Raw genomic sequence first — 72,089 nt, 5'->3', positions numbered from 1 at the left:
GTTTTTTGTAATACGTGGCGTAGCTTATTTAATTAGCTCTAAACCCCCCAGAATACAAAGTGGATTGGCGGTCTTCGAAGGTATACCAACTGATTTCTTTTTTCACACAATGCAGCTGTGTAATTTATTCCTTTTATTAATTTACGCAGCACTTCTCTTGGAGACACTCCTAACGCCTTTTCCACGTTGGTATCTCATTAAACATTCAAAGTTGCTCTCGGAGGAAGCACAAGACAAATATTCTATTATCAAGCCATGTCTTCCTTAAAAAATCCATAATTGGAATAAAAAGCAATTTCAAGGACCAAAACAGTGCCAGCGAAAGGTATCACCGAGATTACGGTGATGACACGCCTTCCTGATATTCAGCCCAAACTGACTGCAAAGTTAATACAGTCCAGCATGGGACTCACGTTGGTTCCTCCTAAATGACCACGGAGCCCATGGTTTCAGCTCCCTGTTGGGGCGCACGGGGTCTCCTGGGAACAGAGAACAGGGAGTGAGTCACTTCCTGTTGCACCATGCCATCTTTTGAAAGCTCAGAAAAGCAGAGGGAAAAGTCAAAACAAAACAAAAAACCAGGTACCATCGTGTCAGCTCTGACTCATGGTGACCCCAGGCACGTCAGAGCAGAACTGTGCTCCACTGGGTTTTTAATGGCTGAGTTTTTGGACCTAGATTGCCAGGTCCTTCTTTTGAGGTGCCTCTGGGTAGACTTGAACCTCCAAGCTTTCAACTAACAGCTGAGCACTTAACTGTTTACATTATCCAAGGACTCCCCAAAACAGTCATTGTTGAGTCGACTCTGACTAACGGCAACCCCGTGTGTGTCAGAGTGGGGCCGTGCTCCACAGGGTTTCCACGTGGTTGGTTTTCCAGCAGTGATGGACAGGCCTTTCTTCTGGGGGCCCTCCGCGTAGGCTCGAACCACCAACATTTCAGCTACTAGTCGAGCTCTTAATCATTTGTACTGCCCAAGGACTCCTCAAAAAATTTTAGTTCTACAAGATGTGATCACGGAAAACTGACTTGGTGGCAAAAAAAAAAAAAAAAAAAAAGCCACCAAAGGCCCTAAGAGTACAGAAAATATAATTAGTAAGATTTGAATTGGAAAAAAATATATAAATCCCTGAATCAGTTCCTCGCTGTCATTTCCATATAGAAAAGAACTGACCCCAATAAAAATAATTTTGATAAAAATGAAAATGGGGAAAAAATCAATAACATCCCAACTGCACTGTATTGATTGAGGAAATAAGTTAGTTTTAATGGACTGGGCCCCAGAAAATGCATTTTGACAAAAAAAAAAATTGTATTATGTTGATGTAATGCTGATTAAAATGTTTGTATTCATATTTCAGAGTCGGGAGCTCCATGGGGTCAAGATGGCCGGTCGATGCCGTGCAGAGCCGAGCGGGAAGCAGAAGGGGAACGGGGCTGCACCACCTAGGTCTGCAGGGTCCTTGTCCCAGCCTGTTACCTGTAACCCTCACCCCATCTCTGATCCACCCCAGTTGAAAAGTCATAACCAACCCCACCCAGGTAATACATGGACCTCTCCCTCCTCCAAATGAGAAATTCTGGCTTTCTCTTGGGGTATGTGTGAGACAGAGACAGAGAGACAGGGAGATAGGAAGAGAAATAATCTGAGAGAGACAGACAGGCAGATAGACAGGAAGAGAGAAAGAGAGTCAGAGAGAGCAGGGACAGAGAAAGTCAAAGAGACAAAGAGACAGAAAGAGAGACAGAGAGAAGCAGAGACAGACAGACAGACACAGGGAAAGAAAGAGACAGAGTGAGTCAGAGACAGAGAGGAGTGTTGAGAGAAGGAGAAGACACAGCCACGTTCGCGCATGTCATGTCCCCCACTCTCCATAACTGAGAAGCCCTCTGTAAAATCCCCACGGTGCTTCCCACCTGACCCAACTACCATGTGACTGCGTCGGATCTGGGACCAACATCAGCACCTCACATCCCCTCCTTCCTAGAAAAGCCTCCTCCTTGAGACTCTGCAATGCCAGGAGGGACCCTCCTATGGGTTGAGTTGTGTCCCCCCAAAAGTCATGTTGAAGTCTTAACCCCTGTACCTGTAAATGTAACCGTGTTTGGAAACTGGAATTTTCTTTTGTTATGTTAACGAGGTCATGCCAGGGAAGGATGGATCCTAAACCTGAACCCATCTGAGTGGTGTCTTATAAAGGGGAGAAGAGACACACAGAGGGGCACACATGGGGCAGAGGGACGCCAAGTGAAGATCCTCCTACAAGCCAAGGAACTCCAAGGAATGCCCAGACCTACCAACAGGGAGGGACCCTCTTGTAGAGCCGATGCTCTCAGTTTGAACTTTTAGACTCCAAAACTGTCAGACGATGGATTTCTGTTCTTTAAAGCCACCCACTTTTGTTGTTGTTGTTACAGCAGCTCTAGATAACTAAGAGAGACCCCCAGAAGTACCTACCTAGGGGACGTTCTAGGGAAGTGCCAGAAAGAGTCTAAAAGCAAGACACGGTGAGGAGGCTCCGCATGTACAAGTTTTCAAGTCTTCCAGCTTCAAAGTACAGAGCCTGGGACCACTGCCAATGTCCCCTGACCTTGCAACGGCAGTGTGGTGGCCACGGCTAGGCCATGATTCCCAGTGGTTTGGCCAAATGCTAGTCAAGCTGCTATTCCAAAATGTAATGTAATCACCTTCCATAATGTAATGTAATCATCTTCCATAATGTAATGTGATCACCTTCCATAATGTGATGTAATCGCCTTCCATAATGTAATCACCTCCCACAATGTAATGCAATCACCTTCCATAATGTAATGTGATCATCTTCCATAATGTGATGTAATCACTTTCCATAATGTGATGTAATCACTTTCCATAATGTAATCAGTTGAAAGGGGAGTTTCCTTAGGGCGTGTTCTGACTCCAGACAGTAAATAGATATTTTTACAGATCTCTCTCTCTCTCTGACTCTGCGCTCTTTCCGTTTCCTGACCTTCAGATCTTGGGATGCAAGCCTGCCAAAGTCTCCAGCCTGCTGCCCACCCTACAGTTTTTGGACTTCCCAGCCCCCACAATTGTGTGAGCCAACCCCTTAAAGTAAATCTCTCTCTGTCTTCACACGCACACACACACACACAAACACACACATGTATGTATATAATCTTACTCGTTCTGTTTCTCTAGAGAACTATGACTAAGACAGGAAGTGTCACAAATTTGATGCCCAGCTGACTTCCAAGAAACACCCCAGAATGATAAAGGAACCACTGCCAGCCTCTGCCAGACCACACTCCAGGAAGACAGAGTTCCGAACGATCAATAACAACAGGAGATCCACCGCCTGCCCTTCCCTACACCAGGCAGCCCGTGCTGCCCCCCTGCAGCCGCCACCCCGTTCCCAGGACTTTCACCATGTTGCTCTCATGGGCAGCCATGCAGAAAGCTGCCTACACATCTCGCAACAGCTGTTAACAGGGCCCGATTATGCGTGTCATCATCGCCCATGCATCCCACGGGGCTGACCCCCGGGCTGCTGCAGCTCCCTCGCACCTGCAACCCTCTGCTCTGCAGGGGAGTGTTTTCTGCCAGCATTGAAAGCAATAAGCAGACAAATAAACGATGCCCCGTAAGATGACAACGATGGTGCACACAGGCAGGCAGGCAGTCTGACATTGTTTGATACTCTATGGGGTCACCCTGCTTTGGTTATGAAAACGATATGTGTTGGATGTTTTTCAGGGAATTAGCCCTATTCTGGGCAAAACTGAGGAAAACAAAAAGTGAGCCTAGTCCAGAAAGCTCAACGCTTTAAGATAAAACAATCAACCAGGTGGAAAAAGAAATGATTCTACAGACTCTGTCATGGATGTGTGTGCACGTGTGTGATTATTTCGATTACTGACACTCACTCTTCTGACTGTAGAGGGGTGTGTGTGTGTGCGGTTGTTTGGGTTACAGTCATTGACTCTTCCACGTGTGCCTGTGGGAGCGTGTGTGTTGTGTGCTGTGTCTGTGTGTGTTTGAGTTACACTCCCTCACTCTTCCACCTGCAAGGACAGGAGTCTGTGTGGTGTGGTGTTTCCATGCCTCTAAACCTGTCCAAGACCCCAAGACCCATCAGGTCGCTTAGATGGCCTCTCTGAGCATTTGGCTTCTATTTATAGACTGGGGGTAGCTGCGGTTTTAGCACCCAACATGGTTATTCTCACAAGTGATTTCCTTTGGCAACCCTCACCACTGTTTCCAAAACTTTATTATTGGGAAGAGAAAGCCCATTCCCTCCTCCCCCAGCCCCTGGTCTACTTTCCATCTCTAGGAATATGCCAATTCTAGGTATTCCCTAAAAAGAGGACCATACAATACCTGTGCTTTGTGTCTACCTCTTCCACACGTGATTGTTTAAGGTTGGTCCCTGAGGACATGAAAGTCTGTGATAAAACAAAGAGGATAAATTAGGGAATCTACGCGCAGACACAGTCAACATCCCTTCTGTCTTTCTAACTCCTCGTCTCTCTTTCCTGGGATTTTCCATCTTTTTCCACAAAGTTTTCTCTCTTTCCACTCCGGCATCATCAGTTTTAAAATATAAAATTTGGCAAAGGACGTTGGTGACCCGGTTGCACACGTGACGAATGTACCTGGTGCCACTGAATCGTGCTTGTGAAAAATGTTGACAAATGCTGTTCTGTCTATCTATCACCTATCTATTTATCTATCTACCTACCTATCATCTGTCTGTGTATCTATCACCTATCTATCTATCTACCTACCTACCTATCTACCATCTATCTATCCATTTACCATCCATCCATCCATCCATCCATCCATCCATCCATCCATCCATCCATCTAATCTACCTATCTATCCACCTATCTACCTACCTACCTACCTTCCTATCTTCCTACCTACTCCTACCTTCCTATCTTCCTACCTACCTACCTTCCTTCCTATCTGTCTGTGTATATCTATCTACCTACCTTCCTACCTACCTTCCTGCCTTCCTTCCTTCCTTCCTATCTATCTGTCTGTCTGTCCGTCTGTCTATCAACTCAACTGCTAAATAGAATCATTAAAAGTGTAATTTTTCCAACAACTCAGCTCTAGTTTCGTGATGATGAAGCCGGGAGCGTGGCTGCTCTGAGCCGCCTTCTTAGTGTTGCTCCCGGAAAGGGCCTCTTGGAGGTTTTATGCTGAGCTATCAAATTAGACCCATTGATTTTCTTTATGTGTGTGCCCGGAGTGGGAGCGAGCCTGTCTTTATGAAGTTATAATGAACTGAGCAAAAAGGGCTTAGATATGATCATGTCAACAGTTTAGAACTAATCTGGATCCAAACTCAATAGAGGGTTGCAGCCACCGCAGAAACGCGCCAACGGGAAACAGCTTGGCCGGGCAGGATTAGCGCGGGGGGCAGCTCGCGCAGATTTGCGCCGTTGAGACCTGGATGGAAACCTCCAAGGAGGTCCATCAGGCGCCCAGACCGGCTCGTGGCGGGGTCCCTGGGCAGTGCCCAACTGACAGCCCATTTCAATTTCATTTCGCCCCTGTCTTGTCAGATGGCCTCAGAAGCACAGCCGAGCGCGGAGCACAAAGCCAGGCTCCCGAGCCGCCGTCGCGCGTCCCTCAAAGGCGCAGCTCTCCCGAGCCAGGCGCGAACCCACGAGGGACCCCCGGCCTGGGTTTCCACCCGGAGATGGCCATGCTTACTCAGATTAAGCGGATTAAAAGCCATTAAATGACCATCCTTCAACTCCCCGAAGCAGATTTGCCTTTTACGAGCCTCCTCCAGCAGGGGCGGGACTCCGGGACTGACCCAGCGTCAACAAAAGGGCTCCTTAGCATGACAAAGAGCGCACACTTCTCTCCCGGAACAAATGGCGCCCACCGCGGCCGGCGCATTGTTCTAAACTCCGACGTGGGGCACCCCCCCACCCTTTTTTTTTTTAATTTTCCCATTCGAAGCTCAAGGTGTCATGTTAATTATTTAAATCTTTGGAAGGTTTCTGCTGTGTCCTCCGAGGCCCAGCTCGGCGCCAGAAGGCCCCCAGCCTGCGCACGCTGTCCTTAATTAGAGGCGAAACAAGAACTTTGATCTCCATGAATATAAGCGCCGACGCCGAGCCGAGGAGGACTTCCTGGGCGATCCGTCCTCTCCCTATTTTCGGCCTCCGCTGGCTTTCCACTCTATTAGGCTGATTTGCCTCGTTCCAGGGGACAGGAAACAGCTCCAGGGCAAGAGAACTTAACCAGCCTCAAAAGCGCCGCCGAAACGCTAGTTAACCGCCTCTCCGAGTCCCCAGCGCGGGGAGGACGCATTATTTGTTTCTTTCCCGCGGGTGGGTGGGCGGTGGGTGCGCGGCGGCTGTGTGGACGCGCGCCCACTGAAGCCGCATATCACAGCTTCCCGACCGGGATTGATCTCGGCTCATTAGGAGGCTTGTTTCCCGGACTGCGGCGGCGATGAGACAGAAGGCGCGCGTCCCCCGCAAGACATTCCCGCGCGCGCCGGTGTGGCCTCTGCCGAGACCGGCGCTTAGATCCGCTAGGGTCACCTCCGAGGCCTGCCTTGTTAAAATCTCTGCTCATTTACATCTTCCTTACTGAAGAGGTACAGCGTGACCAAAAAATAATATATACACATATAAAAAGTTAGCCAAGCTTCGCGGAAGATAAAAATCAACCAAACTTTGGTGACAGCGAGTTCCGCTAAAGCACCCTCTTCCACCGGAGCCTGTCAGTCCCCAAGATGGGAAAATCTAAAGGAAACCTGAACTTGGAGCCGCGCGTCAGGCCTGGAGCGCAGTGCTTGGAGCGGCCTCGGTGCGTCCCCAGATCTGTGAGCCCCGGCCGCGCGCCCCTCTCTGCCCTCATTAGGGACCCACCACGCCGCAGATCAAGCCCGCCAGCGAGAAAGCCTCCCTGTGAGGGAGTCCGTCCTCTGTCATCCGTGGGTCAGAAGCCGTATACCAACTTTGGGAGAAGGGAAAATGGAAATTTCTTGGAATTACCGTCAGGGCGAGAGAGGGCTGTTTTCAAAGTGTCAGTGCTAAGAGTCTCGCTTTGGGTCCAGGTAATACCAACAGGATCTGATTCTCTCGGTTTTTCCAGCGGGCATATCTTAAGAGTGGATGTATTGCCCGTGAAGTAACGGGGATTTGCCGCTGTTTAGGATAATGAGATTCGCCCTCTGTGGACCACGTGGAGTGGAAGAAGGACCGGCTCCCTGGCCTGGCGCTCCCAGGGGCGGGGATTGGAGTTCACTCATCCCTGTGTCCCCAGGACCCAGCGTGACCCCTGAGTGCTTCAGGGTACTTTCAGGAGTCCTGCCTAAAGGTCCTGAGGTAGAGAAAGTTTCACCGTGGAAACCGTGATTGGAGTTCATGGGTGGTGCATAGGGTTAACGTGCTCGGCTGCTAACTGAAAGGTTAGAGGTTCAAGTCCACCCAGAAGTACCTCACAAGAAAGGCCTGGCAACCTACTGAAAAATCAGTCACTGAAAACCCTGTGGAGCACAGCTGTACTCTGACACACCAGGACTCCTTAGTGCATTGAATAAGCTCAAAACCAAACCCCTTGCTGTCCAGTCGACTCTGACTCATAGGGACCCTAAAGGACGGAGTAGAACTGCCCTATAGGGTTTCCAAGGAAAGGCTGGTGGATCCAAACTGCCGACTTTTGGTTAGCAGCAGTAGGTCTTAACCACTGCACCACCAGGGCTGCATAAAAACAAACCACTGCGTCGAGTCGACTCTGACTCATAGTGACCCTGTAGGACAGGGTAGGACTGCCCCATAGAGCTTCCAAGGAGCACCTGGCGTTTTCAAACTGCTGACTTCTTGGTTAGCAGCCACTTAACCACTACACGACCGGGGTTTCCCAGGGCCCCATAATGCCCTCTTATTATGAATTGAAGGAGTCCTGGTAGGGAAATGGTTACGTGCTTGGCTGCTAACCGAGAGGTCATCAGCTGGAACCCACCCGTGGTTCCTCAGGAGGAAGACCTGGAGATCTGCTGCTGTAGGTGATTTGCTCCCTTAGGTGAGATAACAGCCTAGGAAGCCCTATGGGGCAGTTCTACTCTATCATACGGGGTGACTGTGAGTAATCGACTCAACAGCACCTAACAACAGCAACCACAAAATTGTGGAATGGGTGTTCCCCAAAACATATGTGTTGGAGTCTTGAACGCTACCCGTGGATGTCATTAAGTTAATGAGGTCGTATCAGGGTAGTGTGAGTCCTAAAGCTAATAACTTCAGAGACATAAAAAATACGGATTAGACACGGGAACAAGTGCAAACAGGAGAAGGTACGTGAGGGTCATCAAGCGTCTTAGTCACCTAGTGCTGCTATAACGAATACCACGAGGAGACGACTTTAACAAACAAAAACTTATTCTCTTACAGCCTAGGAGGCTAGAAATCTGAATTCAGGGTGCCAGCTCCAAGAGAAAGCTTTCTTTCTTTGTTGGCTCTGGGGGACGGTCTTTGTCATCAATCGTCCCCTGGTCTAGGAGCTTCTCATTGCAGGGACCCCTGGTCCAAAGGACACACTCTACTCCTGTCTCTTCTTTCCTGGTGGTAGGAGGTCCCTTTCCTTTTTGTTCGATTCTCTCTTTTATATCTCAAAAGAGATTGACTCGAGGTAAAACCTAGGCCTGTAGATTGAGTCCTGCCTCGTTAACATAAACACCTCTAATCCTGCCTCATTAACGTCATAGAGGTAAGGGTTTACAAAACACAGGAAAATCACATCAGATCACAAAATGGTGGACAATCACACGACACTGGGAATCATGGATTAGCTAAATTGACACATATTTTGGGGGGACACAATTCAATCCATGACACCCAGGAACTGGGGGAGGCCAATGCTAAAGAAGCTGAAAGAGACAAGGATCTTCTCTCAGAGCCAGCTTGTGCGGAAGCTGCCCACACTGGCTCTTTTCCGAAATCCACGTTCAGTGACTTCATGCTGGTAGCTTGCTATCAACCGTAGTGGGACTATTTACACCAGGGAAATTGACAGTTCTATAAATCAGGAAGAAAGCCTGATGGTGCGTCAGTTAAGCTGGCGACCAAAAGGTCGGCAGTTCAAACCCACCAGCAGCTCCACGGGAGAACAGACCTGGTGATCTACTCCCATGAAGACTACAGCCTAGGAAACCCTATAGAGAAGTTCTACTCTGTCCCACAGGGTTGCTCTGAGTTGAAATCAGCTCAACGGCACCTAACAACAACAACTCAAGGCTAATTGTCCCTCCAGAGAGCCAGCTGCTAAACACTACCAGTGCCCACTACCCTCGAGGATTTCACAAGACAGATGTTCACAGCAGGAGGGTGGCTGTAATCTTTACAGAAGCAGACCACCAAACATTTCTCGTATGGAGTGGTTGGTGGAATCAAACTGCTGACCTTTTGGTTGGCAGCTGTAGCTTTTAACCGCTACACCACCAGGGCTCCTACTGATAAATAAGGTGTACAAAAAACAAACAAACTGTCATAAATGTGGTTCATTGTAATTCAAATATGCTGTAAGTTAGGGACTACTTATACAATCAGAATGCTCCTTAGAAGTGAGGATGGCAAGACTTTGGCCCACTTACTTTGGTCACGTCATCAGGAAAGACCAATCTCTAGAAAAAGAAATCATGTCTGGCAAAGTACAGGGTCCATGAAAATGAGGGAAACCCTCCCTGAGATGGATTGATACAGTGGCCACAACAATGGACTCAAACATACCAAGGATCATGAAGACGGTGCAGGACCGGGCAACGTTTTGTTCTGTTGTACACGGAGATTGTCATGTGTTGAAGTTAAGCCAACGACAACCAACAACAATAAAAGCAGAGGCAGTCACTGTATCCCCTCAAGCCCCTTACCCTTAATCTAAATGAGAGAGCCCTACAATGACCTCCTCAGCGGATAAGCAACTTCAACCAACCAACACCCAGGAAGGCTTGGAAAATTTCAAATGTGGGTTGCAAGGCCGGCATGTGGCCACTGTGGGAGATACCTGCTTCCTGTTGGCACTGATCTCTCGATTGGCTTCCCTGCACCAACCTAACGGGCTCATCATCTCAAGGCTTCTTCAGGTGGACTTGCTCCTTCCTCTGCTGGACCCAGCACCCTCCAGGTAAAACACTTACCTGGGTGCTGTTCTGTCTGTCACACACATCCCACTTTATTTGAGAGTGACGTCCACAGCCATGTGTCGCTGCTCCAGACTGACAGATTTAGTGGATAAAATATTGCAGGTGGCATGTGGCCGCCAGCTACTGGAGAGCAGCCAGCATCCATAACGGATTGAACGCCTTTCCGTGACGGATGGCTCCTCAGAGTCCTGGGAGGAGAAATAGCAACTTTGGGGAGTTTCGTGGGGGCCTGCAGGTGAGCTAGGCCTCCAGTGGGCGAAGGTCCTTGGCCACTAAGATGATCATTTCCAGGAGAAGCAGAAGGTGCTCTCTCCAACGAGGGTGATGAGAATGAAGTATACGCGGCTGAGAGCCACAACCCAGTGGCTACCTATCCATAAACAATTACAACCAGCGCCTGATAACAAAGGCCAGCATCACGAGGTAGAAGGAAACATTTTGCTCACAGACTTCTGTCGGGCCACAGATCCACATGAAGAAGGTGGCCTTGAGCCTGGCAGAGCTCAGACTGACCCGTCTCCTCATTAAGACTGTTCTTTTCCTGTTCTTTGTTTATCGCTTTGTGTTCTTTTCTTCCAACCCACCTACACCCGTCTGTCGATGTGTCCTGCTGTGGTGGCTTTCATGAGTGGTGCTGTGATGCTGGAAGCTAGGCCACCGGTATTTCCAACACCAGCAGGGTCACCCAAGGTGAACAGGTCTCAGCGGGGCTTCTGGACTAAGACAGACTAGGAAGAAAGACCCGGTGATTTGCTTTGGAAAGTCAACCAATGAAAACCCTGTGGCTCACAACAGAACACTGTCTGATATAGTGCTAGAAGGTGAACCCTTAGGTTGGAAGGCATTCAAAATACACAGTGACTGCAACAGTGGACTCAAGCAAGCCGACAATTGTGAAGATGGTGCAGGACCAGGCAACGTTTCATTCCATTGTACATGGGGCACCATGAGTCAGAGCCAACCCCATGGCCAACTGAAAACAACATTTGTTCTCAGAACGTCATGGAGATACAGTCGCCCCAAGTTCCGTCGGTAAGCCCACAACCCAGCAGGTTGATTGTACCTAAGAAAATGGGGACAGAGACAGGAATTGACACAGAGTCTTCATGGAACCCGGGCTCAGCCTATTTTTGTTTCTGAAAAGACAAAAAAAGAGATGTGGCTTCTGTTTCCTATTTTGTTAGTTACGTCTTGCCCGCACACCACTGATGACATCCTTCTTGTTCCTCCCTGGTTAGAGTTGTGGGTTTAGACAAAAGAATGCTGCCCTTGACATCAGATGATGGACTGATATTTGAAAATCTGAATGAGCTCCCTCTTGCTGCTGTAACAAGTCACGATGACCTCAGTGTCTAGAAACAAAGAAAAACTGAACCTGTTGCCATCCAGTTGCTTATGACTTGTAGCGACCCTACAGGACAGAGTAGACCTGCCCCATTGGGTTTCCAAGGAGGGGCTGATGGATTTGAGCTGCCAGCCTTTTGGTTAACAGCCGAGCTCTTAACCACTGCACCACCAGGGCTCCTTAGTGCCTTAAGGGAACAAATTGATTTTTCTAGAGTTCTGGAGGGTAGAAGTCCAAAATGGGTCAACACGCTGGTTCCTTCTGGAGTCTGCAGAGGGGAATCTGCCTCTTGGCCTTTCCAGCTTCTAGAAGCCACCCTTATTCCCTGGACCGCAGCCCCTTCCTCCATCTGAGAGCCAGCAGGGTAGCCTTGCCCAGTCTTCCTGTTCTCTCATGATTTTTACCCAGGTGACTCCAGGCAACACTTGCTGTTTGGATTCTACTGAACTTGGGGGGACAGAACCTCATTCTGCTTCATTTTGTTACATCTGCTTTCTGCAGAGGGTGGTGGGTGTAGGTGCTGTGAGGAGCGACCCCAATTTTGGGACGTGTTGGGTAACTTCTGTGTGCCTGTGGAGAGTTGTCTTAGCCGGGGTTCTCTCGAGAAACAGAACCAGCACCATAGATAGATAGAAAGATGGATGAAAGATAGAGAGAGAGATGATAGATGATAGATAGATAGGTAGGTAGGTAGATAGATAGATGATAGATAGATAGATAGATAGATAGATAGATAGATAGATAGATAGATAGATAGATAGATAGATAGATAGATAGATAGATAGATAGACAGACGATATGGATCTATAGGTAGATAGATAGATAGAGGTAGATATATAGATACACATAGAGAAAGAGGAAAAGACAGGGACAAAGAGCTAGAGAGAGACAGAAAGAGAGACAGACATACAGAGAAACAGATTGTTAGATACAGAGGGAGATACAGAAAGAGAGACACAGAGAGAAAGGGAGAGAGGTCGTTAGACACAGATAGAGGCAGACAGAGAGACAGAAACACAGAGAGAGATTTACTTCAAGGATCGGCTCTTGCAGTTGTTAGGGCTGACAAGTCCCCAAAGCCCGTCGGTCAGGCGGCAGGCGGAGACTCCCACGGGCTTTTGTCCCTGGGTCAGCAGATAGGCAGAGGGCAGAATGCAGGGCAGCGAGTTCTGCCAGAATGGCTTTGTATAGCCTGGGTGATGCTCACTGCTGACCCAAAGGTTGGCGGCATGAACGCACCCTGCAGTACTGCAGAAGAAAGGGCTGGCAACCTGCTTCCATAAGGATCACAGCCAAGAAGTTCCTCTGGGCCACAGCTGTACTCTGACACACATGGTGTGGCCGTGAGTCAGAGCCGACTTGACAGCAGCTGCCAACAAACCCTCCTCCGTGTCTTGCATTCTGCCGCCCTCCATGCGTAAATGTCCTGTCCCCCTGTGTCTTGCATATTTGAGAAGTACTAGTCTTGGTTTTTTTTTTAGTCTTGGAGTGGCTGTATTTTTAACCAGAGTAGGCTGGGAATTGATTAGATTCAGGTGGCTCAGAGGACAGAATAAAGACCCCATAGAAAGTCCACGGGAGACTCGGTGGAGAGCCAATAAACATCTCTGGACTCACTTAGGTGGCATTGCCGACATGCCTGGTTAACTACTCTTCAAATAATTCACATACCACCCACGTTCAAACAGGAGATATGGTTTCAAAAGGACATTCAGGGAGCAGGTTGGTCTTCTTGCTTCTGGTCGTGTATCCGCCCCCTTCTCTGCTGGGATTATATGAGCAGGGACCCCAGTTCTGCGAGCCATGACCAGTTACAATGGGAAACCATTTCAGTGCACACAGCACTCCCCAGCCCCCAAGTCTCATTTATCATCTTGGAAAGAATAATGCAAGAGGGCTGTGGTGGGTCAGGGTAGGATTCTCACCATCCACACAGGGGACCCAGGTTCAATTCCCAGCCAGTGCACTTCACGTGCAGGCACCACCCGTCTCTCAGTGGAGACCTGCGTGTTGCTGTGATGCTGAACAGGTTTCGGCAGAGCTCCCAAACTGAGAGAGACTAGGAAGGAAGGCCTGGCAATCTCCTTCCAAAAATCAGCCAGTGAAAACCCTATAAATAAATCACGACGGTCTGATCCCCAGCTGATCATGGGGACGGTGCGGGAATGGGCAGCGTTTGGCTCCATTGTGCACGGGGCGCCCGGTGAGTTGGAGACTAACTCAGTGCAGCTAACAAGAAGCAGTGATGCCCCAGCCCATGTCAAGAGGAGAAAGCCAGAATAAATCAGCACACACGAAGCTGACTTTGCTCTTTACAGGCTGTGAGAGAGCTACGGAACCGTCCTCGTTAATCTACTTTTTAGGAAGGAACCCTTTTTAATCACACGCCTTCTCCCCGCGATCACCGACGTTTCATCAGCCCGGCTTCTCCCCGTGATCACCGACGTTTCATCAGCCCGGCTTCCAACGTCACGCAGCCCTCGCTGCTCCCCGGCCGCTTGGAGGGGGAGGAAAGGTGACTGGCCTTTGTCTCCTTGGCCGCCTGACCCCATCAGCGCATCCTGGATCCGGGCAGAGCGAACGAGGACACAGAAGATTAGCTCGAGAGGCATCCGGCCAGCCCGGCTCTCTTTTGGAAAATTCGTTTTGCTGGCTGCAGTGCCAGCCGCCAGCCCAGGACCATCTTGGGGAGGGGGTCTTTCAATCCCCTCTTTCCCCAGTGACTGCTCTCTGGCTGGAGTTGCAGTCTTGGACATTAGCAATTGAATACAAAGCTTTCCTACTGTAGATAATTTTAATCTTTCATGTTTAAGTCAGCCAGATGGCTTATTATTACAAGTCTGGCCTCAAAACGGTGCAAACTTTCTATCAGAGGATTTGCCTACAAGATGACGGTTAAAAAAAGGGGGCGGACGATTGCATCACACAAAATGGCCTGAATTTTAATTGCTCTACGAACATTGGCAGTCATTTCCCCCTAATTAACCATTCCTGCTAAATGAATAGGTGGATTCGAGGGATAACTAAAAATGGCATTGAAAGTTCCCAAGAAGGAGATTTGTTTTTTAAATATGGAATTGCTAAGTAAACGTGTCACTGTTTCACGGTGGTAACTTTGTAATCCCTGGCTTTGTTTATTAGAACAGAGAGCTGTAAGAGTCTTTCAAATGGAAAAATGTTACATTGGTCCTCCTTGAAATAATTATTAAAGGAGTTTAAAGGTGCCCTGATGCTAGTGAAAAAGTAGCATGAAGTGAGGAGTCCTGGTGGGGCAGTGGTCAAGCACTCCGCTGCTAATGCCAAGGTCGGCAGTTCGAATCCACCAGACCTCCCTGAGAAAGACCTTGTGACTCGTCCCTGTAAAGATCACAGCCTCGGAGACCCTGTGGGGCTGTTCTACTCTGTTCCACAGGGTCTCTACGAGTTAGAATCAACTCAACGGCATTGGGCTTCCGTCTCCTAGTGGGCACCTCATTCCTCAAACACCCAACGTAACCAAGAAAACTTCACCCTGGCGAAGAGCTTCCTCTTTCTCATCCTTATTATCCCATGTAACCGTCTGCTTCTGCTTACATTCTTTAAAAAATATGCAAGGTATCGTTGAAAACCTAATTGTTTTTGTCAGTTGCTGCCAAGTCTGTTCTGTGGTACAGAGTAGAACTGTGCCCCATAGTTTTCTTGGCTCTGATGTTTACGGAAGCTGATCACCAGGCCTTCCGTGGCACCACTGGGTGGCTTCTAACTGCGGACCTATAGTTTAGCCGTCAAGTGCAAACTGTTTGCGCCACCAAACCTAGTTAAAATTTATTTGTGGGCTCCCAGGGAGCGTTTGTTAAAGGACAGTAGTGCAGGCCTCCCAACATGGACTGGGGAGGAACTTGGAGTTTTGCTGGCAAAATAATATTACCACTCTGTTTGCCCCTGTTGTAAAAGAGTTAACCAGTCACATTGCAATTATTTACATATCACGTGCTTTTCCTGGAGCCCCAGGGTGGGGCAAATGGGGAATGTGCTCAGCTACTAACAAAAGTTTGGAGGTTCAAGTCCGCTCAGAGACCCCTCGGAAGAAAGGCCTGGCAAACTGCTTCTGAAAATCAGGCATTGAAGACCCTGCGGGGCAGCGTTCTACTCTGACACACATGGGGTCGCCGTGAGTCAGAATCAACTCAACGGGAGCTGGTTATCTTTTTTTTTTCTCTCTCTCTCATTTTTGCACCAAGCTCCTGCTGCTTCCTGGGAGGAAACAAGGGTTTGGGACACCTTGAAAGGAAGGTGTAGTTCCATTGAACAAGGATACTTCCCTCTGCGGGTGAGGATGGGGGGCAGGGCAGGACAGAAAGTTCCAGAATGAGAAGGGAGAAAGGCAGACACTGCAGGGTGGAGGCACCCTTGTCTTCTGTGTTTGCATCCCACCTCTGCCGTTGCCCAGCTGTGCACCTGGGGCTCCCTCCACCTGGGGCAGGTGGCTCCATCTCTCTGCACCTGTGTCCAAGTCTGTAAGACGAGGCCAGCACCGTCCACCTGTGTAGAGGTGTCCTGGGTGTTCCAAAGGTGATGCTTGTAGTAGCCTCTGCGTGTTTCAATAAGTGATTGTCATTGTTAGCTGCCGCTGAGCCAACCCCAGCTCATGGTGACGCCGTGTGTGCGGAGTAAAACTCTGTTTCACAGGTTTTTCCCAAGGCTGTGACCTTTTGGAAGATCAGCAGGACCTTCTTCTGAGGCACCTCTCGGTGGATTTGAACCTCCAACATTTCCTTCAGCTAGCAGTTCAGCACAGAACCATTTGTGCCAACCAGGGACTGACTACCCAATAAGTTGTGGCTTTTTTTTTTTTTTAATTATTGTTGAAAATATACATAGCAATGAGTTGGAATCGACTCGACAGCAATGGGTTTGGTATTTTTTGTTTTTTCACACACGGCAAAAAGTTACAGCAGTTCAACAACTTCTACATGTACAATTCAGTAACACTGGCTATATTCTTTGAGTTCTGCATCCATTTTCACCTTCCCTTTCCAAATTGTTCCTCCCACGTTAACACAGAGTCACTGTCCCCCAAGCTTCCTATCTAACCTTTTGAGTTGCCGTTGTCGATTTGATCCCAGGTAGAGACCACAATGGTCAAGGCCGATGTTCTTTACTAATTAAGCTAGACTGTTGTTTGGTTTAAAGAAGGCTTCAGGAGATATTTTTGGTTTATGGTTTCAGGAATAAATATGATCTCAGGCCAGTAGTTTCAGGGGGTTGTCCAGCCTCAGTGGTTCCAGAAAGTCTGGGCACCTTGAGAATTGAATTGAAATTCTGTTCTACATCCCCCCCCTTTTGATCAGCCTTCTTTACCTTTATTAGAATGTCACCCTACCCCTTCTCAGGGGAGATTTCCACATGGTTCCCCCGCATCAGCCACCACCAGGGGACCCAGGAGGATAAAATTCAAAGTCATCACGTTGTCAGTCACTGCTCCTCCACGTCCAGCCCTCCCCCTCCCCCATGCCCTCCGGCCCCTTCCTCAGGCCAGTCAGACCCCTCATACCTCCTGCCCACAGTCAGGGTCCAGAGAGCTGGACTAGAAGTTGCTCTCGAGCCCGAGTTTCAGGTCACCTCCACATGACAGGCCCCTTGATTAACAATGGATCCAACCACCATCTAACCAGACTCGGTTACAGGCCCTGCACAGTTCTGGTTGTCCCATTTCAACTTTGCAGCCACACAGCTTCATAGAGGAGGAGCCCAAGGTCAGAGGAGACCTGACTCTCTGGAGTCTTGTGGCTGGTGGGGTCTGTCCCCAAAGCACCTGCTCTGTCCCTGGGCCACAGCTCCTTCCTGCCCTAACCAGGATGCTGTGTCTTTAACCTTTATGCTAACCGTGGTAGAAATAATCCCTCAGATCCCAGTTAACGGGTCATTGGGGCCTTACAAGCAAATAAGGAGATCTCGTTTTGTTTTTCTTTTTTAATTTTATATTCCTTAGAGGTTTTTTACTGTAAAAACCCTGAACTCTTACTTTGCCTTGCCTCTTTTTGCCCCAAAGATAACATTAAGGCAGCTGTGAACTTGGTAAATTGGCTCACCCATGGGAGGGAGCAGGGGCTCCTCTGTACCCTTTGAGGCCACTCTGGCGGCTGGGCAGGGAGAGTACGTGTGTATACATGCAACTTTGTGCATGCGTGTGATTGTGTGTGGTCATGTGTGCATCTGTGTGACTGGCCATGTGTAAGCATGTGCTTGTGGGGTTGCATGTTTCTGTCCATGTGTGGCTATGTGTGTGTATGTGTGTGCTCGTCTGTGCTCACATATGTGTGTAAGTGCAAGAACATGTGAGTGTGTGCATGTGTATGGGTGTGCATATACACACCAGTGTCCATGAGCACATCCTACTTTTTCGTGTTCGTGAATGTGGCTGTGTCATGCCTGACTTGCGCACGTGTGTGTCTGCATAAATATGAGGTTTTACATGTACAGTCATGTGACTGCAAATTTGTACATTGCACGTGTGCATACACGTGTGTGCATGTTTTAGGTGGTTGTGCCCAGGTGCATGTGAACACGTATGTTTGCACTTGTGCCAGCGTGTGAGTATGTATGTGTGGAAGCTGGCATCAGTGCATGTGTGAGTCCATGTGTGTTTGCATGCCCGTGTAGATGCATGTATGTGGCTGTGTGTGCATGCATGTGTGTGTGTCTATAGGGGTGCGTGCGAGTGAGTTTGTGTGTGAGTATATGTGCGTGTGCCTGTGTGTGCCTATGTCTGTGTTTGCATGCATGCATATGTGTGTGTTTGTATGTATGCACGTATGGCTACATATGTGCTTCACCGTCTGCGTGTGTGTTTGCATGTGTGTGTATATGACCGTGTACTCGTGCACTGTGACCACATGTGAGCACACTTGGGTGTGTGTGTGTGCATGTGGGGGGTTGTCATGGACTAAATTGTGTCTGCCCAAAATATGTGTCAACTTGGTGAGGCCATGATTCCCAGTATTGTGTGGTTGTCTTCCATTTCGTGATTGGAATTTTATGTTAAAGAGGATTAGGGGGAATTTCAACACCCTTACTGAGGTCACCTCCCTGATTCAATGTGAAGGGAGTTTCCCTGGGGTTTGGCCTGCACTGCCTTTTATCTCTCAAGAGATAAAAGGAAAGGGAAGCAATCAGAGAGTGGGGGGGACGTCATATCACCAAGAAAGCAGTGCCAGGAGAAGAGCACCACCTTTGGGCCTGAGGTTCCTGCACTGAGGTGCTCCCAGTCCAGGGGAAGGTTAATGGGAACCACCTTCCTCCAGAGCCAATAGGGAGAGAAAGCCTTCCCCTGGAGCTGACACCCTGAACTTGGACTTCTAGCTTCCCAGACCGGGAGAGAATAAACTTCTCTTTATTAAAGCCACCCACTTGTGGTATTTCTGTTACAGCAGCACTAGGTGACTAAGACAAGGGTGCCTTGTGCTTTTTCCTTTTCTTCTCTCCATTTCCTACCCCCTGAGAGGCCAGCCCATTCTCCACCACCCCCTGCTGTAACAGCCTCTCCCCGCCCCCCCAGCCCCCGTGCCTCAAGCCTAGGAGACATTGTCTCAATTACTCAATTATTATTCATTATGTGAAATGCCAGGGTGCCATCCTTGTCTTTCTGAAGCCCTCCAGGGCACCTCCATAAACCCTACATTATCTCCCCCTTTGCTGATGAAGATTTTAACCAGGACGAGCACCCCCTGAAGAAACCACCATCTTCCCTATTTCTGCAAGATGGGACCCACCCCTGGGACTGATGGAGGCCCATGATGGAGGCGCACAATGTCCAAGCCACCGGCAGCCCAGCTGCCCATCCCAACCCTTCCTCCAGCGCCTCATTACCCAGTAGGCCCCACCATCAAAAAACTCCACTCCAAGGGTGAATTTCCTACCTGTTGGGTTCCCGCCTTGTGCGGTAGATGGATGGGGAAGTCTACCTCTGAGATGCTTTGGTCCCGGGTGTAAGGCGCTCATTAGCCTTTGGGTAGGAAGATGTACTTTCCCCTCCTGCGTCCGTTCCACACACCTGCACACCTGTGAACATGACCTTGTTTGGAAACAGGGTCTTTGCAAATGTAATCAGTTAGCATGGGGTCCTACTGGAATAGGGTTGGCCCTGACCCTTCTAAGTGGTGCCCTTGTAAAGCAGGACAAGAGACAGGGACACGGAGCAAAGCTGGCATGTGGAGACAGAGGCAGGACTTGGAGTAACACAGCCACAGCCTCTGCCTGCCTCTTTGACATGTCTGAAGCCCTGGTGTCCATTTAAAGAAATTTCTGAGGAGCAGTTGACGAGCATTGAGGCCGCCTGCTCCCATGGGCTCCGTTAGCCCCGCATGCAGATGGCAATGCGCAGTGGCCATCAACACCAATACCGGCCGCTCCACTCACACGCACAGGCACTGCCCTCCACTGTCTGGCTCAGCCAGACTCACTGCCTGCCGCTCGGACACCAAACATCAGATGGGAGAGCGCGCCTGCGTTTGGAGTAGCCCCTGGTCTCGGCGTATCCCGTCTTCCACCCAGTCTTGCTGTTAGGGGGTCAGTCAATGGTGTCCCCAAAAGACATGGTGAAGTCCTTACCCCTGCGCCTGTGAACGTGACCTTGTTTGGAAATAGGATCTTTGCAGATGTAATTAGCTAAGAAAACTTGAGGTCATACTAGAGCAGGGTGGGTGGTAATCTCATCTGAGTGGTGTCCTGATAAACAAGGAGAAGAGACAGAGAGATGGGGAGACAGAGGACGAACACCATGTGATGCTACAGCTGCAAGACAGGGATCACCTGGGGCCACCTGTAGCTGGTGGAGTCCCGGGAGGGTCCTCCCCTAGAACCTCCAGTGTTATGGGTGGAATTGTGTCCCCCCAGAAGATATGGGGAAGCCCTAATCTCTGGTACCTGTAAACATGACCTTGTTTGGAAATAGGGTCTTTGCAGATGCAATTATTTAAGATAACATGAGGTCATAGTAGAGCAGGGTGGGTCCTAATCCCATCTGAGTGACGTTCTATAAAAGAGGAGAAGAGACACAGAGGGAAGACACCAGGTGGAGATGGAGGCAGAGGCTGGGGTGATGGGGCCACAAGCCCTGGAACACCTGGAGCCACCAGAAGCTGGAGGAGACAAGGAAGGGTCCTCCCCCTAGAGCCTCCAGAGGGGAGTGACCCTGTCCACACCTTGATGTCAGACTTCTGGCTTCCAGAACTGAGAAAGAATACATTTATGCTGTTCGAAGCCACTCATATTGTGGTAATTTGTTATGGCAGCCCCAGGAAGCTGACATACCCACCACACGTTCCCCACATTCTCCACGTGCCGTCACCCACACCTGCCACGTGTTACCACTCAGGCCCATCACACACCATCACTTTATACCTCACTCCCTCTGTGTGTCAGGCTTGTTGCCATGAGCGTGTGTTCTTTTTATAATAGAAATAACTTAAATGGAATTCTAACAGTGGAGGAAACAGAATATGTTCCAATCGCCTCCATGAACAACTACCGCCTTTGCCACGAGAACAGAAGGACTGCATGGCGCCCAGCTACCAATACTGAAAATTTAGATTGAGGAGTCTGTAGCAGGATCCTGATCAAAAGGGGGCAAAATGCAGAAGAGAATTTCATATTTTCATGGAATCCAGACTTTCTGGACTCATTGAAGCTGAATGATCCCCCGAATCTGTTGCCCTGAGTAAATCTTTAAACCTTGAACCAAAACTACCCGTTGAAACTGATGTCTCCTTTGAACCAAGCAGTAAAAAAGAAAAAAAAGCAGTAGATTAGCCTAATTAGTAAAGGCTATCTGCGTGAAGCATTAGACTGTTTTAAAGTGCCCTCTCTGTGGGATCAAAATGACACCAACAACTTGAGAAGATAGATGAGAAGCTTAAGGAGTTTTGGGGAATGAATAGTGTCCCCCCCAAAATATGTGTCATAAATCCTAACGTCTATTTATCATTTCTTGCCAACCAGTCAGCTCTAACTAGTAGTGACCCTACTTACAACATGCCGCTGGTCCCGCACCATCCTCATAATTACAATCATTGCTATGTTTGAGCCCATTGCCGCAACCACCGTGCCAATCCATCTCATTGAGGGTCTTCCTCTTTTTCGCTGACCCTCTACTTTACCAAGCACGATGTCCTTCTCCAGGGACTGGTCCCTCCGACAACGTGTCCAAAGCCATGAGATGAAGTCTCACCATCCTCGATTCTAAGGAGCACTCTGGCTGTACTTCTTCAAGGACAGATTTGTCCATCCTTCTGGAAATCCGTAGTATATTTAATGTTCTTTGCCAGTACCGTAATTCAAATGCATCAATTCTTCTTCCGTCTTCCTTACCCATTGTCCAGCTTTCACGTGCCTACGAGGCGATTGAAAAGACTATGACTTGGGCCAGGTGCTCCTTGGTCCTCAAAGTGACACTCTTGCTTTTCAACTCTTTAAAGAGGTCCTTTGCAGCAGATTTGCCCAATGCAATGTGTCATTTGATTTCTTGACTGCTGCTTCCGTGGGTGTTGGTTGTGGATCCAAGTAAAATGAAATCCTTGACAACTTCAGTCCTTTCTCTGTTTATCATGATGTTGCTTATTGGTCCACTTGTGAGGATCTTGTTATCTTTATGTTGAAGTGTAATCCATACTGAAGGCTGTGGTTATATACCTGTGGTTATAATCCCATTTGGGAGTGGGTTTTCTGTGTTATGATAATTAGACAGTATTAGCGTAGGGTGTGTCTTAAATCAATCTCTTTTGAGATATAAAACAGCAGATTAGGCACAAAGAAGCAAGCAGAGATAGCAGAAGATAGGTGCCACAAGAAGATTGCCCAGGAAGAAGCTGAAAAGAGACAAGGACTTCCCCCAGAGCCCAGAGAGAGCCTTTCCCTAAAGCTGGTGCCCCAAATTCCGACTACTGAACTGTGAAAAAGTAAATGTCTGTTTGCTAAATCCACCCACTGTGGTATTTCTGTTACAGCAGCACTAGATGACTAAGACAGGGAGGCAGTGAGTTTGTGTTAATGATGGTGAAATAGTTTGGGAAAGTTGTTGAGAAATGTGGTCCGTCTTGAAGAATCTAACCATTGTAAGCAGCGAACTGTACACACAGAAAGTGTCAAAGTGGTGTATGTTTTATTGTGTATATTTTCACCAAAAATAAAGGGAATTCTAAATGAACACGGACCACAGGAATCTGTAACCTCCCAGAGGTTCACCCTCCCAACCCTCAAAGACAGAACCCGGTGTCTGCACCCACCTTCCGAGTGAAAACGGCTCTCACGTCCTACCCGTCTCTTAGTGGGAAGCATGATCCTGGAAGGACGCCTCCTGATCCAGCAATGATCGTAGTGGACACTGGTGGACTTGGCCACACAGAATCCATCCTGCCTTTTTTGGTAACAGAGTCCCTAGGTGGTACAAATAGTTAAGTGCTTGACTAGTACGGAAAGTTTGGCAGTTGGAACCCACCCGGAGGCTCTTCTCAAGAAAGGTTTGATGACTTTCTTCCGAAAAATCAGCCGCTGAAAATCCTGTGTATCACAGCTCTATTCTGACGCACATGGGTGGCCACGAGTCTACCGGTGACTTCACAGCAACTAACAACAACCACTGGTTTATGGCTTTGGGATTACCTCTCCCCACTTGGGCAGTCTTGTTAGGCTGTAATGAAGGAAACTGTCCTCCCTTGCTGGAGGGAAGCACGGGACCTCAACAAGCCAGCCCCACAGAACGTTAACTTTTGTGTGTTTATATTGTATCTAGCCACCACACCGGCTTTCCAATTCTATTAACTTTGGCTAGTGTCTTGGATTTCTATGCGTTCAGTCATATCATCTGTAAATAAAAATAACTGATATGAATATTTGAAAAGATAATAAAAATTATTTCATCTTATTATCATATTGTATTAACTGGTGTTGATGTTAGGTGCTGTTGAATCAATTCTGATTCATTTCGACTCCACGTGACAGAGTAAAACTGCCCCATGAGGTTTCCTAGGCTATAATCTTTTTTTTTAATTGTTGTTGAGAATATACACAGCAAAACATACACTAATCCAACAGTTTCTACATGTACCATTTAGAATGATTACATTTTTCGAGTTGTGTAACCATGCTCATGTTCCTCTTCTGAGTCGTTCCTCCCCCATAACATAATTTCACTGCCCCCTAAGATTCCTATCTAATCTTTTAAGTTTCTGTTGTCAGTTTGACCCCATATACATAGTTCTTAAAAGAGTATAATGCTCAAGGCAGAGTTTTTTTTTTTTACTAGTCAAGCTAAACTATTGTTTGGTTTTAAGAAGACTTCAGGAAATCTTTTGGTTTAAGGTTCAAAGATAATCTCAGGGCAGTAACTTCAGAGGTTCATCCAACCTTCATGGCTCCAGGAAGTGTATGAAAATTTGAAATTCTGTTCTGTATTTTCCCCCTTTTGATCAGGATTCTTCTATAGAATCTTTGACCAAAATGTTCAGTAATGCTGGCCAGGCACCATCCAGTTCTGGTCTCACGGCAAAGGAGGCAGTTGTCCATGGAGGCAATTAGCCACACATTCCACATCCTCCTCTCCTTATTCCTCTGTTGTTCCAGGCAAGTACAAACCAATTGCTGTGCCTTGGATAGCCACTTGCAAGCTTTAAAGACCCCAGGTACTACACATTGAAGTAGGAGGTAGAACAGAAGCACTAAGCATACTATTAGGTCAATTAACTGGGATGTCCCATGAAACCGTGACCCTAAACCTCCAAACCAAGGAACCAAATCCCACGAGGGTTTGGTTGTATATACACAGCGTCAGCAGCTACTCCTTTTTCTTTTTTTTTTGTCATTGTTGTAAATACATCTATCTCACAACTTTTGCCAATTGAACATTTTATAGGTTGTGATGGGTTAAGGTTCTGTGTCTGCTTGGCTGGGCCATGATTCTCAGTGGTTTGGCGGTTATCATGTAGTTGGGCAGTCGTGTGATGATGTGATCACCTCCATGGTGAAATCTGATATAATGTGATTATCTCCATGATGGGATCTGCTGTGAGTAGCCAATCAGTCGAAAAGGAGTTTCCTTGAGGGTGTGGCCTGCATCCAACACAGGTGGACTTTCTGGCAAGGCTCACAGACTTTTGTTGGCTCTGGATCCTGCACCTGGCTCCTGTTCATCTGTCCTCCAGTTCTTAGGACTTGAGCCAGCAGCTTACCTGCCAATCTTGGGGTTCATCAGCCTCCGTGGTCTGGATCGTGGGTTTGCCAGCCCCTGCAGCTACATGAGTCTGGAGAAGCCTGCAGCCCGACCTGCAGACTTGGGGCTTTCCAGCCTCTACAACCATGTGAGCCATTTCCTTGGTATAAGTTTCTCTTGCTCTCTCTCTCCGTCTCTCTCTCTCTATATATATGAGACAGAGAGGAGACTCTTCACTGGTTTTGCATCTCTAGAAAGCCCAGCCTAAAACACAGGTGTACAACTTATTGACAACAATCACAATAGCTGGCAGTAAACCCTACCCTTGATCAATTTCCATCACTGTTAGCCCCCCTTTTTCCCCTCCCTCCCACCCCTAGTAGTCACTAACGAACTCTGTTCTCTATACATTTGCCTTTTCTTGTCTTTTTATATAAGCGAGGTCATACAATATCTGCCCTTTTGTGATTGGCTTATTTCACTCAGCATAACGTCTTCCACCTCCAACCGTATTGCAGCATGTATCAAGACTTCATTTCTCCCATTGGCTGGGTGGTATTCCATTGCATGTATGTACCACATTTTGTTTATCCATTCATCCACGGGTGGACAATTAGGTTGTTTCCACTTTTCGGTTATTGCGAATAGGGCTGCAAGGAACATCGGTGTACACGACTCTGTTTGACTCTCTGCTTTCAAGTTTTTTGGGTGTATACCCAGGAGTGGAATTGCTGGGTCATGTGGTAGTTTTATTTGTAGCTTTTAGAGGAATTGCCACACTGTTTTCCCCAAAGGCTCTACCATTTTGTATTCCCACCAGCAGCGAGTAAGAGTTCCAACTTCCCCACATCCTTACCAACATTTGTTGTTTTCCGTTTTATCTTAGCCATCCTAGTGAGAGTAAAACGGTACCTCACTGTGCTTTCTATTTGCATCCCTCTGATGGCTAATGACGCTGAGCATGTTTTCACGTGTCTGGTGGCCATTCCAACGTCCTCTTCGGTGTAATGTTTATTTGAGTCCTCTGCTCATTTTATGATTGGGTTGTCTTTTTCTTGTTAAGTGGCTGGAATTTTATATATATTTGAGTTATTAGATTCTTGTCAGATAAACGGTTTCCAAAGATATTCTCCCAGTCAGCAGCTTGTCTTTTCACTTTTTTGTAGTCTTTGGATGAACAAAAGTTTTTAATTTTTATGAGGTCCCATTTATTTATTTTGTCTTTTGCTGTCTGTGCTTTCGTTATTATATTGGATAATCCATTGTGGAAAGCTGGGCCTGACAGCACTGCCCCTGCTTTTTCTTCTAAGAGTTTTATGGTTTTACTTTGCACTTTTAGGTCCTTAATCCATCTTGAATTTGTTTTTGTGTATGGTTGAGGCACAGATCCTGTTTCGTTTCCAATTTTCCCAGCACCACTTATTGAAGAGACTTTTCTTTCCCCGTCAAATGGGCATAGCACCCTTGTCAAAAATCAGTTGACTATAGATGTGTGGGTTTATTTCTGGACTCTTAATTCTGCCCCATTTGTCTATGTGTCTCTCATTATACCGGTACCAGGCTGTTTTGATTACTGTAGCTGTATATCCCACTGCTGTCGAGTTGATGCCGACTCATAGCAACCCCTAGGGTTTTCAGGGCCATAAATATTTACAGAAGCAGACTACCACATCATTCTCCCAAGGAGCTACTGGTGGTTTTGAACCACCAACTTTCAGTCAGCAGTTGATTTCTGTAACCACTGTGCCACCAGGACTCCTACACCAGTGCCGTTGAGTCAATTCTGACTCATAGTGACCCTATAGGACAGAGTAGAACTACCCTATGGGGTTTTCAAGGGGCAGCTGGTGGATTTGAACTGCTGACCTTTTGATTAGCAGCCAAGCTCTTAAGCCACTGCGCCACCAGGGCTCCATAGTATGTTTTAAAATCAGGAAGCATGAGTCCTCTTGCTTTGTTTTTCTCTTTCAACACTGCTTTAGCTATTCGGGGCCTCCGGCCATTCCCTATAAGTTGAGGATTGGTTTTTCTCTTTCTGTAAAGAAGGCTGCTGGAATTTTGCTCAGGATTGTGTTGAATGTAGGCTGTAATCTTTACGAGAGCACAGCACCAAGTCTTTATCCTGCGGAGCCACTGCTGGGTTTGAACCCCCAACCTTTCGGTTAGCAGCTGAGCTCTTAACCATTGAGCTACCAGGGCTCCTTATGGTATTAATTAAAACCTCCAAAAATGCCAAAAAAAAAAAAGAAAAGAAAGAAAGAAAAGAAAGATGGTAGTGTTTCAGACTTTTCTATCTTGTTACTTGTTTCGTGAAAATGGTAGCATTTCAGTATTTATTATAATGACTGCTATTGTTGGGGTTTAAGAGCCTTCTTTTTGTTTTTAATTTGCTTTAACACTTTTCTTAAGAATTTCTCTCTGATTTTTATCAAAAGCTCTTTCAGCATCTATGAATAAATTCATGTGATTCTTCTACTTTAATTGGAAGATGTAATTAATTATGTTAATAGATTTACAGAAGTGAGACATCTTTGCGATTCTTAGAGTAAACATGACTGGGCATGGTATATTGAAGTATTTTTCTTTTATGTAATGCACCACAGGATTTTATTTCCTTCTATTTTATTTAAAAGTTATGCATTAAAATTCACAATGGAAATTGAATTGTATGTTTCTTTTTTGTAATGTTTTCATCGAGGTTTGTTTTTGAAATTATTGCTAACATCCTGCCATGAATTGGGAAACTCTCCATCTTTTATTAAAAAAGGAAAAACAAAATACCAAACCTGTTGCCGTTGACTCTGACTCATACCAACCCTATAGGACAGAGTAGAACTGCCCCATAGGGTTTCCAAAGAGTGGCTGGTGGATTCGAACTGCTGACTTTTTGATTAGCAGCTGAGCCCTTAACTACTGTACCACCAGGCTCCCAACTAGATCAGGATCTCTGGGTGGGGCCCTGCAATCTGTGTTTTAACCAGGTCTCCGGGGGATATCTGGTGCACACTCAAGCTTGAGAACCACTAGATTAAATAATGGGGGAATTATCTGTCCTTTAAAATGAGCAGAGCAGCCCCAGGTGCCCGGAATCAACGCTTCAGAAGTGACCCCCCGCTCCCTTGCCAACGGACTGCAGGATGTGAATGTTGGATTTCCCATTTCCGTGGAGTCAATTCCAACTTACAGCCACCCTATAGGACAGGTAGAACTGCCCATAGGATTTCCCAGGCTGTAGTCTTCACAGAAGCAGACTGCCTCATCTTTTTCCCTCAGAGAAGCTGGTGGGTTTGAACCACCAAGCTTCCAGTTAGCAGCTAAGCACTTAATCACTGTGCTACCAGGACTCCTTCGAATTGTGAATAAATACCTTTTATGGATTGAATTGTGTTCGCCCCAAAATACGTGTTTGGAATCCTAACCCCCGTGCCTGTGGATGAAAGCCTATTTGGAAATGGGGTTTCCTTTGTCATGTGAATGAGGCCATACCATTGTAGGATGGGCCCTAAACCTAATCATGTCTGGCAACTCACAGCCATTGAAAACCGCATGGTGCTAAGTGCAACTCTGACACACCTGGGGGCTGCATGGATCAGGGTCGGGTTAGACACAGAGACACGCAGGAGAAGAGACTCTATCTTACGGGGCTCCACGGTCAAGGTCAGGTTAGACACAGAGACACGCAGGAGAAGAGACTCCACCCAGGGGGGCTCCATGGATCAGGGTCAGGTTAGACACAGAGACACGCAGGAGAAGAGACTCCACCCAGGGGGGCTCCATGGGTCAGGGTCAGGTTAGACACAGAGACACGCAGGAGAAGAGACTCCACCCAGGGGGGCTGCATGGATCAGGGTCAGGTTAGACACAGAGACACGCAGGAGAAGAGACTCCACCCAGGGGGGCTCCATGGGTCAGGGTCAGGTTAGACACAGAGACACGCAGGAGAAGAGACTCCACCCAGGGGGGCTGCATGGATCAGGGTCAGGTTAGACACAGAGACACGCAGGAGAAGAGACTCCACCCAGGGGGGCTCCATGGGTCAGGGTCAGGTTAGACACAGAGACACGCAGGAGAAGAGACTCCACCCAGGGGGGCTGCATGGATCAGGGTCAGGTTAGACACAGAGACACGCAGGAGAAGATACTCCACCCAGGGGGGCTGCATGGATCAGGGTCAGGTTAGACACAGAGACACGCAGGAGAAGAGACTCCACCCAGGGGGGCTCCATGGGTCAGGGTCAGGTTAGACACAGAGACACGCAGGAGAAGAGACTCCACCCAGGGGGGCTGCATGGATCAGGGTCAGGTTAGACACAGAGACACGCAGGAGAAGAGACTCCACCCAGGGGGGCTGCATGGATCAGGGTCAGGTTAGACACAGAGACACGCAGGAGAAGAGACTCCACCTATGGGACCTTCATGGTCAGGGTCAAGTTAGACACAGAGACACGCAGGAGAAGAGACACCACCTAGGGGGGCTCCACGGTCAGGGTAAAGTTATACACAGAGACACCCAGGAGAAGAGACGCCAACTAGGGGGGATCCAGGGATCAGGGTCAGGTTAGACACAGAGACACACAGGAGAAGAGACTGCACTTGGAGGGGCTCCACGGTCAGACTCAGGTTAGACACAGAGACACGCAGGAGAAGAGACGCCAGCTAGGGGAGGTAGAGATAACAGGTCAGCAAACATGGCCACCCACACTGCCAAGTTTGATAGAAAAATAGCTTTTTCCTTTGAAAACAGGCCAGGTCAGCTCCATTAGAGAAACACGTCTGTGAACCTCCTCACCTTCACGTCAGGCAAGACACGTCTTGACTTTTGTGGGGATATGAAAGGTCCCCACTGTTGTTAGCATGTGCTATTAAGCATATGAGCTTACAAAGTCCCCCAAGTGTGCTCACACACGTAGGAGCTTACACACTCCCCCGGGCGTGCTCACATACATGCGAGGTTACACACTCCCCCGAACGTGCTTACACACATACTAGCTTACACAATCCCTTGAGTGTGCTCCCACACATATGAACTTACACACTCCCCCGAGTGTGCTCACACACATAGGAGCTTACACACTCCCCTAAGTGTGCTCACACACATTTCAACCATTGGGGAAATTCCCATTTGAAACATCCAGAACAAATGGAAACAGCGTACAGCAGCCGGTTTTGGGAAAAGTGGGAAAATGGCTTATTAAGCCAAGAAAAATTTGTCAGAGACAGAGAAGTCAAAATACTTCCATTCTTAAGCAAAATACAATACTAAATACATATTTTAATAACAGATGATAAACAAAAAACAAACCCGTTGTCATTGAGTCCATTCCAACCCATAGATAGGTGATAGATAATGATGGATGGATGGGTGGATGGGTGGATGGGTGGATGGGTGGATGGGTGGGTGGGTGGATGTGTGGGTGGGTGGATGGGTGGATGGATAGATACATAGGTAGATACATAGATAGGTACACTGCTGTTGTCAGGCGCCGTCAAGTTGGTTCCAACTCTTAGCGACCCCATGTACAACAGAACGAAACACTGCCTGGTCCTGTGCCGTCCTCACAATCATTGCTATGCTTGAGCCCTTTCTTGTATCCACTATGTCAGTCCATCTCTTTGAGGGTCTTCCTCTTTTTCACTGACCTTATGCTTTACCAAGCATGATGTCCTTCTCCAGGAACTGATCCTTCTTGATAACATGTCTGAAGTATGTGAGATGCAGACTTGCCATCCTTGCTTCTAAGGAGCATTCTGGCTGTATTTCTTCCAAGACAGATTTGTTTGTTCTTCTGGCAGTCCATGGTATAGTCAATATTCTTCGCCAACACCACAATTTAAAGGCATCAATTCTTCTTAGGTCTTCCTTATTCATTGTCCAGCTTTCACATGCATATGAGATCATTGAACATGCAATGGTTTGGGTCAGGCGCACCTTAGTCTTCAAGGTGACATCTTCACTTTTCAACACTTTAAAGAGATCTTTTGCAGCAGATTTGCCCAAAACAGTTGGCCCCTGGCCTTGTTCTGACCGATGATATTGAGCTTTTCCATTGTCTCTTTCCACAGATGTAGTCGATTTGATTCCTGTCCAGGCCCACGTGTACAGTTGCTGTTTATATTTGAAAAAAGGTATTTGGAACGAAGAAGTCGTTGGTCTTGCAAAATTCTATCACGCAATCTCCAGCATCATTTCTGGCACGTAGGCCATATTTTCCAACTATCAATCATTCTTCTTTGTTTCCATCTTTCGCATTCCAATCACCAGTAATTATCAATACATCTTGATTGTATGTTCAATCAATTTCAGACTGCAGCAGCTGATAAAAATCTTCTGTCTTCATCTTTGGCCCTAGTGGTGGTGTGTAAATTTGAATAATAGTCGTATTAACTGGTCTTCCTTGTAGGCGTATGGATATTATCCTATCACTGACAGCATCGTGCTTCAGGATAGATCTTGAAACGTTCTTTTTGACGATGAATGCAACACCATTCCTCTTTGAGCTGTCATTCCCAGCATAGTAGACTATATGATTGTCCGATTCAAAATGACCAATACCAGTCCATTTCAGCTCACTGATGCCTAGGATATCGATGTTTATGCGTTCCATTTCATTTTTGACGCTGTCCAATTTTCCTAGATTCATACTTCGTACATTCCAGGTTCCAATTATTAATGGATGTTTGTAGCTTTTTCTTCTCATTTTGAGTCGTGCCACATCAGCAAATGAAGGTCCCGAAAGCTTTACTCCATCCACATCATTAAGGTCGACTCTACTTTGAAGAGGCAGCTCTTCCCCAGTCATCTTTTGAGTGCCTTCCAACCTGGGGGGCTCATCTTCAGCACTGTATCAGACAATGTTCCGCTGCTATTCATGAGGTTTTCACTGGCTAATGCTTTTCAGAAGTAGACTGCCAGGTCCTTCTTCCTAGTCTGTCTTAGTCTGGAAGCTCAGCTGAAACCTGTCCTGCATGAGTGACCCTGCTGGTATCTGAATACTGGTGGCATAGCTTCCAGCATCACAGCAACATGCAAGCCCCCACAGTATGACAAACTGACAGACACGTGGGGAAGATAGGTACATAGATACATAGATGGTGGATGGATGGATGATAGACAAATAGACAGATAAATAGATAGATGGATGAATGCTGGAGAGAGGTAGCTGCTGCCAAGTTGACTCCAACTCGTGCCAACCACAGGATTAAACGTCACCTGGTCCTGTGACATCCTCACAATCGCCCGCATGTTCAAGTCCATCTTTGTGCCTGTTGTTTCAATCCACCTCACCGGGCACCTCCCTCGCCCTCACTGGCCCTTTGCTTCACCAAACATGACGTCTTCCTCCAGAGACGGGCCCTTCTGAAAGACGTGTCCAAAGCAAGCGAGTTGGACCATGCTCTGCTGTGATCCATAAGGTTTTCACTGGCTGATTGTCAGTAGATCTCCAAGCCTTTCTTCCCGGTCTATCTTAGTCTGGGAGCTCCACCGAACCTGTGGCCATGGGTGACCCTGCTGGTATTTGGAACAGAGGTGGTACAGCTTCCAGCATCACACTAACACACAAGACACCCCAGTACGACAAAGTGACAGATGGGTGCTAGATTTTAATATATAAATATATTTTATTGTTATAGGTATAGGTAAAATATATATAAACATATATGTATATATATTTTAATATACGTACAGATAAATATATGTGTAAAAATAATACTTTTTAAAAAATATGTATATGTATATATATTTTATATATGTATTTGGTATACATATTTTTTTATTTTATCTATTATGTGTGTATGTATGTATATATAAAAAATCGTGATTGAAGTGCAACTTGACTGCTATCACATTTTACAGAAAAGGAAAATAACATGGAAGTTGTAAGTTGTGTTTAAAGGACACACCAAACGTCAGGTTAAACATGGAAAATTCAGGCAGAAGTCCAAGCGTGGGGCCCCATCTGCACATTCAGACACAACCAGATAATTGTCTGAATTTCCTCCCTGCTTTTCAACCGGATGTCTGGCTTCCTGTCTCTGCCCTTGCAACCTACCCTCCGCCAGCCTGCAGTTACCTTCCCCAGGAGGGAGTGTTACTTTGTTTCATTTTATGTTGTTATTGTTGTTAATTTTGTTGCTGGGTGGTATATTGACCCCATTAGACACAGTAGACCTGCCCCATAGAGTTTCCAGTCAGAGCAGATTGCCACCTCCTTCTCCTGCAAAGCCGCTGGGTGGATTCGAACCACCAACATCTTGGTTAGCAGCCGAGCACTTACTCGTTGGCACCACCAGGGCTCCTTTTATTTTATGCTAAATGGGTGGTATTCTTCCACAATATCACCGCCTTATAACTCGTGGTCTGTGTGATGTACCAGGACGACTTTGGTGCTGGTCCAGAAATAAAATATGTAACTTCTATGAATGTCTCTAAACACAATACTACCTGAGCATCATCGGTTCAGGAAAGTTCTGTCCACAACCTAACCCAGTGCGAATCACCTAAAAAAAAAAAAAGAAGAAGAAAAGGAAGCAAACTTCCTTGCTCTTCCCTCTCATACCTGATGTCTCCTTATTTTCTCTCTCAATCTCCATTTTAGTTCATCTGTCAAGCTCTCTGTTTTTTAAGACGTTTCCACTCACCTTGGGTTCCTGGTTCAAAAAGAAACAATAAACTTTAATCTTCTCACTTGACAATGATGTATGAGGCTGTTGAAAAACACTTTTCAGGTATCATCATTAAAAATCCTTTTTTTCCCCCCTCGGTTTCTCAGTGCACCTTATATATCAGGAGGTACACAGTGTCTTTCTCGGAAGCCAGCAAAGTCCAAACAACACCGTCCCATTAGAAGTCAGGCCAACAGCCACCACCCCTGTGAGCATCTCCCCCGCGCCCCAGAAGGTTTAATAATTCTGTTCTAGACAAATAATTCCTAATGGTTTTATTAATGATTTTGGAGGCCACCAATGGCTGGCATGTCCGTCCTTCCAGATGACATCTTCCGGGCTGGGGAATGTGCTGAGCCCTGCCTCTGAGCTATCGGTTTGAATTACGTGTCTTTCTCCCTTTGCACAATCCCTGGGTGGTGCCAAAGGTTAACACACTCGGTTGCTAACTGAAAGGATGGAGGGATCAGGTCACCAAGAGGTGCCTCAGAAAGGTCTGGCAATCTGCTTTCAAAAAATTGTCCATTAAAAACCTCTTGGAGCACAGTTCTACTCTGACACACGTGAAGATGCCATGAGTTAGGGCCGAGTTAAGGCCACAGGTTTGAAGTCTGGGTGGTGCAAAGAGCTAACACGCTTGGCTGCTAACTGAACAGCTGGAGGTTCGAGTCCATGCAGAGGGACCTCAGGAGAAAGGCCTGTTGACCTGCTTCTGAAAAAATCAACCACTGAAAACCTTGTGGAGCACAGAGCTGCTCTGATACACATGGGGTCGCCGTGAGTCAGCGTTGACTCGACGTCAGCTGGTTTGCTTGGTTTTGTTTTTCCCCTTACAGTGAGCTACTTGTTGGCATTTGTCAAAACAGCAGAAAAGGTGAGTCAGGATAGTAACTGTGTGTCAAAGGACCTTCATACTCCTGGCCGAGCTTCAGGACGGGAGAGTCTTCACCTCCCACCCCAAAGGCCCAGGTCCATTAGGCCCAGGCCCTAACAGACACCACCGAGAGGAAGAAGAAGAGTTTTCATGATTGAAGCTCTCTAACTTTACATATTAAGGAGCCCTGGTGGTGCAGTGGTTACAGCACTCGGCTGCTAACTGAAAGGTTGCTCCAAGGGAGAAAAGATGTGGCGTTCTGCTTCCGTAAAGATTTACAGCCGTGGAGACCCTATGGGGCAGTTCTACTCTGTCTTATAGGGTCGCTAGGAGTTGGAATTGACTTGACAGTAACATGTTTGTTTGTTTGTTTTTTAACTTTATAACTTCATACATGGTTGGTAAAGTAGAGGGTCAGCAAAAAAGAGGAAGACCCTTGACGAGATGGATTGACACAGAGACTTCAGCAATGGGCTGGAGCATAACGACAATTGTGAGGATGGTGCAGGGCTGGGCAGTGTTTCACTCTGTTGTACATGGGGTCATTACGAGTTGGAACAGGCTCGGCAGGACCTAACAAGAGCAACATATACTAGGAGCCCTGGCGACGCTCATGGCTGCTAACTCCAAGGTCAGCGGTTCGAACCCTCCAGCCACTCCCCAGGAGAAGGATGTGGCAGCCTGCTTCCATAAGGATTACAGCCTAGAAAACCCTGTGGGACAGCTCTATTCTGTCTTATAAGGTCACTGTGCATTGGAGTTGAGTGGACAGCAATGGGTTTTAACTTTATTTAACTCTTAACAAGCGGAAAATTTTCCAAAAACCAGGATTTGCTGAGCAGAAACCTCCCATCAACACTCCCACCAGGGCAAACACACTGATTTTTCAGAGAAGCTCAAAAGTACCCCCACACACTCAGATTGTAGGGGGTTTCTTCTGGGATATCATGATTTATTGCTGTTGTTACTGCTACTGTTTACAGGAAGAAAGGGGTTTTCTGTGTGTGTGTGTTTTAAGTGTGTAAACTATTGTTATTGTTTAAGGAAGAAAGGGTTTGTTTTTTTTTAAAGTATGTGAACTTGTTACACACACGTTCAGAGCAGCTCTTTTCACAACAGCTGAACGGCAGAAACAACCCAAGTGTCCATCAGCGGATGACGGATAAACACAGTGCGATCCAGCCACACAATGCGATATTGTTGTTGTTGGTTGCGGTCAAGTAGACTCCAACTCACAATGATCCCATGTGTGCAGAGTAGAGCTGCGATCTACGGGGTTTTCTGTAGCTGGTATTTCATAAGGAGATCATCAGGCCTTTCTTCCAAGGTGTCTCTGGGTAGATTCGAACCTCCAGCCTTTTGCTTGGCAGCATAGTGCGCTAACCATTGGTACCACCAGAGAGTCCTAACTAAGATCGTTGTAGTTGTTGTTGTGCACTGTCGAGTCAATTCAGACTCGTAACAACCCTATAGGACAGAGGAAAACTGTCCCCTAGGGTTTTCTAGGCTATAATCTTTACAGGAGCCAATCTCCAGATCTTTTCTCTCTTGGAGCTGCTGGGTGGGTTTGAACCACCAATCTTTGAGTGAACAGCTGACACTTAACCAGAGCACCACCAGGACTCCTTAGCTAAGGTTAAAAAAAAAAAGGAAACCCACTGCTATCAAGTCAATTTTGATTCATAACGACCCTGTAGGGCAGAGTAGAACTGTCTCCATAGGGTTTCCAAGGATGGAGCCCTGGTGGTGCAGCAGTTAAGAGCTTGGCTGCTAACCCTAAATGTTAGCAGTTGGAATCCATCCTTGGAAGCCCTATGGGGCAGTTCCACTCTGTCCTATAAGGCTGCTGAACCTGAACTGACTCAACAGCAGAGGGTTTGGTGTTTTAAGCTTGACAGAAGCAAACTGTCTCATCTTTCTCCCGAGGAGGGGCTGGCAGGTTCAAACCACTGGCCTTACGGTTAGCAGCTGAGCACTTAACCACTGCCCCACCAGGGCTTCTTTAAAAAAAAAAAAAATCTTTAGCTAAGATTAAATCCATTGCCATCAAGTTGATTCCGATTCATTGCGACCCTATAGGACAGAGTAGAACTGCCCCCATGGGGTTTCCAAGAAGCTGTTGGTGAATCTGAACTGCCAACCCTTGGGTTAGCAGCTGTATCAGTTACCCACTACTCCACCAGGGTTTCCTTAGCTAACGTTAGAATCCCTGAGATTAGCCAGATGCAGAGATAAACATTTCCTGTTCCCAGAACTGAGACGCCCCCAATCTCAAAACTACTCTGACTGTAAATCACCCCACCTTTCTCTCTATAAAATTCTAGGGTGAAATCACCCTGCTGAGACATGCTGATCTCCAGGGCTGGGGCGTTCTTCCTGTGACAACAGCTGAATGAAGTCAGCATCTTTACTTGGTCCGTGTTTGTCTTGGGCACTTTCAGGACTCAGCAGAAAATACAGTTACTCCATGTCCGATCACCTGTGGGTGCACCTTAGATGTCCTGGTCGTTGGCACAGAAACTCCGCCATGATGACCACAGCTCTGGAGCCGTGAAAGTGGCCCTCACTCGACCTCAGTTACTGTCCTTCCATCAGCAAAAGTAGCAAAGACAGACCAATGTGTGCTAACAGCTACGTGACTCCCTTCTGGAAAACCAAAAAGATCTCTACTAATATCCCAAATACTCAACAGCCTCCTCCCACTCCACTGGAAAGTCCTTTGTAAAGACCCACTTTTTGTTTCCAAACCTCAAAAGCCCTGACAAGTTGCTGATTTCCTGTGGTGCACATCTGGGGTGCAGAGACAGTAATAAAAACCAGGAGGAAGGAGGCAAAAATAGGTTCCCATCCCAGATGATTTCTTCATATTTCCTCAGAGCTACCTGAGGACAGAATGCCATTTGAGGACTGTTGCAAGTCCCCCATTCTGAAAGAAACTTGGGGTATTTTCACGTGTCCAAATGTACTGCCAGAAGCCATCCATGTCGCAAGAAAACGGGTCCTGCCTCGGTCCTTTAGCACTGGCAAGTGGGCTGTCCTTTGTCACCCCACGTTGGCCAAACACGAGCTTTTGTACAGATTTCTCTTTGTTTCCACCAAGCCCCTGCTCGGGGCTGGCTGTGGATGACGTAGACAGCCTCCCCCAGCTCTCACCCCCCCACCTCCCTTCTCACCTTCCCCACCTCCCACTACAGGGCGCCTGTCATACATAGCCCCTTGTTCCCTCTCTTCCTGCCTTTAAGGCCCCCAGTGAGCCACTTATACCTGTGTTGTATCCCGCACCGGCTCCTCTTTGTCACTTGGCAAGAATGGAATTACCAACGTGGTATCTTTCCCCAGGGTTCCGTGTAAGCCTTATCCTATTTGTGAAAGAAAACAATTTTTCCATATTAAAGGAATTCAGAGCATTTTAGAAAAGGAAGGAGCCCTCGTGGTGCAATGCTTAAGCACTTGGGTACTAACCAAAAGGTTGGTGGTTCGAATCTACCCAGCAGTTCCATAGGAGAAAGACCTGTAAAGATTACCCCACGCCCCCAAAAAAACCTACCGCTGTTGAGTTGATTCCAACTCATAGCAATCCTATAGGACAGAGTACAACTGCTCCATAGGGTTTTCAAGGCTGTAAATCTTTATGGACGCAGACTGCCCATGTGTTTCTCCCATGAAGTGGCTGATAGGTTCAAACTACCAACCTTTTGGGTAGCAGCCAAGCACTTTAACCACTGCACCACCCAGAAAACCCTATAGGGCAGTTCTACTCTGTCACATGGAGTCACTATCAGTTAGAATCAACTCAACGGCACCTAGAAACAACAACATATCTATATCTGTATCTATAAAGAGCCCTGGTAGCAAAGTGGTTAACCTGCTTAGCTTCTAACCAGTCAGCTGTTCAAACCCACCCAGCCACTCCAAGGGAGAAAAGACCTGGCGATCTGCTCCTGTAAAGATTACAGCCTAGGAAACCCTATGGGGCAGTTCTACTCTGTCACATGGGATGTTATGAGTCAAAAATCAATTGAACAACACCTAACGGCAACAACAACAGAGAGGGAGGGGCTTCCCTAGATCTTGAGGTCACTTGTTATGATGGTCTTTGGTCCAGCCATAGGTGAGCTGACCATTTAAATTTATGGCCCAAACAGGGACCCTTTGGACCAGTGCTTCACACGCTTACATGTGAGTTGTGTTGAAACTCAGGTTCTGACTCAACAAGTCCCAGATGGGGCCTGAGATTCTGCCGAGCAGCAAACGCCAATGACGTTGGTGGTCTGCAAGCCACAGTGTGAGTGGTGAGGGTCCAGACGGGGAGTAAGAGAGGGGGCACTCATGACTTCACCTGGATAATGGATGTGAACCAGGACAGGTGCACCACCCAGGTACCTGCCCCTACCCCACACCTCTTTAAATGCCTCAGTCCTTTCTGCCTGTGAAAGCTACACTCTCAGCTGTCCCTGCGAATGGGAGGAAGGTGCCTCAAAACACTTCACAAAAGGAACCTTTATTCAACCTTATGGAGTTCCTGGGTGCTGCATATGGTCAATGTGCTGAGCTGTTAACTGAAAGGTTGGAGGTTCGAGTCCACCCAGAGGTGGACTCGGAAGAAAGGCCTGGCAATGTACTTTGGAAAAATCAGCCACTGAAATCCCTGTGGAGTGTGGTTCTACTCTGACACACATGGTGGGGCCATGAGTCAGGGTCAACTGAATGGCAACTGCTTTCTGTTTTTCTTTTTTTAATTTAGCGTTTTATACCCCGTCCACGATGGGCATAATGAATGAGCGTCGTCTCTCAGATATACACGGGAATCAGCTCCCAAAGGAACAAAACCAGCTGTAGCCAAGCGGATCCTGAGTCACGGCGACCCCAGGGGTGTCAGAGTAGACCTGTGCTGTGTAGGGTTTTCAATCGTTGATATTTTGGAAACAGATCACCAGGCCCTTCTTCCAGGCCACCTCTGGGTGGACTCAAACCTTCAACCTTTTGTTTAGCAGCCAAGTGCTTCAGCGTTTCCACCATCCGGGAGCTCCTACAGAGCTTTTAAGAAACACCGCTGCTGTGGCTTCAAGCCTGGAGAGTCTGAATGAGTTCATCCAGGCAGAGGGTTAATTTCTTAATCTGAGCGGGTTTACGCGGTGTGTCGTGTTGTGAAAATCACAGAGCTGCACGTTTATCATCGGCGCACGGCTCTGCGTGTATTTTATAGTTCAACAAGAAGGTTTACTTAAAGAAAAGGTTAACAATCAACTGGCTAAGAGGAATGGGATCCACTTTTAACCAAAATATTCAGAGTAGGAGATAAAGTCAGACAAAGAGGGGAGAAGGGGCAAATGAGAGAGAGAGGGAGATGTAATGAAGGACAGTCATCCACGACTGTATCCAGGAAATGGGCCATTCGTCAGAACTAATGAATTATTAGGTGGTATTAAGGCCTCCCTGTAATCACAGAGACCATCGTGATTTTGTCTAATTGAAAAATGACTCTGCAGACTGTGTCCTAGACCCTCCCCCTGCCCAATGGCTACGTCTGCAGACGAGATGAAATCCGAGCAGAGAGAGAGAAACACCAAGATGAAAAACAAGCATCCAAATAATTAAAACCAGGGCAGAGAAAGGAACTCTGACCACACATCAAATACACGAACGTGGGTTAAACTCAAAACCCAGAGTGGAGCAGGCAAGCCAGGGAGCGCAGACTCACAGCTAAAAGGAGGAAGACTCCGGAACCGTGACTCACTGAGCGTCAGTTTTTTCCATCGTCCATTTTGTTCATTTTGCCGTCAAAAGCATGTTATCTAAATGCACATGTCAGGTCACCGTTCATTTGTAAGTGAATAAAGAAAGGAATTTTACAACGTTTTTGAGAAAAAGACGTAGGGCCTCTAGCCAGGCTGGGATGTAGCAAGGACCTGGGCTAAATCAAAAAACGGAACCTCTTGCTGCCGAGTCAGTTTGGCTTCATGGCAACCCCACGTGTGTCAGAGCAGAACGGTGCTCCATAGGGTTTTCAGTGGTTGGTTTTTTGGAGGTAAATCACCAGGCCTTTCTTCCAAGGCACCTTCGAGTGAACTCGGACCTCCACCTTCCATTTGGCAGCTAAGTGTCTGAACCGTCGCACCACCTGGGGACAGAGGTCACTAAAGGGGTTGGCAGAAGTGCATCAACAGAAACTCAAAGTCACAAGGCCACAGCAAGATGAATGTGTTAAAGGATGAATGAAACCAGTTGCCACTGAGTCAGTCCTGACGCATGACGACCCCATGGGTGTCAGAGTAGGTCATCAGGTCTTCCATCCGAGGTGCCTCTGGGTGGACTCAAACTTCCAACCTTTCAGTTACTAACCAAAAGGTAACTGAAGCACTACCCATTTGCACTAACAGTTTGCACCACCCAAGGGTTCCAAGGCTTTCATCAAGCAAAACCAAACCCATTGTCATAATCTATAGTCACCAAAACCAAACCCACTGCCTTCGATTCATAGAGACCCTATAGGACAGAGTAGAACTGCCCCATAGAGTTTCCAAGGAGCGCCTGGTGGATTTGAACTGCCAACCTCTAGGTGAGCAGCCATAGCACTTAACCACTACACCACCAGGGTTTCCGTGATAATGTATACGTTACACAAAAATGCGCATATTCTATGTTTGCTCACCGCACCATCCTGTGAAAATACCTGTGAGCTATTTTCATAAACACCACTATACCAATTTTTTTTTACATGTTGCTGTAAAAAAATTAACTTAGGAAGCTTACAAAATTACCTCTCGGTAGGAGGGTGCAGTTGGCAAACAAACAGGCTGGGCACGAGTTATTTGTGTAAGAATACAGCAGTAAATACCAACTCCTGGCACCCCCATGGCTGTAATCTTTACTGAAGCAGGTCCCCAGGCACCGTTGGTAGGGTTCAAGCCACCAAACCTTAGGTTAGTGGTGGAGCACCAACTGTTTACACCACACAGAGGCCTGGACACAGGCTAAAGTGGGAAAATGGCCCTGGGTGCAGTGGTCCAGGTAACACCCACACTGGGTTCTCCCGTGATTACACTCGGCAATGTGGAGGGGTGGGGGTTATGAGCCAGCGGGGGCAGCTTAGCTCCAGCACAGGGCAACTTTGGGGGTATCATGGGGGGCCTCAGCACCTGCTCCCAAGAGGTGAGGGACTAGCAGGAACCGGGACATCATTGGTGTGAGGACCTGAGAAACATTCTGTCAGTACATACCGTGTCTTGATGCCCTGATGTCCCCTTGGCTGTGGGGAAGGGTGGGAACTCTCTCGTGAGCTTTGGGGCTCTTGGAGATATGGGCACATGGACTTCTGGGCTGCTGAGGGCACCAGTAGTGGGGTGCATGGTGACCCCCTATAGATATGTCCACCCAGAACCTCAGAATGTGGCCTTCTGTGGGGTCAGGGTCTTTGCAGACGTAATTAAACTGAGGACCTAGAGAGAATCCTGGACTATCTGTGTGGGCCCTAAACCCAACAGTGAGTGCCCTTTCAAGAGACAGAAGAGGAGGCGCAGACACAGAGGGAGGACACCCATGTGAAGACGGAGCAGACATTGGGGTGATGGAGCCACAAGCCCAGGAACGCCTGGGGCCACCAGAAGCTGGGAGAGACGAGGAAGGGTCCTCCCCTAAAGCCTCTGGGGGAGCACGGCCCTGCCCACCGTGATTTCTGACGTGTATCTTTGCAGATAGGAGCCCTGGTGATGCAATGTTTAAACTCTCAGCCGCTAACCGAAAGGTCAGTGATTCAAATTCACCAGCTACTCCAAGGGAGAAAAATGTGGCAATCTGCTTCCGTGAAGCTTCACAGCCTTGGAAACCCTATGGGGCAGCTCTACTCTGTCCTGTGGGGTCAGTCGGAATCGACTGGTTGGCAACAGATTTTATCTCTGAGGTGTAATTAACTGAACATGGGATCATACTGGAGCAGGGTGGGCCCTAAGCCTATCTCTGTGAGATACAGAGGGAAGATGGCCATGTGAAGACACAGCAGAGTTTGGAGTGATGCGGCCACAGGCCCAGGAACACCTGGAGCTACCAGAACCTGGGAGAGATGGGAAATGATCCTCCCCTAGGGCCTCTGGAGGGAGCGCGGCCCTGCCCACACCTTGATTTCAGACTTCTGGCCTCCAGACTGGGGAGAGAATAAATTTCCGTGGGTTTCAAACTACCTGGTTTGTGGTAATTTGTTATGGCTGCTCCAGGTCACTCACACACCCCTCAGTTAAAGGTTCTCAGTCTCGCTGCTCTTCTCCCCTAAGTCAGATACCGGGGTTGCCGTTGGCGGAAGAGGGCATCCCCAAGGTCCCAGAAATAAATACAGGAGGGGGCCTTGCGAGGACTGCCCAGGAGAGCACCAAGCGTTCTGTGCGAGTTCCTTTCACCCTGCAGTCTGAAGCCCCCTTCCATCTACAGTTACTCCCTAGGGGGAGAGGGACCCCACAGACCACAAGAATGGAGATAAAGTATCAAAAGAGAAGAGAGCAATGTCAAATGATCACAGAGTAGTTTCAGTCGCTACACGTTGAAATAGGAATTCAGTGTTCGTTTGATGCCAAGTCCTTGTTAAGAATAGGATTTCCAAGGGCAACATGTTTCTGTGAGAAAATACCCATTTTCCGACAGTTTCTAGAGAAAATAGGGCTCCAAAAAAAAATGGGCTCCCTGTAACAGCACTGCGGTTACCTGCAACGCGCAGAAGCTTCAACAAAGAAAAAGACTGAGACATAGAAAGTGCACTTGAAATTTATTTCAGGATTTTCTCAGTGAGAAGACTCGAATAAACGCATGCGGCCAAATGCGTTCTGGATGTACCGAGCCCAGATGTCTCCACATTAAAAAACAGAACGGCTCTGTAGATGATCCTCCTAGAGGGCAAGGAATGTGCTCAAGCCATTATACCTTCTTTTTTCTTTTCAAATGATTTATTTTTTGTTGTTGCTGAAAATATACACAGCAGAGCAAGCACCAGTCTGACAGTTTCTACACGTACAATCCAGTGACCTGGATGACATCCTTCGAGCTGTGCAACCGTTCTCACCCTCCTTTTCTGAATCGTCCTTCCCCTGTTAACATAAACTCACCACCCTCTAAGCCTCCCATCTAACCTTTCGAGTTGCTGTTGTCAGTTTGATCCCATGTAGACGGTTTTTTAAAAAAGCACAGCGCTCAAGGTAGGTATTCTTTACTAGGCAAACTAGCTATTGCTAAGCCACTTACTGTTTCTCTGCAGATATCAACTCAATACGAAGAGAAGAAAATGATAATTCTCTTTAAGTTTCTGCAATAAACCTGGAACAGCGATCAATCTGAGATATTGACCTTATGGTTACATTTTTAAATCCCGTATAGTTAAAAGAGATTGAGAGTAAAGAGAACAGGTATTGAGAAAGCATGTGATCAACGTGCTGACAGGTGAGGAAGACATGACTACAGGCAAGGAGCTTTCCACACCCAGCAGCAGCATGTGCAAAGACCCTGTGGTGCAAGTGGGGCTGGGTGGACATGGAGAAGCAACATGGCCACTGCAGTTTAGCAGAGTGAGTAAGGGTTGTGTGGGCTTCCTAGGGACTTGTGGGGCCTTGTAGGGCAGCATCACTTTTATGGGCACTCGGGATGTGTTATGGATAGAATTGTGCCCCCCCCAAAATATGTGTTGAATTCCTGGCCCTTGTACCTCTGGATGCGAGCCGGTTTGGAAACAGGCTTTTCTTTGTTATGTTAATGAGGGCTTACCAGAGTGGGGTGGGTCCTAAACCTAATCCCTTCTGCATTATAAAAGACCAGAATAGACACAGAGACACACACAGTGGGAAGACAGGCCCAAGAAACTCCTGGGGCTACTGACAAAGAGGGACGGACCTTCCCTTAGAGCTCGTGCCTTGATTTCAGACTTCTGGCTAGAGTCCCTGGGTGGTGCAAATGTTTAAGCACTCAACTTCTAGCTGAAAGATTGGTGGTTCGAACCCACCCAGAGGTACCCCGGAAGACAGGCCTGGCAATCTGCTTCCGAAAGGTTACAGCCTTGAAAACCCAATGGAGCTGCTCTACTTTACACACCTGGGGTTGCCATGAGTCGGAATCAATTTAACGGCAACTATAACAACACATAAAAATATCACGGTGGGGGCGTCTGACCTCCTCTAACTTCACAAGGGGGAAGGAGAATCGAGATCAACAGCCCAAGGCTGATTCCTACGAGGCAGAGGTCAGACTTATCTCCTCTCTCCCACCTTTTTACCAATTCTGACGCCAGCTGTCCTTCCCATGGCACTCTCTACTTCTCTCCTGAGTTCTACATCTTGTTGCAATGGCCACAAAGAACTCACAGACAATAATCACAATTACGGGGTTTATTGGGTAAGTAACAGGTTACAATTCAGGATCAGGAACAATGGAACAACTCAGGGTACAGTCCTTTGGTCAGGACAGCTTCTCCCCTTTGGCCCCTGGGTCCCTTGGGCTGGCCCCTGCCTTGCTGGGTAAGTGTTTCAAGGCTCTTTAGCTCCACTGATAAGTTCCCAGGGGCACCCCACTCCACCAGCAAGCCTCAGCCCTAAGGCTCTCAGCTCTCTCACTCCATGGGTTAGCACACCCACTGTAGCCACCTTGCTCCATGAGCCCGGAAACTTATCACACCATCTTACGCTGTTCTCCTGGTTCTGCTGCTGCCATTTCTCTGCTGCCACTTCTCACCATCTCATGATATCTCCCGTGTTACAGCTCTCTCTCTTTGTCTTCTGGGTCTAGGAGGTTCTCAGCCCAGGGAACCCGGGTCCAAAGGATGGGCTCCACTCCCATCTCTTCTTGGTGGTACTAAGAGCCCCTAAGCCTAGCAGTATGGCAAAATTGATTAATCACATCATTGGAGCCCCATACACCTTATTTGCATGGTCCCACCCTACAAGGGTGCCATGCACCTCATTTGCATCACTGGCTAGCTGTCCAATCTCCTTGGTGGGCCAGAAGCACCTTATTTGCATAGCCCCACCCAATCATTTGGTGGAAGTTACAAGACCATTGCCAGAAAGGCCATATAAAAATGATCCATCAACAAGTCTTCTGAACTGTGAGAAAATAAATTTCTGTTTGTTAAAGCCACCCACTTGTGGTATTTTTTGTTATAGAAGCAGTAAAAAAACACCCAGTGCCATCGAGTCGATTCCGACTCACAGCACCAAGTAATTATTATTGTTGCTGTGATGTCCTGTTGAGTCAATTCCAACTCACAGCAACTCTGTAGGACACAGTAGAGCTGCCCCATAGGGTTTCCTAGGCTATAACCTTTACGGGAGCAGATTGCCAGGTCTTTTCTCCCGTGGAGCAGCTGATGGGTTTGAAATGCCAATCTTTCAGTTAGCAGCCAAGGACTTAACCATTGTGCCACCAGGGCTCCTTGTTAAGTAACTAACAGGTTAATTCCACCTTGGACACCAACACAGACGTCATCATGATATCACTGTGGCCCCCAGCCACAAGAGGGTGGTGCACGTGGGTAAGCTGGTGTGGCCACAAGGACTGTCAGGGACACAGGTAAGATGGATACCCCCCTTCACCACTTATGGCTGCAGAACAGACTGCCCCCAAACATAGTACCTTGGAATAGCCATCTATCTTCCCTCAGGATTCTGTGGGTTGGCTTGGCTCCGCTGGGCGGCTCTTCTGCTCCACAAGGTGTTGGCTGTGATCACTCCTGTGGGTCCCTTCTGAGGCTGCATTCAGCCAGAGCCTCAGTGGGAGCCGGGACATCAAGCCTCGGGTGGGGAGGCTGGAATGGCCAGGGCTCCCAGGGCCTCTCTCTCTGGCCTGGCTGTTGAATATCATTACATGGTGGCTCAGGGCTCCAAGAGAGCAAAGTGGGGAAAACAGCAAGGCGTCTTGATAGCTAGCCTGAATCCGTCAGATCTTTTCTGCTGCATGCTATTGGCCAAAGCAGTCACAGGTCCCACCTAGACTCAGGGGAGGGGAAGTAGTCGCCACACCCTGGTGGAGGGGAGAAGCAGCTGTGCACACAGAGAGGAGAGAAACCATGGCCTCCACCTTACCTCCGACCCACCACTCAGTCCCTGCAGGGTGGCGCAGAAACTTGAGGGAAACTGAATTTTTCACAGAACAGGGTTATCCGTGCCATCCCCTGGCTGATGGGATCTTGACAAACAAATTAAACGCCCATCAACTCTGCCCAAAGATGTGGGTTAGAAACTCAGCTCAGCTGTCCTGTGTAACAGCCGTGTGATCTTGCCAAGACCTTGCCCAAACTCTTTATATCTTCAAATCTTTTCTCTTTCTCCTGTGTGAGTCTCCTAGAGCTGCTGTGACAGAAACACCACAAGAGGGGGGCTTTAATGAGCAGAAATTTATTTTCTCACAGTTCAGGAGGCTAGAAGTCTGAACTCAGAGCGCCGGCTCTAGGGGAAGGCTCTCTCTCTGTCAGGTCTGGGGGAAAATCCTTGCCTCAGCTTCTCTAGTGTTCTTCTCAGTGTTCCTTGCAGGTCTCCACATGGCGTCTATCTTACCCCATTTGTGTTTGCTTGCTTGCTTGTGTACCTCATCTGCTCTTTTTATATCTCAAAACTAGTTAGGTCTAAGACACACCCTACACTGATAATACCCTATTCCCAAATGGGATCACAATCACAGGTATAGGGGTTAGGAGTTACAAGACATATTTTGGGGGGACACACTTTGATCCATAATACCCTGAACCTAAGCTGCTTCCCTTACCCGCCTTGCTTCACGGAATCAAAGTGAAAAATAAAAACAACTAGCCCCTCCTTGCACGGGCTCACCCCCACAAAGAACTGTGAGGTATCCCGAGGGCCAGGATGTGTCTCCTGCTCCCTCCGTGGCCCCCAGTCCTCTAGGCCTCGTTCTTCCCCTTTGCCAAGAGTTCAACAGGCTCGTATGTCCTTCTGCTGAACCAACTGCTCAGTTTCCACTTCTCTCCCCGAAATAACTCGATCCTGTGACCTCCCTTTGAAACAACAAAACAAATCACAGCACTTTGTGGATTAATCATGAGACAAATTTCTTCTTTGGAGTCAAGGTTAATTTTTCATCATAACAGAAAAGAGGAGGAGACCCTAATTACCAGGCAGTTCTGAGCCCCGCACCCCTGGAACACCAGATTCTGGATCCAGGAGTCGGCTATGCAGAGCAGAACTGCCCCAAAGGGTTTTCAAGGCAGCGACCTTTCAGAAGGAGATCACTAGGCCTTTCTCTGGGTGGGTTTGAACTGTCAGCCTTTTGGTTAGCAGCCGAGCACTTAGCTGTTTGTGCTACCCAGGGATGAAGCAAGTGGGGGACACCTGAGAACCCCCATCCCCACAGCAGGCTGAAATGCAGTGTGATTCCGTACCACACTTATAAGGATGGTGAATCAAACCCACATTTAACTCCTTCACCGTGCAGGTCAGTCAGCTGGGTACAGAAACCCAGCGCAGGCTCTTCTGTTCTTTCCAAATGAATTAAAGCCCCAGGGGATCCTCCACCTGTCTGACACGTGTGCTGGCTTCCTCACTAACACGGCCCACCTGTGACACCCACAGGTCACTCCTGAGCAGGCGAGGGTGCCTCCCGGGCTGATTCCTAACACACTTGGCTTCCAAGCACGCCTTCTGTGCCGACTTCTTGGTTTTCTCCCAAATTACTGAAGGCTGCTGGCACCCCGCTAAGTAAACAAAATGTCTTCTTTTTGGCTCTTGGATGCTGCAGCTCTGAGCTAAACCTTCATTATTCTGGGCACACGGGGTCTTCCTGCCCCTCCCCTTCCTTCCCCTCGACAGTGACACTCCCGCTGTTAAGCATGGTAATTGTTCCTGAGTGAGCCTGGCTTAGCTCTCCTCTCCATTCTGCCCCTAAGGCAAGCTCCTGAGTCCGCGAGGTCAAGGGTCGCCTGCTAACTCATGCATACCCACAATCCCTGGTGGACCCTCCAGTTGACAAAGTGCCTGTAATGATTGCGCCAACCTGCACTAAACTCGGGCCCTAAATTGCTATCACCCGGGTGATGGATTACACGCTTAATGAGCGCATTATTGCCATGGGTGACCTTGTTGGTGGAGAGAGTGTTTCAATATCACCCACATCCCTCACACACACCCGGGCGGCACCAAAACACCCGACTGTGTACATGTGGGCATGTGTGTGCGTGTGCGCACATGTGTGTTTACACTTGTATGTGTTTTCTTTTCATGTGGAGCTTGGTCCTTATTCTTTCAGCTGCCAGAGTGAAGCAGCTACACTAATCGGATCAGCCATCTGAGGTGGACCCTCATTAGGGTATTTTAATACCCATGAAATAAAAATGTCCAATGAATAATATATGTCCAGGGTGAGCATGTGGTCCCCTTGCTGTCCCCGTCCTCCATGGAGTGAGGATGGGGACGAGGAGGGACCTCTTTCTCCAACCAGCTGCCAACGTGAACTTGGGGCACAAAGGGGACCTGGAATTGGCCACGAGTGCTTGGCAAAGCCCTAAAAAGGCTGCTGAAGTTCTGGTCAGCACTCGGGGTGGCCAAAGCCAGAAGAAAGATGGGATTGAGAAGGGTCCATGGGAGCAAGAGGATGTTAAAATGGAAATAACATTAAGCCAATGATAGAAACCCACTGAAGTTCATATAATACACAATTCGCAAATCGGGGCAACATTTCCAACTAGAGGATCAGAACTGTTTCAAAGGAGAAAAATCTTTCACAGGTTCTTATGGTTCGAACGCTTATCACCAGTGATCCCATGTTGCCATGGAAATGGGGCCAGAATCCTGTTTACACTATTGGATATGCAATATTTTCTTGAAGACTAACTCAGATAATTCCTAATGGTATTGGCAAAGAATACTGAATATCCTGTGGGCTGCCGGAAGAACAAACAAATCTGTCTTGGAAGAAGTAGTCAGAATGTTCCTTAGAAGCAAAGACTTTGTCTCATGTTCTTTGGACGTGTCATCAGGAGGGACCAATCCCTGGCAAAGGACATCATGCTTGGTAAAGTGGGGGATCAGTGAAAAAGAGAAAGACCCTCGACAAGATGGACTGACAGTGGCTACAACTATGAATTCAAACATAGCAACAAATATGAAGACGACTCAGGACTGGGCAGTGTTTCATTCTGTTGTGTGTAGGGTCCCTATGAGTCAGAATCGACTCAAGAACACCTAACAATAAGAACAGTCGACCTTTGGAGTTTCTGTTGTTGAAGCGGCACATAGATAATTCTTTAAAAGAGTACAGGACCCAGGGCACAACGTTCTTTGTAGTGTAATGGTTAAGTGCTAAGCAGCTAATCAAGATGTCTGAGGCTTGAACCCATTCAGTGGCTCCACATGAGAAAGACCCAGTGATCTGCTCCCATAAAGATTATAACTTTGAAAACCCAATGGGGCAGTTCTACTCTGTCCTATAGGGTTGCTGTGAGTTGGAATCCCCTCAACGGCACACAACAATGACGTTGACTTAAACGTGACTTTTAGGAAACCAGCTTTCTCAAGGGTCAAAGGTCCTTTCAGGACAGTAGCTCGAATAAGTCACCTCGGCCGCCACAGAATCCTGCAATTTGGATTCCGCAAGAATTAAAACTCCATTCCTCAAGGGGAAGGAGAGGATTATGTGGAAGGTAGCTCGCTCTCCCCCACACTTGGGGAGGGGTGGGCAATCCCCATGGGGCTCGCCGAGGCTGGCAGAGGGTCGGGAGCACATGACAATCCTGGTGTCCCTGAGGGACCACAGCTCAGCTTTGGAACCAGAGCAGTCCCTAACAGAACCCCACAGAGGGAGGAAGAGAGAGAGATGAGGAGGGGGTGTCTGCTGGATTTTGAGGACCAGTTGGATGTAGAGGGGAGTGATACTCAGGGGCCCAGGTGGTCCAGGTTTCTTATGGGGAAGAAAGGGAGATTGTGGGCACAGTCATGAAGAAGCCATGGATCATGGCGGGGGGAGATGAAGGAGAAAGGGACACCTGGACTTTGGTGGTCATTTGTACTTGGGACATGAGGGATACACAGATGCTCAGGTGGTCCAGGTTTCTTACAGGGGAGAAAGAGAGATTGTGGGTGCAGTCATGAAGAAGCCATGGATCATGAGGAGGGCGGGGGGCGGGGGGAGATGAAAGAGAGAGTGTCTTCCATACTTTGGGGACCAGTTAGATGAAGAGTAGAGTGATATTCAGGGGCCCAGGACGTGGCTGTGTCCCCAGCAGCTGGCTCCTCAATAGGCCCACAGAGCTGGGCAGAACAGGGAACAAGGAGAGAGATGGTGAGCGTTACATCCACACCCCAGCAGGAAGCTGTACAGAGCGGGGAACAAGAGGGAAGGCAGTGGCAAGGGCAGGTTGTGGGTGAAGCCTTCAGGGTCATCACTGCCTTCAGAATGACCTCATGTTCCTTGGGTGCATTTGACGACGCTAAACGTGAGGCCCATGGTTGTCCTCAAAGATATGGTCACCTGGAACCTATGAATGGAACTTTCTTGGCAAAAGGATCTTTGCAGATTAAGCGGAGGATCTTGAGATGAGGTCCAAGAAATCAAACCAAACCCATTGCTGTCCGTCGTAGGCTAGGTTCTATAGAGAAGCAAAACCAGTAAAGCGTATAGAGAGAGATTTATACCAAGGAAATGGCTCACACGGCTGTGGAGGCTGGAACGTCCCAAGTCCGTGGATCAGGCTTCTCCTGATGCAGGTAGCCGCAGGAGCTGGCAAACCCAAGATCAGCATTTTGGAGAGCAGGACTCTTGTTCACAAGCTGTGAAGATCAACAAACTCCAAAGATTAGCAGGCAACACCACAGGTAAGCTGCTAGCTCAAGTCCTAAGAACCAGAGGTCAGACGAACTGGAGCCAGCTGCAGGATCTAGAACCAGCAAAAGCCCCCAAGACTTGCCAGAATGTTCACTTATATTCAATGCAGGCCACACACCCAAGGAAACTTCCTTTCAACTGACTGGCTGCTCAGAGCAGACCCCATCATGGAGGTGATCACATAATATCAAATCTCATCATGGAAGTGATCACACCATCACACAACTGCCAAACCACTGAGGATCAAGGCCTAGCCAAGTTGACATACAACCTTAACCATTACACCATTGAGTCAATTCTGACTCAAAGTGACCCTATCGGGCAGAGTAGAACTGTCCCATAGGAATTTCAAGGAGCACTTGGTGGATTCAAACTGCTGACGTTTTGGTTAGCAGCCATAGCTCTTAACCACTACATTACCAGGGTTTCCGAGATGAGGTCATGCTGGGTTATCTGTGGTGGTTGTTGGGTGCTGTCAAGTCCATTTCCACTTATGCTGACCCCATGTGACAGAGTAGAAATGCCCCCTAGGTTTTTCTAAGCTGTAATCTTTACTGGAGCATATTACTAGGTCTTATCTCCCGTGGCGCCGCTGGGTGGTTTCGAACCATCGACCTCTTGGTTAGCCTCCGGGCACTTAACCGTTGTACCACCAGAGTCAGTGAGCAGCTAATAAAAGGCAAAGGAAGTTGGTACCATCTTCTGGCTGAGAAAAGGGCCCTTCTTATGCCAGCTGACCCCTCTCCGGTCCCTTCCGGGAACGTCCCACCGACCTGGCTGCCGAATCACAGCATGTCCCTCGTTCTCTGTGGGTAAACAGCTTCTGACACGTTTTCAATATGATTACATTAGAACAAGTGGGTCGTGATTGATAACCTAATATCCAGGCCCTTGGAATCATCCATCCCAGGAAGTATATTAATTATTCAACGTAGCTCTCTAATGCAAGAATCAATGCTGGAAATGAAGGGAAAGAGACTCCAACGTCCCCACAGAGCCCAACGCCATAATAAAAAAGGAATACTAAATAATCCCAGCCTGTAATCATCTGTTTAATAAAATCCATTTATTTAGCTGTCAAAGCCATGGGGTTATTTCATTTTAAAAAAGGATAATTGAATATATTTTACGTCCTTGTTTTTTGAACAAAATGAGTTGCGTGTTTCAAAGTCGGCGTTGGCTCTGAATTTATAACTGATGTTTGTGTGTCAGCAGCTGAGACACAGTTAAGCAGGCATCTAAAGGGGACCCTTTCCGAGGAGGGTAGGACACTGATGATGCTGAGGTGGACCCCCACATGGAGATCCAGGACCCCCTGTGAACCCGAGAATCACGGGGCACATGAGCCCATCTAAAAGCTAGTAGGAGTCTTAGTCTCTGTTTTAATAATTCTTCTGTCATTCCACCTAGGGCTTGGACCAGCGGCTCTTGGTAAACCCCAGCTCAGTATGATTCTTAGGCTGTTGTTACGGGTTTAATGGTTTCCCCAAAAAGACATGTTCAAGTCCTAACTCCTGTACCTGTGAGTGTGGCCTTGTTTGGAAATAGGGTCTTTGAAGATGTTATCAGTTAACATGAGGCTGTATTGGAGTGGAAACCAGTCGCCATCAAGTCGACCTTGACCTGTGGTGACCCCATGTATGCAGAGTAGAACTGGTTCATGGGATTTTCATGACTGTGACCTTTCAGAAGCAGATTGCTGGGTATTTCTCCTGAGGCGCCTCTAGGTGAGTTTCAACCGCCGACTTCTCACTTGGTAGCTGAAGGCTTAACTGTGTGTGTCACTGGGGACTTCTACTGCAATAGGGTGGGTCCTAATTCCGTGTTGTTGTTTTTGTTAGGTGCCGTGGAGTCGGTTCTGGCTCATAGTGACCCTATGTACAACAGAACGAAGCACTGCTCGGTCCTGTGCCATGCTCACGATAGTCATTATGCTTGAGCTCATTGTTTCAGGCACTGTGTCAATCCGTCTCACTGAGGGTCTTCCTCCATTTTGCTGACCCTGTACTTTACCAAGCATGATGTCCTTCTCCAAGGGCTGATCCCTCCTGACATCCCGAAGTATGTAAGACGTAGTCTCGCCATCCTCGCTTCCAAGGAGCATTCTGGTTGTACTTCTTCCAAAACAGATTTGTTTGTTCTTTTGTCAGTCCATGGCATACACAATTCAAAGGCTTCAATTCTTCTTCAGTCTACCTTATTCATTGTCCAGCTTTCACATGCATATGAGGCAATCGAAAACACCATGGCTTGGGTCAGGTGCACCTTAGTCTTGTCATCTTTTCTTTTTAACACTTTCAATTCTAGGTGAATATTGTCCTTATAAAAAGAGGAGAAGAGACACAAAGAAGAGAGACAGACAGAAGGAAGATGGCCATGGATGTTGGAGGCTGTCATGGATTGAATTATGTCCCCCCCAAAAATGCGTGTATCAATTTGGCTGGGCCATGACTGATGCCCTGAATTTGGACTCGTAGCCTGCTTTACTGTGAAGAAATGAACTCCTCTTTGTTAAAGCCATCCACTTGTCGTATTTCTGTTACAGCAGCACTAGGTGACTAACACAGAGGCAGAGATTGGAGTGACGCGGCCATAGGCCCAGGAATGTCTGCTGCCACCAGATCCTCCCTCAGACCGTCAGAAGGAATCAACACAGCCAGCACCCTGATTTCAGACTCCCAGCCTCCAGGACTGAGAGAGAATAAAAATCTGTTCTTATTAAAAAAAAAAAAAAAAACATCGCTGTTGAGTTGATTCTGACTCTTGGCGACATTACAGGACAGAGTAGAACTGTCCCATAGGGTTTCTAAGGAGCAGCTGATGGATTTGAACTCCAACCTTTTGGTTAGCAGCCAAACACTTAAACGCCGGGCCACCAGGGCCCCATAAGCCAAATTTTGTTACAGCAGCAAATACCGTTGTTGTTGTTGGGTGCTGTCAAGTCAATTTCAACTCCTCATGACCCCACGTGACAGAGTAGAGCTGTCCCGTAAGGTTTCCCAGGCTGTAATCTTTATCGCTATAGGATCGCTATGGAGCCCTGCAGTGGTTGAGCATCAGGCTGGTAACCATAATAACGATGGCAGTTCGAATCCACCAGCCGCTCCTTGGAAACCCTATGGGGCAGTTCTCCTCTGTCCTATCGAGTCACTACCAGCCGGAATCAGCTCGATGGAAACTGGTATAGAGTTGCGATGAGTTGGAAGTAACAGCAACAAGTTTGGTTTTTGTTTTTTTTTTTTTAACTTGTATGGGAGCAAATCTCCAGGTCTTTCTCCCATGGAGCCATTGGGTGGGTAGATCCATCAACCTTTCACTTGGCAGCTGAGCGCTTAACAGTTGTAGGATAGTTGTGAATTATTACATTGTGCCGTTTGTTATAATTCCTTTTAATTTAATTTTCATGTGGAAAAAGAGAAGGCCTCCAATGCTTATCTCAGACATGCAATTTGTGCTACAACTGCGGGAAGGGACCAAATTCAGAACACAGGAGAGGGGACTGCAGACCCGAGACCCAAGAGGCAGCAGGAAGAGGTGGCAAAGGAAATGTTTGCTGCTAGAAGGAATTATACTGACCCTGAGCACACACCCAGTGTTCCGCAAGCCACGGTTTAGGAGAGAGCATTCTCTCTGACCTTGTCTACGAGGCGCCTCCACGTTTGGAGAGCTGGAGAAATCCCACAGCTGAAGAATCTGGAGAGCTGCCTGTGTTTCCCACATGCCATTCGTGTCATGCCTGAGAATCCACACAAGGCCGAGAGTAGTTAAAGTATTTCGCCAATTCCCTAGACAACTGGTCTCCGTCTTACTCAATGTTTTACCAAAGAGTCGATGCAAATATGCAATAAATAAAATTAAGAGCTTTGAGGCCTTTAACATTTGCTGTAAATGTCTCAAAAATACTGAGTGGGAGAAACTTTATGCTTGTTTTACACTCAGACGGGAGTGTAAAACACTGAGCCACGTGTTAAAAGTGTTTCCCAGACGGTGCCCAAGAGGCTGTTGTTGGTGGGTACCATCCAGTTGATTCCAACTCTAGCGACCCCATGTGACAGAGTAGAACTGGGATTTCTTGGCTGGAATCTTTATGGGAGCAGATCTCCAGGTCTTTTCTGTGGTAGAGTGGCTGGGTGGGTTTGAACCTCCGACATCTCGGTAAGCAGCCAAGCACTTAACCGTGCACCCACTACCAGGGCTTCTTAAGAAGGTGTTATCGTTTTTAGGTGCCCTCAAGTCAGTCCCAAGTCACAGCAAGCCCATATACAAGACAATGAAATATGGAGCATTTCTGCACCTTCCTCACAATCATTGTTATGCTTGAGCCCATTGTCGCAGCCACTGTGTCAATCCACCTCGTTGAGGGTCTTCCTCTTTTCTGCTGACCCTGTACTTTGCCAAGCATGATGTCCTTCTCCAGGGACTGCGCCCTCCTGACAACATGTCCAAAGTATGTAAGACGCAGTCTCGCCATCCTTGCCTCTAAGGAGCATTCTGGTTGTACTTCTTCCCAGACAGATTAGTTCATTCTTTCAGTAGTCTATGGTATATTCAATGTTCTTCTTCAGTCTTCCTTATTCACAGTCCAGGTTTCACACACATATGATGCTGCTGGAAACACCATGGCTTGGGTCAGGAGAACCTCAGTCTTCAAGGTGACATCTTTGCTTTTCAACACTTATAAAGAGGTCTTTTGCAGCAGACTTGCCCAACACAATGTGTCTTTTGATTTCTTGACTCCCGCTTCCATTAGCATTGCTTCTGGATCCAGGTAAAAGTGAAATCCTTGGCAACCTCAATCTTTATAACGATGTTGCTTATTGGTCCAGTTGTGAGGACTTTTGTTTTCTTAAGAGGGGAGCAGACTTTAGAGGAAAACCAGAGCTGCCACGCACAGCTGCTCAGGTTGTGCACTGCACACTCCAGGGAGCGCCACTCACGTGGACTGAGAAGGCACGGCTGGAACGTGTGCAGTGTGCCTTGTGTGTAGCCCCGTGGACAGTGAGTTTTTTAGTTGAGCACAGAAACACTGCCTTCCCCCACTTTCCCGCCTCACCGTTGTCTGTGAGCAGAACCCAGTTCTGTCCAGGTATGAAGTAAAAGTCTCTCCTTCTCAGAAACAGAGATCCTGGCTGTAGTCCAGAGATAGCCTAGCCCCTGAAGATGTCCACACCCCCAATCTCCTGAACGTGTGACTATGTTACCTGGCCTTTGCTGATACGATTATGGTTGTTGTTGTTGTCAGCTGCCATCAGTTGGCCCCCAGCTCACAGCGACCCCATGCACAACAGAACAAAACACCGCCCGGTCCTGCACCATCCCCATCATTGGCTGTAGATTGGACTGTTGTGATCTATCGGTTTTCACCAGCTGATTTTCAGAAGCAGATCGTCAGGCCTTTCTTCCTAGCCCTTCTTAGTCTGGAAGCTATGCTGAGACCTGTTCGGCATCATGGCAACATGCAGGTCTCTACTGACAGACTGGGTGGTGGCCACACACGCGGTGCATTGGCGAGTAACCCAACCCCGGTCTCCCGCATGGATGGTGAGGGGTCTACCACTGAACCACAACTGCCCCCGTTTTCTGTTACTTGCAGCTGAATGCATCTTGTCTGATTCACATATCTGTGGGAGGCCAAGACCAGGTCAACTCTCACAGCTATGCTGAACCATGATTTTTTCATTAGAATATGAAAGTGAAAAATGAAATCCATTCTCCTTCCTCATGGTGCAATGCCTAAGACTAAGACTCACATCATACACCGTCTTGACCTCTGGCAAAATCGGGAGGGCCTAGGTGCAAGTCCCCATCCCCTCAGCCAGCGTGATTAAGGCCCCCTTAGCGAGACAACCCTCCTTACCCTGAAGACCGGGGGCTGTTCCTGCTTATCTCTGGGTCACGAGCTTCAGTTCCCTGCCAATCTGCAGAATTATTCAAACAAGCCAACCACACAGTCCCGCAGGCACCAGGAGCACCCTACCCTTTTGTTACTACAAAGCCTGCCTCCTGTGGCCCCTGGTTGTTCTCTCTGCTCCGAGTGCTGCCCCCAAGTGGCACTGTGTGGTGTGGCAGTTCTCCTCCCTCGGGCTGTGAGTGTGTGTGTCTGATAAGCTGCTGTCTCTCTGATATGTTCAGTGTTGGGTCATCCCCACAATCCTGGGATGAGCCCTCCTCCGTCACCAACAAGGTGACTAGGAAGTGGTCAAAATCCACATGAAGGTCACAAGTGTCCAGTCCACAGCTTAGCCTTGACCAGCAAATGTTGTTGTTGGCGCCACCGAGTCAATTCCGACTCATACCCTCCGTGTGGCAGAGTAGAACTGCCCCATAGGGTTTTCTAGGCTGTGATCTTTATGGGAGCAGATTGCCAGGTTTCTCCCTCAGAACCGATGGGTGGCTTCGAACTGCCAGACTTTCAGTTAGCAGCCAAGCGCTTAACCGTTGCCCCACCAGGGAACCCAGAACAATTCCACCTCCTGAGGCTAATTTGAAGTCAAGTGTGTTTTTTTTTAATGCTAGAACAAGGAACCCTGGTGGCCGAGTGGCTAAGACCTCGGCTGCTAACTAAAAGTCTGGCAGTTCAAATCTACCGGCTGCTCCTTGGAAACCCTATGGGGCAGTTTGACTCTCTCCTATGGGGTCACCATGAGTCAGAATCAACACAACAGCAAAGGGTTTGATTTTTTTCAGGCGCTGGAACGTGACCATCCGTTCCTGCCATATTGGCCTTTGTGGGGTCCTAAGAGGCCCTTCATGGACACTTGGTGCCTCCAGACGCCATGGCTGTCCGTTTCCCTTACGAGGGAAAATACAAGCTCACTGGGTGGTGCATATCAAGAAGTGGTACCACAAAGAGTCTTCCGGGATATTCTGCTTGTGATTTTAATATCTAATTTAATTTTAATATTTAATACTGTTATATTTAGCTTGTAATTTTAGAGCTGTGATGATCTGCTTTACGAGTCCTCTGTGGGAGCAAAGCCGCTAAGAATTTACTAATTGCTATTTAAATAATCTAATTTTAGGATAATTTCCCAAGGAAGCGGGTGGGCCGCCCGTGGTGGGGACTGTGAAGCGCTGGGGAACCACTGTCTTCCAGAGGGTGTGGATCACCGCCAACAGACAAGCCATCATGGCCTCACCTGCGATGTGCTGGTCCCGCTTACTCGGCAGCAGCCGAAGGAGGAGAAAGGGCAGGGACGTCTCCGTGGGGTGCCACCTGTACCTCGGGGAGGAAAGTCCACCTGCCCACCAAGATGACTACACAGCCCACACCCATGCCGTACCACCACTGGCTTCTCAAGCTGACTGCTGGCTTCTCAAGCTCAAGGTCCTTCAAGCCTCTCAAATCCTATAGTGTCCTGGGGCTGTGCGAACAAACGACCACAAACTGTTTTGTTGAGCCCATTCCGATTCATAGAGACATCACGTGTGGCAGAGTAGAACTGCCCCACAGAGTTTTCTAGACTGTAATCTTTAGGGGCGCAAATTGCTGGGTCTTTCTCCCTCAGAACTGCTGCATGGGTTCGAACCTACCAACCTTTCAGTTAGCAGCCAAGCACTTAACTGTTGTGCCACAAACTAGGTGGCTTAAAACAGTAGACATTCGTTCCTGCACAGTTCTGGAGGCCAGAAGTCTGAAATCAAGGTGGGGGCAGGACTGTGCTCCCTTGGGAGGCTCTAGGGAAGGACCTTCCTCGTCTCTCCCAGCTTCTGGTGGCTCCAGGTGTTCCTGGGCTTGTGGCCGCATCACTCCAATATCTGCTCTGTCTTCACATGGCCGTCTTTTCTATGTCTCTGTGTTTTCTCTCCTTCTTGTTTCTGGATTAAGGACAAACTCTACTCTAGAATGACCCCATGTTAACTCACTATATCTGTAAGGATCCTGTTCCCAAACATTGTCACATCCTGAGGTTCCAGGTGGACGTGAATTGGGGTGGGGGGGCACTGTTCAACCCACTAAGGGACTGTGGTGGCGTAAGAATTAAGCGGGTTCGAACCCACCCAGCAGCTCCTTGGGACAAAGACCTGGTGATCTGCTGTCCTAGAGATTACGTGCTCTCTCATGCCGTTTTACAGACGCCTCTCCCCACACTCCCCACCCCCAGCAGGAGTCTCCTGTGTGTAAACAGCAGGAACTGATGCCCCTGAGGATGGTGTCTGTGACACCTGCCCTCAAACTCGTCAGTGGTGCCCCTTCATCTCCCCAGGGGTGGGCCTGTGTCTTAGTCCATCTAGTGCTGCTATAACAGAGATACCACAAAGAGAAATTTATTTCTTCACAGTAAAGTCGGCCAGAAGTCCAAATTTGTGGTACCAGCTCCAGGGAAAGGCTTTCTGTCTGTGTTGGCTCTGGAGGAAGGTCCTTGCCCTCGATCTTCCCCTGGTCGAGGAGCTTCTCAGACGCAGGGACCCCGGGTCCAAAGGACGTGCTCTGCTCCTGGTGCTGCTTTCTCGGTGGTATGAGGTCCCCACTGTCTGCTTGCTTCCCTTTCCTTTTGTCTCTTGAGAGATAAAAGGAGGTGCAGGCTACACCCCAGGGAAACCCCTTTTATGTTGGATCAGGGATGTAACCCCACCCTAATCCTCTTTAACATAAAATTACAATCACAAAATGGAGGACAACCACACAATACTGGGAATCATGGTCCAGCCAAATTGATATACACATATTGGGGGGGACATAATTCAAGCCATGACAGCCTGACACCCACTTTCTACTCTCAAAATATCCGAGTTTGGATCGGAAAAGATAATGCCGCCCAACTGATGGGTCAGTTCTCTGTCGGTGCTTTGGGTGGCGGGGGAGAAAAAAAACCTCCAAGCCTCCATGTTTCTGATAATCAGTAACGGGTGCATTTCAATGCGCTGTCGGGAAAAACGCGTTTAAGACGATTTACTGCAAAACTGTCAAGTCCACCCCAGAAAGAGCTGCAGAACACGGGGGCAGGGAATGCAGGCCTGTTGGAGCCGAGAAGGACTTGATTATTTTCATGTCACATAAAGTAAAAAAAAAAAAAAAAAAGAAGAAGAAGAAGACAGACTCCCATTGCAAGGCACCATGTGTTTTTTGTTCTGTTGGTTTTTGGATTCACTGTAAAGATCTGCTGGTTAAAAGTGGCTCAAGGGGCCAGGATATTTGCAATGCAATTGTCTTATTCGTTTATTTAACTGGTAACAACAGGTGTCCAGCAGGTAGGTGAGCAGCTTAGAAAAATAGATGCAGTGGTTTTAGAATTGTAAATCTATGCAATCTGAATATAAACCAGGCGCTGGCGGCTGAGGGGCGGGCTGGCTTGGTCTCAGCCACCGTTTTCAAGAAATAAGGGCAAGAAATAGCCTTCTCATTATATTTCGTTAGCAGACTGCTCTCCCAGGACAGGCTCGTTTAAAGATGCCCGTGTGGACTGTTGTCAGTTAATGGGCACCCCGTTCCCCAAAGTCAAAGCCACTTTATGGAAGAGTATTTCTGCTGTGAGTCCCCCACCCTTCGAAGGCAGCTTGATTAGGACTAAACCTTAAATATCACATCACGCTGAGATCCAGACATAAACCTGTTCATCATTTCCACTCCTACCCACCTTCACCAGCAACGAAAAAATGATGAGCACGACTTTTTAAGGGTATTTCTTCTGTGATAAATGCTGACCCCCCTCCCCCCACCTCCAAGGACTCTCGGAGCCCTTGATATGCTCTGGCTGTGAGCATTAGAAGGCATTTTAACTAGATTGGGCATGATATATTTCACCTCAAAAACATGTGCTTTTAACCTGGAGCCCTGGTGGCGCAGTGGTTAAGAGCTCGGCTGCTAACCAAAAGGTCAGTAGTTTGAATCCACCAGCCACTCCTTAGAAACCCTATGGGGTAGTTCTACTCTGTCCTATAGGGCTGCTGTAAGTCGGAGCCTTTTAACCTAGTCCCCTGAATATGTTAGAGTAACAAAGAACATGGAAAACAATGGCACCAATTTAATGAGCTTTCCCAAAAGGGAAAGGCACCTTTCATTTCCCATCAACCGAGCCGGGAGCAAGTGGAATCCCAAAGGCACTATAGTCAAGACACTTGTTCCCATAAACTCCCTCCGTGAAGAATTCCAGGCATTGCCAGGGTGCGCCAATCTCCGTCTGGAGCTTCCCAGCTTAGGTTATCCTACGGTAGGCTGGGGTACTGCAAGCCTCGGTTTACGCACGTCTCCAATGGCTTCACAGAGGTCACCTCCAAGGTACCGGTAGGGACACCCAAAGCATCACGGACGGACCCTCAGGACTTTCCCAGTGTGGCAGGGAAGAAGGGCCTGTGACAGACCAGTGAACCAGGTGCCGTCGAGTCCGACTGGGTACAGCTAGGATTTTCAATGGCTGGTTTGTCACCAGTAGATCTCCAGGCCTTTCTTCCAAGGTTCCTCTGGGCGGACTCAAACTTCCAACATTTTCCTTAGCAGTGGAGTGCTTAACTATTTGCACCACTCGGGGACTCCCTATGGTGGTTAACGACCCACCATAATAGCAATCTAAAAAAAAAAATTGCCAGGTAGTCAATTCCGGCTCATGGTGACACCACGTGTATCAGAGTAGAACTGGGCTCCACAGGGTTTTCAGAGGCTGGTTTTTCAGAAGTAGATAGCCAGGCCTTTCTTCCGAGGTGCCTCTGGGTGGACTCGAACTTCCAACCTTTCAGTCAGCAGCTGAGCAGTTTAGCCCTTTGCACCTCCCACTTACAGACTACTAGTAAATGGCATTAAGTAACAGTAGCAGTAAACAGTTTCTAGTTTCTAGAATAAACCAGTCGCCAAGAGTCGACTCGGACTCACGGTGACCCCGTGCCCATCAGAGTAGACCTGGGCTCCGCAGGGTTTTCTGAGTCTGGTTTTTCAGAAGTAGGTCGCCAGGCCTTCCCTTGGAAAGAACACTGCGACGTATGCTAATTTAGGTGGATCAGGGCGTGTAGACCTTGAGGAGACTCCTAGCTCAGTTACAGAAAGTCGGTTTCCGTGGACAACAGCAGCAGGTGACTCCCAGTAGCCAGGGGTCTCTGTCTGGGCCAGGTTCTCAGGACTGGGGTGGGGGTGGTACCTATTCTGCTACCAGACTTCACACAGGGCCAAAAAGCACAAGGCACAAGGCACAAGGCAGGGAGCTCCGAGCTGAAGTTCTGGCCACAGAGCAGGCCTGGTTCACCCAGGAGGAGGCCACCAGGTCCCCCTGCGTCCCCGGCCACCTTTGCTCCGTCCCACAGTCTCACGGCCTCTCCCATCTCGTTCTTCGTGGCCCCACGTCCCACCCTATGCAGCAGACCAGCTGGGAGCCTGGGGCTCTGGGATCAGAACCCTCCTGCAGAAAAGAAGGCGGCTCAGCTCTGATGGAGAAGGCAGCCCACGGGGCCCAGGAGCCCCACATCTGCAGCCCAGGGTGCGAGATCTGACCCCCAGGACCCACCCGGCCTCCTTGTGTGGCAAGTCTGGGGACGTTCCACCTTCCCCACGGGAGGCCCTCGCCACACCAACGCCCCCCCCCGTCCGGGATTAAATAGCTATGCAGTAAATAGATACTGCTTATCATCGTAAGCTAATGTTATTTGTGGAAACAATAAACAATATCAGCCAATAACACAATGGAGGACAGGGCCGTGGGCCTCAGAGTGCCGAGTGGTGCCGTGCGTTTTCCTGTGCGGTGTCTGTCTGTCTCTTGCACACAAAGTCTCTGTCTTGCACACACAGTCTCTGTCTTGCACACACTGTCTCTCACACACACAGTCTCACACACACACACTTTTTCTTTGTCTCTCACACACTCCCCGTTTCTGTCTCTGTCTCACACACACACTCTCTCACGCACTCCCTGTCTCACACACACACACACAGTCTCACACACACTGTCTCTCACACACTCCCTGTCTCTGTCTCACACACACAGTCTCACATACACACCCTGTCTCTCACATGCTTCCCGTTTCTGTCTCTGTCTCACACACACACCGTCTCTCACACACTCCCTGGCTCACACACACACACAGTCTCACACACACTGTCTCTCACACACTCCCTGTCTCTGTCTCACACACACACAGTCTCACACACACACACTGTCTCTCACACTCTCCCCATTTCTCTCTGTCTCACACACACACAGTCTCACACACACACTGTCTCTCACACACTCTCCCCATTTCTCTCTATCTCACACACACACACACACACTGTCTCTCACACACACCCTGTCTCTCACACACACCCTGTCTCTCACACTCTCCCCGTTTCTCTCTGTCTCACACACACACACACTGTCTCACACACACCCTGTCTCTCACACTCTCCCCGTTTCTCTCTGTCTCACACACACACACACAGTCTCACACACACCCTGTCTGTCACACACTCCCCGTTTCTCTCTGTCTCTATGTCACACACAGTCTCACACACACTCTGTCTCTCACACACTCCCCGTTTCTCTCTGTCTGTCTCTCACACACACACACAGTCTCACACACACCCTGTCTCTCACACACTCCCCGGTTCTCTCTGTCTGTCTCACACACACACACAGTCTCACACACACCCTGTCTCTCACACACTCCCCGGTTCTCTCTGTCTGTCTCACACACACACACAGTCTCACACACACCCTGTCTCTCACACACTCCCCGGTTCTCTCTGTCTGTCTCACACACACGTGCACACACACTCACCCAGAGTCTGTGGTGTTTTTCCTGTCAATCTCGCAGAACTCCAATGAGACCGTGAGAAATGTGGAAAGTTACCTGATTGCTCCTGACAGGTCTTGGCAGCTGGGCAGCTGAGCCCTGGAAGGGCACTCCTCTCCTGATCCAAGATTAAATTTGGACGGAGACGCAGGGCTCATTTGAGCAGCAATTAAAGGGCCTGATAGACGGGGGAGTGCGGGCCGCTCAATGCAAAGAGGCTGCCTTAATGGGGATATTAAGTAAACTGCTGGTTAAGATGTCCATTTATCATCTGCACACCCCTAATTGGTTTCCTGTTCCATCTGCATGTGGCATTTTCGTGCCTTGAGTGGGACCCTCGCAAACGCAGTAAATCAAGCCTGTGGATTTTAGCTAATTTTCATGGAGGCTAAGTGGAAGCCGAGGCCTGCAAATGTGCTCAGAATTCAAGTTTATTACAATCTCCGAGAGGCTGGCACGGCTGGGGGAGGGGGCACCCACCCACCCAGTGGGGAATGCTGAGCACGGGGTCGGGACCCCTCCCAGGCCCCATCCTGAGTGCGGCTTCCTTACCTGAAAGGACAGGTGCACCCGCCACCCCAGGGTGTCTTCTTTACCTGAGATCACAGCCCCGCGAGCGATCACTGAGCAAAACCCAAGAGCCGGGCCTCCGTAGCACTTTCAATCCCATTAGAAACATAGATTAGCACCGAAAATGCAGCTCTGCAGAAAGAAAAAAAAAAAAAAACCTGAGAAAAATGCTGCTATGCAGAAAGGAAAAAAAAAACTGAGTACATAACAAATGCCAAATGTGAATGAAAGGTGTTTAATTTAAAAAATTAACTTCATTTTTAATTCTGTCATTCAGGCCTTTTTGTCATGGAGGATTTTGTTCCATTTGAATTATAAATACGGCTTTATTTTTAATTATGTTATTCCGGCCTTTCTATAACTTATACAATTTCGTCAAATTTCAATCGTATACGTTTGAAACGCAAGACGAACTTTGTTTTGAAGTCTGTCTTTCAGGCCTTTTGGGAATTGAGCATTTTGTTCCATTTGAAGTAATACATTGAAAATGTTTAATTGACTTTATTTTTAATTCTATTGTTCAGGCCTGTTAGTAATTGAGGACTGTGTTAGATTTCAGTTATATATATTTTGAAATTTTAATTAATTTTACTTTTAATTTTTACCTTTGGTGATTTAGAATTTTGTTGCATTTGAATAAATGCATTTAAAATGTTTCATTCAGTTTATTTTCAATTCTGTCACTCAGGCCTTTTTGTAGTTTAGAATGTCAATGGTATATATTAAATTTTTTTAATTAATTTATTTTTAACTTTGTCATTCAGGCCTTTTGTAATTCAGAGTGACCACCCTCCATTTCCTCTGAATTTATGAAGTTTTACTGTCTTCCTCTGTGAAAAGATTCCTTCTGCAGCTGCTTCTATAATTCAAAACAGGTGGAGGACAAGGGCGTCTCAGAGAAGGAAAACCTGCTCGGTGGAATCTCCTTTTTTCTCTCTTTCTCGATTTCTTCCTTCTTTCCCTCTCTCCTGTCCTCCTTCCCTTTTTCTCCCTCTCTTTCTTTCTTTCTCTCTCTCTCTCTGTCTCTACTTTTCTCTTTTTCTCCAGCTCTCTCTGCCTTTCTCTTTTTTCTCTGTCTCTTTCTGTCTTTCTGTGTGTCTTTGTCCCTGACTTTCTCTCTCCGTCTCTTTGTTTTTTCCTCTCTTTCTTTTCTTGGCAGGGGTTGGGGGTGGAGAGATGCAAGCACGGCTCATTTAGACAAGTGTTAGCTAACTCCGAGAAAGAGCTAAAAATTTTGTGCCCACGAGTGACCATCCATCGCGGCGTGCATTCTGTGTTGGTTCCCAATGGGCCTGGCCTCTGCGCTGGACGCAGGAGAGGTGACCCCTGATCGCTCATGCGTGTGTCCACTTCGAGGAACGTAAAATTTAGACAAGAAAAAAAACAGGCAAGACCACGAGCACAGGTTAAAACTGCCATCCTGGCATGAGTTACAGCAAGCATTCACGTGAACGTGAAGTCAGTACACCTGACTCTTTGGTCTCCGCCCTGTCTGTCTTAGTCCCCGAGCGGGCGGCTGTAATAACATACACAAAGCCAGTGCCTTTAAAGAACAGAGGTTTATCTTCTCACAGTTCAGGAGGCTGGGAGTCCAAATCAGGGTATCAGCCGTGTCGATTCCTTCTGAGAGAGGGCCTGTTCCGTGCCTCTTGCCCAGTTTCTCATGGCGACCGGCAGGCCTTGGTGTTCCTTTTGCTGCTTGTAGGTGCAGCTTCAGGTGGTATCTTTCCCCTGCGTGTGGCTCTGTCTTCCTGCCTGCTCTCTCCTTCTGTTAGACACCACTCAGGAGGAATGAGGAGCCCCTGGGTGGTGCACATGGTTAACACGCTCGGCTGTTTTCCAAAAGGTTGGAGGCTTGAGTCCATCTCGAGTCTATCTACCTCTGAAAACTCCACCGATGAAAACCCTACAGAGCATAGTTCTGCTCTGACATAAATGGGTGTCAGGAGTCAGAGTCGACTCAATGGTAGCTGGGTTTTTTGTTCTTGTTTTTTTCCCCAGAAGGGATTAGGATCAGGGCCCACCCTCCTCTGGACCAAAACAAAATTGAACGAAACCCATTGCCAGCGAGTCGATTCCAACTCATAGGGATCCTATAGGACAGAGTAGAACTGCCCCATAGAGTTTCCAAGGAGTGCCTGGTAGATTTGAACTGCCGGCCCTTTGGTTAGCAGCCGTAGCACTTAGCCACTATGCCACCAGGATTTCCTCTTCTGGTATGATCCTGTTAATTGAACCGATAGCATCTGCAAAGAAAAACCTTATTTCCCCAAACAAGGCCACATTCACTGATAAAGGGGTTAGCACTTCGATATATCTTTTTGGGGGATGCAATTCAATCCATAACATTGCCCCAGAAAGAAATCAATGTCACTGAGCAAAACGAGACTCTGGGCCACCAGTGAATGGAACGGACAATAAAAAAGACTCCAGAATTCAGAGCAGGTGAGGAGAGCAGCCTGTGGAGGTGGAGAAAGGTTTAGGGAGGATCAAAAGAGACCTGCCAGGCCAAGAGGGGCAGCTGGTGAGTGATGCACACAGGGGAGCCAAATCTGAGAGAGAATCCGTGTTCTCCAACTGGTCAGAAGAGGCCCGGGATCAAGGAGGGGTGCTCCTGGGTCAAGTATGGGGATGGAACTGCAAATTTAGGAGTGACTTGACTTCATCCTGGGGAAGTAGGGAGCCACTGAAGGTTCACCAGGAGGGGATGGTAGAAACCAAAGAAGAGTTCTACCAAGTATAACTCGGGAGGTTGTGCAACTGTGCAAAGGAAGGTGGGAGACCTTCATCGGTTTATTCAATATGCAAGGAGCCCCCAACTTACGACCGTAGCAGGTCAGTTCTGACGTACATTGAATACTGCTTCTTTGTCTTGTTTTGTTTTCATTATTGTCTACTATATGGCAGTGTTTGGAACAGAAAATTGTGACACTGAACATCCACGAGTGAACGTGAGAAAGATACATCAGCAAATTACATACTGCAACATTGCATGTAGTACATGTTACTAACAATAAGACGTAAAAAAGAGGAAAAAAGACGGTCGACGGTCGTAAGTGCGGTTTGTTGTCACTCCAATAGGTCGCTTCATAACTCCGGGACTATCTGAGTGATCAAAACCTGTTGCCAACGAAACAGCAAGGGTGCAATTAATGAGAATGTTGACATATTGTGAAAAAATGTAATTAACATCACTGAGCAACTTCTGTAGAAATTGTCAAACGGGAACCTAATTTGCTGTGTAAACTTTCACCGAAAACACAATAAATATTATTATTAAATAATAAAAAAAAAGTTGTCGTTGATGCTGATTCATGGCTACCCCACGTGTTACAGAGTAGAACCCTTCCGTAGAGCTTTCTTGGCTGTGATCTTTATGGAAGTTGATTGCCAGGCCTTTCTTCCGTGGCGCTGTGGGTGGCTGCAAACATCCAACCTTTAGGTTAGAAGGCTTTGGGAAACCACTTGTGCCACATATATATTGAATGCTAAATACGTTCCTGGTCACCTAGAGTTTACCTTCTAGTGGAAGGAAATACACAAAGCAAACAAAGAAACAAACCTTTGAGAGTCAGGTGAAGATAAGTGATAGAGGGAAAAGCAGAGTTTGGTTAGATGCGAAGGAGAGCTGGCTATTGGGGGAGAGGAGCTTGTGTTAAGGAGGGGGTCAGCAGAAGACCTGCCTGATCTGGTGGCTTTTGAACACCTGGATGAAGTAAGGTGATGAGCCCTGTAAGTCGACGTGGGAAGTCCATACAAAGCAGAAGAAACCCCCATGCAAAGGCCCGGAGGTAGGAAACCCTTGGCCAGAGAGGGAGAGGGGCTTGAGGGAGGAAATGAGGTCTTTGGAGAGGCGGCTGGAGGTCAGATCCTGCTGGGCCACGTTGAGACTGGAAATTACTCCATGAGGCAGGACAGCACCTTCTAACTCAGGTTTTAGCAGGTTCCTCTGGCCAGACAGCCTGCAGGGGGTGCTGAGAGAGGCAGGGAGACTGGGGTGGGGTGGGGGCAATGCCGTAATCAGAGGACCAGGCTTTGCCCTGGGAGACATCACCCGTCTGCAGGTGTGACTTCGGCCACAAAGATTTTTTTTTCCCCTCAGTCGTCCTCCGAATGCGTGTTACGTGGCTAAGACAAAATTAACATCGTGAGTAAGGTCAAGATGTCAAATGTTCCCGGCAGTTAATAGCAGATAAATGGGGTTCTATGGTGTTCTCCTGGTTTGCTAGTTTGTGTTTTTCCCTAAAATGCCTGCTGTGCGAACAATGAGGTCTGCGTGTCTATTAATACACACATCCCTGGGGAATTTATCTTTGCAGACAGAGAGGGAAAGAATGATAAAATGAAGAGCCAATTCATCATAAAAATAGACATGAATTCCAATTGGGGCTTGTTTCTGGAAACATATCTAACCACAGGACCTTGGCTCTGTTTAAGTAACGAGCAGCTTTGAGGCAACCAAAGCGGGTTCATCTGAAGAGAGACACGGTGTCTTCCCTGGAAAGAAAACCCCTTAAATGAGAATCAGCTTGTTCGAGCTCCTTTTGAGATACAAAGAACAAGCCTGGCATGGTTTCATCACCCTGTGGTGCTTAACTGAGAAAACAGCCCGTGTCCCTTTTGTCTCTCCTTCCCCAGCAAGTGGTAATCCCTCCTGGGTCAGCTTCTCTGTCTCCCCAAGCAGAAACTGCATGAACACACACTCACGAACACACAAATGCACACAAGCACACACTCACCACACACTCACCACACACCCACATGTATGCAATTGACTCCTGCACACATTCACATGCTAAAACACACACACGCTTGCACGTGCATAAACTCACCAGCACATTCACGTTCACACACACGCGTACACAATCACTCACAGATACACACATGTTCTTACACATGTACACAGTGCACACACTCACACGCAATCACACATGCAGTCATCCACACATACACTCACATGCCCACGTGCACACAAGCACACACGTATACACCTACTTGCGTACTAAAACACACACACGTGCGTGCTCACCTGCATGCACACACACTCATGGACCCAAACACAGGTACAAACACACACACGTGCACACGCTTATGTACCCAAGCACGTGCACACTTGTACACACCTGTATGCACACACAAACACATGCATTCACACGAACACGCAATCATCACAGTTGTGGTCCTCCCCCTGAATCCTGCCTAATGTGCACCCCTGACCCATGCATCTTGCAGGCCCCCCCACTCTCCATCGTCACAGTCAAAGGTGGCATTCATCCTTTGAGTCCTGGTTTTTCATCCCCTCATGAAGCTACTCGCCCCATGAGACAGGCCCCGGTGGAGAACGAGGTGGTGGGAGACCCGCATTTCAATGTCTGCAGACGGGAAGGTTTTCGCCGCCAGAACCAAAGAGGGTGTCACAGAGTCCGTGTCCTGCTGGTTTCCACAGTCTCCACCCTTCCTGGCCCAGGTTAAGGATGAGCTGCAGAGCTACAACAAGAACCGGGTTGGACCCATAACAAATGTAGGATAAATTATTTTTTGCTCTACAAATATTTTTGACGTTTCCATGAAAGGCTTTGACCCACAAAACACCTTCATGTGAAAAAAAAAGATTGTGCAGAGACATCAGGAAAACCGTGCACTGAAGGTGTTTTACACGCCCACAACATGTGATGCATAGCAGGACACAGGGAACCCATTAAGCTTCCTCACACCAGGACCCTGCCTTTCTGGGACGGGAGATGCCAGGCGGCTAATGTCACGCCCATGTAGCGCTATTGTAGCAGAAATACCACAGGTGAGTGTCTTTAGCGAACAGAAATTCATTCTCCCAACAGTTCAGGGGGCTTGAAGACGGAATTCAGGGTGCCGACTCTAGGCGAAGGCTTGCTGTCTCTGTTCTGGGTAAAAATCCTTGTCTCTGTGTCTCTGGCATTCCTCTCAGCATTCCTTTGAGATCTCCTTCTGTCCTCCCCCATATGGGCTTGCTTGCTTCTGTTGCCTAATCTGCTCTTTTTACATCTCAAATGTGATTGGTTTAAGACACACCCTACGCTGATACGGTGTCCTTAACATAACAGAAAAAAACACTTCCCAAATGGGATTACATCCACAGGTATAAATCCAAACAAACCAAACTCCTTGCTGTTGAGTCGATTCCTACTCGTAGCCACCGTATAGGGGTTAGGGTTTACAGCACATACTTTCTGGGGACGTAATTCATAACAGCTGCTAACAGCTGTTTATCAAAAGATTGGCAGTTCAAGCCCACCCAGAGGCACATCGGAAGGAAGGCCTGGCAATCCGCGACTGAAAAATCAGCCACTGAGAACCTGTGGAGCAGGGAGCACGGTCCTACTCTGACACACATGGGGGCACCAGGAGTCAAGGTTGACTTGGCGGCAACTGATTGGGAACTTCGGGGCACCATGTCAGGTCCTTTATAGGTTTTATTTCATTTAATCATATAATCATATGGGCCGGAATTATTACTATCGCCTTTTTTTTTTTTTTTAAATAATGAAACCAAGGTACAAAGAAGCTGAGGAGCTGCTCAGGAATGCTCAGGTATCAGGCAGAGGGCTGAATGTGGCGCCCCCTGTGGCTGGACCAGGTGTGACGTCCCCTGTGGCTGGGCCCAGTGTGGCGCTCCCTGTGGCTGACCCTGGTATGGCGCCCCTGTGGCGGGGCCTGGTGTGGTGTCCCCCGTGGCTGGGCCCAGTGTGGCAACCCCTGTGGCTGGTCCAGGTGTGACGCCCCCCGTGGCTGGGCCCGGTGTGGCGCCCCCCGTGGCTGGGCCCAGTGTGGCGCTCCCTGTGGCTGACCCTGGTATGGCGCCCCTGTGGCGGGGCCTGGTGTGGTGTCCCCCCGTGGCTGGGCCCGGTGTGGCGCCCCCCGTGGCTGGGCCCGGTGTGGTGCCCCCCGTGGCTGGGCCCGGTGTGGCGCCCCCTGTGGCTGGACCAGGTGTGGTGCCCCCTGTGGCTGGGCCCAGTGTGGCGCCCCCTGTGGCTGACCCTGGTATGGCGCCCCTGTGGCGGGGCCTGGTGTGGTGTCCCCCGTGGCTGGGCCCAGTGTGGCAACCCCTGTGGCTGGTCCAGGTGTGACGCCCCCCGTGGCTGGGCCCGGTGTGGCGCCCCCCGTGGCTGGGCCCAGTGTGGCGCTCCCTGTGGCTGACCCTGGTATGGCGCCCCTGTGGCGGGGCCTGGTGTGGTGTCCCCCCGTGGCTGGGCCCGGTGTGGCGCCCCCCGTGGCTGGGCCCGGTGTGGTGCCCCCCGTGGCTGGGCCCGGTGTGGCGCCCCCTGTGGCTGGACCAGGTGTGGTGCCCCCTGTGGCTGGGCCCAGTGTGGCGCCCCCTGTGGCTGACCCTGGTATGGCGCCCCTGTGGCGGGGCCTGGTGTGGTGTCCCCCCTGGCTGGGCCCGGTGTGGCTCCCCCCGTGGCTGGTCCAGGTGTGGCGTCCCCCGTGGCTGGGCCCGGTGTGGCGCCCCCCGTGGCTGGTCCAGGTGTGGCGTCCCCCGTGGCTGGGCCCGGTGTGGCACCCCCCGTGGCTGGACCATGTGTGGCGCTCCCTGTGGCTGGGCCCAGTGTGGCGCTCCCTGTGGCTGACCCCGGTATGGCGCCCCCTGTGGCTGTGCCACACCTGTCCAGCTGTTATTAGTGATCCCAACTCATGGCGACCCTGCATGTATCCGAGTAGACCTGTGCTCCATAGGGTTTAAATGGCTGTGACCTTTGAGAAACAGATCACCACCGGGCCTGTTTTCTGGGCGGACTCGAACCTCCAATCTTTCACTTAGCTGCTGCATATG

Source organism: Loxodonta africana, chromosome X (assembly GCF_030014295.1).
Source record: "Loxodonta africana isolate mLoxAfr1 chromosome X, mLoxAfr1.hap2, whole genome shotgun sequence".
Lineage (NCBI taxonomy): Eukaryota > Metazoa > Chordata > Mammalia > Proboscidea > Elephantidae > Loxodonta > Loxodonta africana.
Note: the sequence above shows the minus strand (reverse complement) of the source record.